This window comes from Arvicola amphibius, chromosome 13, assembly GCF_903992535.2.
Source record: "Arvicola amphibius chromosome 13, mArvAmp1.2, whole genome shotgun sequence".
In the NCBI taxonomy this organism is placed as follows: Eukaryota; Metazoa; Chordata; class Mammalia; order Rodentia; family Cricetidae; genus Arvicola; species Arvicola amphibius.
The window spans coordinates 51,836,911-51,908,530 of record NC_052059.1 but is presented as its reverse complement, the minus strand read 5'-3'; the positions used below and the strand labels follow the sequence as shown (position 1 = coordinate 51,908,530).

The 71,620-nt window shown below is 43.8% G+C and overlaps 2 protein-coding genes across 3 annotated transcripts; one reads left to right on the top strand and one right to left on the bottom strand.

Annotated features, from left to right (window-relative positions):
* Positions 1 to 16,979: 16,979 nt before the first annotated feature.
* On the bottom strand, positions 16,980 to 17,375 carry LOC119800275 (60S ribosomal protein L31-like). The gene has a single exon (XM_038310417.1). The coding sequence runs from the start codon at positions 17,355 to 17,357 to the stop codon at positions 16,980 to 16,982; it is 378 nt and encodes a 125-aa protein (XP_038166345.1). The 5' UTR covers positions 17,358 to 17,375.
* A 25,979-nt stretch (positions 17,376 to 43,354) lies between these two features.
* Positions 43,355 to 70,719, top strand: Rnaseh2b (ribonuclease H2 subunit B). Of its 2 annotated transcripts, XM_038310091.1 has the most exons (11): positions 43,355 to 43,430; positions 45,077 to 45,151; positions 45,279 to 45,386; positions 46,561 to 46,637; positions 49,592 to 49,706; positions 54,939 to 55,003; positions 55,756 to 55,861; positions 57,002 to 57,083; positions 58,713 to 58,755; positions 68,209 to 68,289; positions 70,099 to 70,719. In XM_038310091.1, exons 3-11 carry the CDS (start codon positions 45,305 to 45,307, stop codon positions 70,210 to 70,212), a joined length of 765 nt encoding a protein of 254 aa, XP_038166019.1. In that variant the 5' UTR covers positions 43,355 to 43,430; positions 45,077 to 45,151; positions 45,279 to 45,304; the 3' UTR covers positions 70,213 to 70,719. The 2 variants fall into 2 exon arrangements, with proteins under 2 accessions (XP_038166019.1, XP_038166018.1); XM_038310090.1 differs by lacking the exon at positions 45,077 to 45,151 and having other exon boundaries at positions 43,361 to 43,430.
* The last annotated feature ends 901 nt before the right edge of the window (positions 70,720 to 71,620 follow it).

The following is a 71,620-nucleotide window of genomic DNA, read 5'->3' as shown; positions in this document are numbered from 1 at the left end:
TTAGGTAGGGTGAATAGACAGAACAGAATTGTGGGAGAAAGAAAGCAGAGTGAGGCAGACGCTTCAGGCAGTCGCCATGCCTCTCCTCTCCGAGACAGACGCAGGTTAAGATCTCTCCTGGTAAGCGACCACCTCGTGGTGCTACACAGATTACTAAATATGGGTTAAAGCAAGATATGAGAATTAGCCAATAAGAGGCTGAAACTAATGGGCCAGTCAGTGTTTAAAAGAATACAGTTTCCGTGTAATTATTTTGGGTAAAGCTAGCTGGGTGGTGGGACGCAGCCCGCCGTTCCATCTACAAAAAAACTGCAAACAAGTATGGCAGAAGCATGGAGAGGAGAGTGCTTCAGGCTTGGAGTAGGCGAGACAGACAAGGTGCCAGCTGACTTCAGAAGCCCTGTACTGTAATAAAAAGCAACTACAAGAAAGGGAAAATTATATTGATGTACATATCCTCTGACTGAGCAGTGGCATTTTCTAGGTACTTACCAAGAGAAATGTAAACACTTGTGATCAAAAGATTCACAAAAAAAGTGTCTTCTCAGGATTCTTATTCACAATGGCCAAAAAGTGGGGGGAAAAAACCTGTCACTCCAGTGAAAAAGTGGATAAACAAACTGTGGTATGTTCATGGAGTGGGATACTTCTCCAGAAAAAAAAAAGAACGTTTAAAGCTACAAATAATTGCAGACATAAACTTGAACCTTGCAGACATCTGTCTGATTGCAGCAAATGAACAAGAAACATTGTAAGTTTCTAACCTGGCTCCGTGACAGTTGCTCTGCAGTAACACCTGCAAGCCTGTTGGAGGGCCTTCATAACCGGCATTCGGGTTAGCCATAAGTTAATAATTCTAGATTAATTATAGACCCCATTAATCATGGGCGCTCTTAAATCAGAGGCTACAGGGGACGTCTCAGGAATTCAAGGTTTTGGAAGAACTCAGACTAGCCTGAGGCGGGAATGGTCCAGCTGGAAATTTTAGGCTAGAAAGGGGTTCTGTCAACAGCTAGTTGATGGCTAAGCAGACAGAATAGGAATCTTAAAGCAAACTGGCCAAGGTGATCAGACATAGATTGGGCCCCAGGAAGGGCTCAAAAAATTAAATGGAGACGTCATTGCAAACCTCCTGACCTTCACATGTGCCTACCGCAAACATGTGCAGAGAGAAATAATTAGTATACTTTAGAGTACACTTTAAAAATCTGAAACGAGGCCGGGCGGTGGTGGCGCATGCCTTTAATCCCAGCACTCGGGAGGTAGAGGCAGGCGGATCTCTGAGTTCGAGGCCAGCCTGGTCTACAAGAGCTAGTTCCAGGACAGCCTCTAGAAACTACAGGGAAACCCTGTCTCAAAAAAAAAAAAAAAATCTGAAACGAGGATGGAGAGATGTTTTAAAGTGTTTACTGCTCCTCCAGAGGACCTGAGTTCAGCTGCTAGCAGCCAGGTCAGGAAGTTCACAGCTGCCTGGACTCTAGCTCCAGGGGGCTCTGACACCCTCCTCTGGCCTCCTCACATGTGCACACACACACACCCACAGATAACATATACACACACAATTAAAAATAAAATCTTTTCTAAGTTCTGAAACTATATGCAATAAAAGAGTAAACTCCCAAGTCCACTTTCCAGCACAGAACCAGCTGTTTTCTCTGTGTATTTGCATATGCATTATACATTTGCACATGTATGGAGACCTATCTATTTTCTCATTGAAGCTTGACCGACAAAGGCTGTGACAGTCTGCATATAAAGTCTGCACCATATTTTGATAGATTACAACCCCATTAAACCTCCAAGGTTAGCCTTATCATCCCCCTACCCCCAAGGTTCTTTATGCCCCAGGCATTCCCAGTGTTTCCCTGGCTAGCCAGCATTTTGTTACTACAGAGTAATTGCTTTCACTATAATGCCACACAAAGAGAGTCATAGAGCAAACAGGCCTTTGTACGCAGCTTCTTTCATTCCATGAATATTCTGGGACTTGTACCTTTGACTGTACATAGACATAATTCTTTTCTTCCTTGTTTGATAGTATTTAATCATATGGCTATACTACATCCTTCCTGTCCTGTTAACACCCTTGAGTCATTTCTAGTTCTTTACCGTCAAAAACGGACCTGCTATAATCATCTGTGAAAAAGCAGACATGTGCTTTCATTTTTCTTGGGTAGACACAATGAAGTGTATAATAGTCCATGTTCTCAGAAGAACAGAACCAATAAGATGGAAGGACACACACACACACACACACACACACACAATCTATATCTATATATATCTAGTTATATATATAGATAGATAGATATAGATATGAATTTTCTATACCCAGCAGTTTTGTGTGTGAGAGGCGTGCATCTCCTGCTTTGCCCCAACACCTGACACCTGAAGGTTTTTAAATTTTATCCAGTTTCATGGGTGTGGAATATTATCTCATTTGCAATCTTCTAAGGACTAATGACATTGACTGCCTAGCTTGTCTAGTTTGCTGTCTGTATGTTTTCTTTGGTAAAGTGCTCAATGGTTTCCCTATTTTTTAAATTTTTCCATACTAGTAAGCTTTGAAAGTTCTTTATACATGCTTTAGATACTTGTATATTTTTTATCAAATACACAAGTTAGAGGCATTTTTCTCATAGCCTATGGCTTTTATTCTCTTAATAGTGTCTCTTCAGGAGCGATAGTTTTAAATTTTGGCATACTTCAGTTTACCTCATTTTCCCTTGAAGGTTTCAGCTTTCATTATCACATTTCAGAAATCCGAGCTGAAGTCGTGGTAATGAAGATTCTCTCCTGCGTTTCCTCTGGAAGCTCTGCAGTGCCACATTTAACACTTGTATGTGAAATATGCTTTAGGTAGCTGACATAAAGCAGCTCCGAACCAAAACTGAATAGTCAAAAAGCTGTTCTTTCTGCCACCTGTTAGGTTGAAAACCGGTGCTCCACATGCCTGAGAGTCTATTGCTGAACCTTCGTTGCCCGAGTTCACTGTCTATGTTAATATCTTTGTCTATTCCGATGTTAATAGCAAATGACCTTGGTTATTGAGACCTTAAAAAAAATCAGCTTTGAAGTCACATCATCTTAGTACCGATGGCCATGTCATGGGAGCTGCAATCAGCAATGAAACTTATGGAACACAGCCCAGGGGATAATGAAACACCTGTGGGCACATCCAGAGAACACAAAGCCCCCAGAGGATTGTTTCCAGAATGTCCCTGGCTCTTGCTGTGCTTCCTTCTGCTTGTGGTTGCCGTGTGCCTGCTGTATCTGGCATGATTACTATATGAAAGGATACCACTGTATCTAGCCTAATGTGACTGTTTGGGGAAATACCACTCCTCACTGGGCAGTTTACTTGTATATCATACTGAAGAGGATTTTTATAGGAGCAATGATGATTAACTAGATCTATGATTTAATTGGACTTTCTGAGTTAGCCTAAAAGATACAAATAGTTAAACAGTTAATAAAGATAATTAGGGAAATGATTTAGGTTATTCTGCCAATTACTACAATAAGAGACACACAAAAAAATAGGTGAAAAGTCACTTCTTCCCTTTGTTAGATATGAGATTTGCAAAGGATGAAAAACCTAATGTTCTTCAATTTTGTTCTTTAAAAACCAAACATCAGCCAGGCATGGTGGTGCACACCTATAATCCCAGTGTTGGGGAAGTGGAGGCAGGAAGATCAGCAATTCCAGGGCAGCTTCAGCTATATAGCAAACTCAAGTACAGCCCAAGTTATGAGTTCCATATAAGTTAGTTTTTCCAATTTTAGATTATCTGCATTCTTGTGTACTCTAGAATCAGCTTGTTATTTCCTACCAGAAATCAGCTTAGGATTTTCACTGATTAATAAATCAATGTGGGGACAAGTAAAATCCTATAATATTGAATCTGGGACAGGGAAATGGTAAAGGTGCTTGCCACCTTTTTGTGTGACGTTATTCCTGGGAAGACACAAACAACATTTACTCATGCTGAATATGAAGTTAGTAGCAGACCAAAATATAAATACCACCAAAGTCCAACTTGGTAAACCACTGAGTCTTATTCAGATTACTTACAGGAATATGGGTGAGAATGTTCGTACAAGAACAGAAACAACTCAAATACAGACATATCACCAAAAGTCCACCCCCAACATGGGTGGCAGCTTATAAAAGCTGGAAACCAGAAATGCATCGCCCGGTCTTCAGGAAGCTTAAAATGTTGAAGAGTGTCCTTTCCAGGTGATCTGAGCCCCTTCTGGGCAGCTCTGCTGGTCTGTTTCTTCGAGGTAGTCCATTTGGATTGAAAGTGTCTCTCACCATATATATGCATGGGGAAGGAGGAGCCTAGTACATCTGCTCAGTTTCAGGGACTTTCAAAAGCTATTGCGTTGTCTATTCCCTGTATCTTAATGAACTTCCCTGAAGGAAGGAATGTTTTTAGAACACCCTGCTGATCCAATTACTTTACCTCCTGTGTTTTAACTAGCATCTCTCTAAGTTATAAGGAAATTGCTACAAAATACCTCCAAGGCTTATCACCCAAGTTTGATTTCTGGGACCCACATGCAAAAGGAAAGAATCTGTTTCAACATGTTGTCTTCTACACACACACAGAGAGAGGGGGGGGCATTAATAAATTACTAAAAAGAAATTGGAATCTGTAAAAATTATCTATCAAAAGCATCAACTACTTAAAATTATCAGCAATAAATAGACATATAGCCACTCATTCTTTCTCCACCTCTCTGTCTCTCCTCTCTGCCTCTGTCTCTCTCTGTCTTTCTGTGTCTCTCTGTGTCTCTGTCTCTCTCTTTCTCTGTGTCTGTCTGTCTCTCTCTCTCATACACACACACACACACAGAGAGAGGAGAGAGAGGAGAGAGAGAGAGAGAGAGAGAGAGAGAGAGAGAGAGAGAGAGAGAGACCAGAGGTCCGAAAAGATTTTGTTTCTGTGCTGGGACCTTTTGGGACTTTGAACTACACCCTAGTCCCCAGGATAAGCTGAAGGCCACAGGACCCCTCTTTAGGGGGAAGTATTAGTTAATGAGAAAACCTACCCGTAGTCATACAGAGAATGTTGACCACCCAGCTTCCCCTATCAGTTGAGTAATAATGGGCCAGTCAGATAGGATTCCAAGCAGTCCCTATGGTTAGCAAAGGCTCAGCAGATGTCTGGAGGAAGTGACCAGGGGGCTGTTGCTATCCCCCTTAGATAATAATAGCCTGTCAGGAACTAACAGCTGAGCTTTACCTACCCTTTAGTCAATCATGATAATCACAATATTATTATGATAATAAATAATTTTGTACTTTGAAACTGTAATCTTGTGACTACTTTGTGTTTTTTGTCTTTATAAATCTCTTACAAACAGTAGACAGGGTCCTTCTCCCTCCAGCTACTGTGCCAGACTGTGAGGTAGAAGACCCATGCTCATACATAATAAATGAAATCTTGCTTTTGCATTTGAGTGAGTGTGGCTCCATGGTGGCCTTCATGGGTCTCAGGACTTAGGCACAATACACACACTCTGTCTCTCTGTCTCTGTCTCTCTCTCTGTCTCTGTCTCTCTCTCTCTCTCACACACACACACACACACACACACACACACTTTTAAACTTCTAACTTGCAGAGATGTGTCTAATTACAAATCTGACTTTTTCACTCTACCCCATAAATACTCTGTTCTAGTGCATTCTGTCCTGTTCTGAATGAAATGCACATTTGTCTTGAAATACTTGCATGGTTATACCTTACCTTTGCCTTGCAGCACTTGGCCTCTGAGGGGCCTACTTGTGTTTTCTTTCCACCAGTAGTTACTGAATTTAGCAACTGTGAGCTTTACTGTTTTCCAATATTTTGAAAATTCCTTGACTATTTTTTTTTACCTTAAATATTTCTGCTACTTCATTTCCTCTTACCTCCCTTCTAGAGATAATATGACATTGTCATAGAGAGGTTTTAAAACAGAGTTTTCATTTGCAAACAAAGTCGTTTCCTTATGCCCACGCTAGCTCCTCTTGCTAAAGTCTTTCACTTGGGAATGTTTGTCACAATCAACAGTGTACACTAATACACGAGTATTAACTAAATCTCATGTGAAATGTCTGCAGCCTGACTGTGCTGGTGCCTTAGGGTTTTTATTGCTGTGAAGAGACACTGTAATCATGGCAACTCTTACAGAAGAAAGCATTTAATTGGGGCTGGCTTACAGCTCAGAGGTTTAGTGTTGGAGCCCAAGACCCCAGGCCTGTAAGCTAAAAAGCTTACAAGAGTTGTTTTTCAAATTAGGACATGGTTTCAAAATCTTGGAGCAGAGCTTTCATATCTAAAAAAGCATCTTGCGGTTGTCTATGTCTCGCTCGGCTGTCTATGCCAATCTCCCCCGGGTGGTATTTCAGATATCTTCCCCTTTGGCCTAGGGCTCAGTAGTTCTCCATTCTCCTCCGACCTTACCCCTCCCTACCAGAACTACCCTATAAGAAATGTAACCCTGCTTGCAATAAACGGAACCTTGACGCATCTCAGACTGACTCTGTCTTTTTTAAGTGCTTGGTTCCCTTTCCCTTTCCACCCCATTATTCCTAGGTGATGCCTCCTCAAGACCCATAAATTACCTGGCCTGCTGGATGGGTCAGTTTAGTCCATTATCATGGCAGGAAGCATGATGGCACTCAGGAAGACATGGTGCTGGAGAAGTAGCTTAAAGTTTTGCATACAAATCCTCAGGCAGCAGGTAGAGAGAGTGACACTGGGCCTGTTTTATTTTCTGAAACTTCAAAGTGTCACTCAGTGACACACTTCCTCCAACAAGACCATGCCTACTCCAGCAAGGACACACCTCCGATAATGCCACTCCCTGTGAGTGAAGGGGGCCATTTTCATCCAAACAACCACAGCTAGGATGGTGACATAGGTAGAAAAAGAATAAGAGACAGCATATACAACAAAGGCATATTGACACTTACCGGCAGAGAGTGTGCACTGGGCAGAAAGCCCTCTAGAAGGCCTAACAGTGAAAACTGGACCACGACATCTTTACAGACCTGCTGAGGGCATGGAGGGCTAGGCTCAGACCAGACACAGTAGCCTCAACAGTTCGCTAGCCTGCTTTTGCTTTGTATGATCAGCATTCCAAGGATTCGCATATGAGCAGGAAATGGTTTCTTCTACAATAATGCCAGCTTGCAGAGTTCCCAGTGTGACAGGTAGAATAACTAGCTGGATGCTGTGGCCATGAGCTAGTCTGTTGCCATGGTTTCTTCAGCTTGGTTAGATGCTTCGCAATGGAAAGGGGCACTTAAGGGACATGGTGTTTGGGGCCCACTTTTCTCGTGGGTGATATGCTACAGCTTATTCAAAATCCCTTAGTTTCTACTTGATATCCTCTCTGTGTTCCAATGGTCCATCCTATACTATATTTAGTCACCAACATCTCTCTTGATCCCACAGCCTATGAAAGCTTCTCAGCTATCCCTTACTTGTGATGGTCTTTGCAGATTTGACCAACACCTCTTTTATGCTGTCTACCTCACCTATCCACCTGTATATTCGTGTACATATTTTATTATAATTAAAAACTCCCCTGCCTACCAGTTTTATACCCGACTATTAGTGGCTCTGGTTCTCTTGATTCACATTGTCCTGCTGTCTTAGTCACCGTTTCATTGCTGTGAAGAGACACCATGACCAGAGCAATTCTTATCAAGGAAAATGCTTATTTGGGGGCTGGCTTGCAGTTTCAGAGGCTTAGCCCATTGTCATGGTAGCATGAAGACAGACAGGATGCTGGAGAAGAGGCCAAGAATTCTTCATCTGGATATGAAGGCAACAGGAAGAGAGACTCTGGGCCTGAGTTGGACTTTTAAAACCTCAAAGCGCCCCCAGTGACTCACTTCCTCTAACAAGGCCATAACTCCTAATCCTTCTCAAGTAGTGCCACTCCCTGATGACCAAGTATTCAAATATATGAATCTATGTGGACCGTTCTTATTCAAACTACCACACCTACTATCCTTAATAGTTTAGCATTTTTCTGCTATGAGGTGGCTATTCAGTATAAAATAATTATTCATCTGAGGTAAATAATATTTATATTCATAAAGTAACAGTTCTCTGTGTCTGAGGAGCAAAGTCCATCTAAACTAAAGTTGGACAAGGAAGGTCTGAGTTTTGCTGAACCTTATTAGAATTTAGTCATGTCTGTCTGCCTTCAGTATTCTAAGAGTGGGGTGAGGGCTTTTCTTCCATTATGTCTTAGAATCCTAGAATCAGCAAGACTTTATAAGTTTCTCTGAGCTTCACATCTGAGAAATCCCCTTTCCAAGTAGCAAGGGGCCTCTTTAGGCTTTATAGACTGGCTGATTCCAGCTTTGGCTGGAGCTTTGGGGGTTGTTGTGCCTTTTCTACATCTCTCCCTCCATATCTGGCACAGTTCTTTGCATTTTGAGGCTCCTTTCCATGGTGTGGGAAGTCCTTCTGTTATTGGTTAATGAATAAAGAAGTTGGCTTGGCCTGTAATAGGGTAGAATAGAGCTAGGTGGGGAAAACTAAACTGAATGCTGGGAGAAAGAAGGCAGAGTCGGGAGAAGCCATCCAGCCCCTCTGGAGACAGATGCTAGGCAGAACCTTGCCAATAAGCCACAGCTACATGGCGATACACAGATTAATAGAAATGGGTTAAATTAAGATGTAAGAGCTAGCCAATAAGAAGCTAGAGCTAATAGGCCAAGCAGTGATTTAATTATTACAGTTTTTGTGTGATTATTTTGGGCCAGGGCAGTCGGGAAATGAACTAGCAGCCTCCATCAACATTTCCCAGCATTCATTGCAGGGTTACCACCTGTAAAGGCCTGTGCATTGCAGCTGATTGCTCCAAATTGAAACATTCCATCATTAATTTGCAGAATTACAAGCAAAACTGCAAGACTCAGGAAGCTTCTGAAAAGTACAAGATTCTCAAAGTGGGGCTCCACTCTCTCTTCTGTCTCAGTTCTACCTCTCACAGGATCACTTTACTCTGTGGAGAGATGGTACGCTCCTAGAGAGCATCTCTCTGTACCAACAGCCAAAATGTGCTCATCTGTACCCTCAGGCTGTGCTGATGCATACAGACTGGCTCTGCCTCTCTGGTCCTTGTGACTCTCATCTATACGGCAGCCCACATACAGTCATTCAAAATAATTAAAAGTGGCTTCATCTGCCTTCCCTTCATTGGTGTTTTTACCGTGTCACTAGGGATGAAAACCACTGTGGATATCGCTTCTCCAAGGAGGGCTTGATCTGTTCTGAAATGTGGTTAATGTGGGGCACATGTGTACACCCACCCACCCACACGCACACACTGGATTTTGTTTCCTGGGCTGTTAGGTGGGCATAAAGCAAGCTGTGGCTTTATAGTGTTTGTGGCCTGTTCTCATTGTTAGAGAGTGACAGCTGCTTGGCACTTTCTGCATCTTGTCCAGAAGGGAAGTCTTGTCCCTTCCGGTTTTGTACACTGTCTTCAGACTTTGTTATATACCTGTCCCCAAGTTGCCTTAAATATGTGTCCACAAATACACACTTTTTAAAAACAACTAATACCTTGAAGACCCTTTAATATCCTTAGCATTTAAACTTCCTTCAACTTTCAGAATCCTGCCTGTGTGAGCCTCCCTATACATAAAGGCACTCATATAACAAACTTACTATCTTAGTCAATGTTCTCTCCTGTGAAGAGACACCATAATCACGGCAACTCTTGTAAATGAAAGCATTTAATTGGGGCTGGCTTACAGTCCCAGAGCTTTAGTCCATTGTCACAGGGTAGGAAGCACGATGGCAAGCACGGCAGACTTAGCACAGAGGTGGAGTTGAGGCTTCTTCATCCAGATCCACAGGCAGTGGGAAGAAAGAGATCTACTGGGCCTGGCTTGGGCTTCAGAAACCCCACTCCCAGCAACACACTTTCTGCTCCAACAAGGCTACATCTCCTGATCCCTGTCAAGTAGCACCACTCCTTAGTGAGCAAGCGCTCAAATACATGATTTTATTGGAGGTCATTCCTATTCAAACCACCCCATGTACCCAGCAAACATTCCAAGCCTGCTGCACTCTGGGGACTGTTTTGGGACCTGGAGATACAAGCCAAAGCCCGCACTCTAGCGGTCTTCTCAGAGCACCAAGTCGCCGGTCACACACACAGCTTCGTCACAGTCTCACATCAGAAACAGCCATTTTAGGAGCCAAAGTATCTATTTATTCCAGATCTCCACTGAAGCACACTGCACTTCTGGGTTCTGCACAGATTACACAGCCAGCAGGGAGCTGTCTCACTTCATCAGCTCCTAGACCTTGCTCAGCAAAACCAGAGATGTTCATGGAGAACATGGATTGAGCTCCCCTGTGCAGGTGTGGACCCTAGAACCTCCATCTTGTAAGGGGATTGCACGCTTCTCTGCATATAATTTTTCCATTGACCACAGATTTTATGTAGATAGTAACTCTCACTTAATAAGCAATCTAATAGAATTTAACAGAAATGAGTCTTCATCTTTAATTTTGAGGGAGTCATGCATACGACAGGGACAAACTGATCCAGGAGCTAACCTGAAAGCCATGTGGACTGAACAATTGTAGTTTTTACTTCTTTTATTTTACCAACTGAAGATATGCAAAGTAAAAAATGCATTTTGTGGTAAAAAGAATTTGATAAGACTATCAATAGTTTAAACCAAATGACTATGGTATTCATCTAACATAAGACATAAAATCATTTTTACTGATATAATTTTAGCTTATCAACCTCAGCAGAAATTAGCAAACTTTCTCAAAGGGTTTAGATAATGTAAGTTTTGCTCGCTACACAATCTTCTGTGTGGCAATTACTTGACTCCGCTATAGCAGAATGAAAGCAGTCATAGAACTAGGGAAACAGACTGGCCAGCTGTGTTCCAAGAGATGTAGTTACGAAACAGGCAGCTGGCTACATTTAACCTGAGGGGAGCTTGAAGATGTAATTGGATGCTCCAGAAGACATTATAGATGTAATGACTTGACCGCAATGATTTAACCTTCAGCTGGCTGCAGGTGTAACTCTTTCTACCTACTTGTTATGTGCAAAATACAGCCCTACATGCAAGCATTTCCAGACAGAGATCGTGGAATTTATGAATGGGCGTCATATCAACTAATCAAAACCTTGTGCCTGACTGTGGTTAGAGGGAGAATTCCCAATAAACTGCTGTAGTGGGTTGGTCTTCTCTGGGAGGAAGTATTAGACAAAGGTAACTTTAAATGCATAAACGTCTTCAACAATATTCATTCAATCAGCACAAATGTTGGTCACGCCACGTTTGTAGGTATACACAGGAAGATAAAGTGTGTCTATTCTCAAAGGGTGTACAGTTTAGTGACTGAAGAGATGGAAAACAAATAATTAGAGGAATTCATGGATTCTATAGTTTTGCCCTAAGCCAAGCACCTGTAATGGGGAAGGGGAGCTCCCAACTGTGAGGAAGTCATCAAGGAAGACTTGGTGAAGTTCTCATTGCCTTAATCTTTAAAGGCTGCTTGCTAGCCCCTTCTCCACCACATGCACAGGGAAAAGGGAGTTGGGATGGAGTTGGTGCTTCTCTGGAAAGGGACAATGGCAGTGTGTGGTCCTTACTTTCTACTCAAGATTTATCTTTCTCTTCACTAATTCATCCTTTGTCCAGACCAGCAGCACAGAACGTGGCTGACATTGTGGGGAGAAAGCATTTGAGACTGGCTGGTTGTGGTGCAGGGCACATTGCTTGGCTACAAGCTCTTGCTGCTCTGACAGAAGATTGCAGCTGGTGCCCAGCACTCCCACCAGGCTGCTTCCCAGATCCAGGGATCTGATGTCTTCTCTGGTATCCATTTCACACACATACACACAGAAGTAAAATTAATAACATAATAGTTTTTTAAAAAAAAATCACTGGAGAGCCAGCTTCTATAACCACTGGAAAACAACTTAGTGCAGAATCCAGTTGACCCCATGACCTTTCCCTGAGCTATTCCAATTCTAGGTATTGACCCATGGGGAAGCTTCCATTGTATGTGAAAAGATACAGGAACCAGGACTCGGGGCATCACGTTAGTAACTGCACACACACCTGGAAAGTGCTCTGACCATTTCATCAAGTGTGATTCTCCGAGACTCTGGGAGACTTTACAGCTGTAATACTGAGGGCATCTGCCAGGCCTGGGGGTACAAGCACATCATTCCAGCATCTGGAGGCCTGAGGAGGAAGTACTGCAGTTTCAAAGCCAGCCAGGGCTATTGTGAATCCCCCACCTCACAAATTAATTAAATTCAACAAATGATTAAAATGCCCCGGGTGTATGTTATCAAGAGGAATAGCTTTTTATGTGGCAAACGTCAAAAGCACTTTGTAGAATGCCATCACCCAGAAAGTTTGCTGAAGAAAAGACCTGAGGATAGATGCCTTCGAGGAAAGATGGCAGCATGACGGCCTGAGGAGGGCACTGGACCACAGTGGAGTTTACAGAGAGCCTCAGTCCAGAAGCCCAAGTTAGTCCTGGTCAGCTCTGAAGCTGTGAGCTCCCCTTCGAGTCACCCAACTGGGTAAAGGTCCGGTCTTCGGTTGTTGCTAGTAAAGAGAGCCATGAACAATTGGACTAACAGAGCTGATAAAGACACAATCGACAAGGGATAAGAAAGATAGAAAGGAGAACTTTAATACATCAAACACAGCTTCCTGATCCTATCCTGTGGACTCAGCAGTATTATACAGTACCTGTATGTGAGAAATCAGAGTAAGTGAGCATAAACTGAGTAGTAGATACAATTACAGAATTTATATTAATTGTGTCCAATGTGACAACAGAATTGTGGACTTGCAGGTGTTTTTAAACTTTATCTTGGGCTGGGGGATTGGTTCAGTGGGTAAAGCTATGGTTGTATGAGCCTGATACCTGGGTTTGGACCGCTTCAATCCACACTGAAGCTGGATACAGTAGTGTACATCTGTACTCGCCAGACAGACACAATGGAGAAATGACAGGAGGCCCTGACTCAAACAAGATGGAAGGAGAACCAAACCTCCAAAGCGTCCTCTAACTGCCACATGCTATGGTACATGCACTTGTACCCACACACATGTACACACACATACACACAAAGTATGTAGAAGAAAAGGCAACTCTTGTAGAATAATCTTCATGTACGCTGTGAATATGTGTCACCCTGATAATAAATAATAAAAAGCTAAACAGACAACCAATAGCTAAGCAGGATTTGGGGGGGCAAAGAGGGTGCTGGGAAGAAGGTGGAGACATCAGGAGATGCAGAGCAAACAGGATGGGTAATATAGAGATGAGGTAATAAAGCCACAAGGCAGAAAGTAAACTAATAAAAATGGGTTAGTTTAAGTTGAACACACCTAAGCTACCCGCTGAACTTTCATAACTTTAATAATAAGTCTCCATGTCGTTATTTGTGAGCTCGCGGCCCAAAGGAAAGTCCGACTGCAGACACCCAACGCATCTTTGTCTTTCAGATTTCTGTATTGTTGAGGTGAGCGTGGCTGAGACAGCAGTGATACCCAAGAGACTACAGAAGGCAGAGAAGCCCAGCTGAGGCTGGAGCGCTAGGTCCAAGTGCCCCACTGGCGGCCTGAAAATCCCGCTGCAAGAGCACACGTGTTCATAACTAACAGTTTCTGCAACAGGGTGGCTGACAGTCTGTATTACACCTAAATAAAACGTATTCGAGTCAGTTATGTGCTACGTCTGTTCAAACTCAGCATGTGGGGCGTGGTTTGGAACTGGGGGGGAGTATTCCCAGGCACATTTTTTGAAGGCTTAGTCCTGGTTCAAGCAGTGTTCTGAGGTGGTTTGTTCTGAGGTGGTTGTCTGTTTTGAGACAGGATCTCACTGTGTGGCCTTGGCTAGCCTGGAACTTGTATGTAGACCAGAGTAGGTGTGAACTCTCAATGGCTGGCCTTCCTCCTCCTCTGGGTGTTGGGCTTAAAGGTGTGCCCCACCATGCCCAGCCTGAGTTGGTTCTTTGGGGAAGTGACTGAATCATGAATGCAAGCCCTGCAATTCATTGATGGATTCAAAATGCAAACAGGTTATTTGGAGGTTGCGTAGCTATGGTAAGCCACTTTGGCAAAGTGAGTTATTGGGGTGTTTCTTTGATGGGTGTTACTAGTCCAGAGCCCTGGGTCCCTGCCTGAATTCGATAGCTTTCCTCTGGCACACTCTTCCTCCCTGAGGGTCCTACTTTTGCCACAGGTGTAAAGGCAGTGACAGCTGTCAGTCAAGGCCTGAAAACCTCAAACCAGGATGAAAATCACAATCCAGAAAGCCCCCTTCCTGTCTCATTCCTCTAAACCCCACCACTTTGTCTCCAGAAAAAGGGAAAAGCGCCACAAAGCCCAGATGTACATCCTTGGTGACTGTTGCAGCTTCCTTCCCTGAAGTTCCCAGCAGCCCAAGTCCCCACCTAAGTGCTCAGCTTTTGACCACACATGGACAAAAAAACCAACTTATGGCAGACACATCACCACCCCTCACCTGCCTCCTATAAGATCTCTCTAGTTTGGGGTGAGGAGTGCAATTTCTCAGGCCTCAGTCTCTGGGATCAGAGAACCCACCGTGAGTTGCTTTGTTTAATATACCTGTCATACTTTCTCAATTCGGCTTGATCTGGCTTACTGAATTGGCAGAGAAACATTATGGGGTGGGGTGGGGGCAGAAAACCTATTAATAACTATCTTTGTGGACTACCAGGTTGGCGATTCTCGGTCTTGTGGGTTTTCACAGTGCTTTGGAATATTAGAACTTAGAGTTCCGCATAAAATGTTGAGAGAACACTGCACCTGTGAACCATAATGTCAGCAGAACGGAATCACAAGAGCCAGAGAATCCACAGAAGGCCTTGTTACTTGGCTTTCTCAGTACAGAATCACAAGACCACAGTTACATTCATGCAATTAGACTCAAGTGTTGGCGACCCTTAGCCAGTAAATTTCCAGTGTGATCCGGTAAATGTTCTGAGGAGCCAGAGCCATTATGCTGTATTGTTAAGAGTAAGTATCTGCTTACTGTAAGAGTTGAGTTGCTGTTTTTAAGTCCATTTCCTGAAATCTGACCTGCCCCAGCCCATGACCTTAACTTGTTTTTGAGAATACCCTGACCATCCCTATTCACATGGCAACCACATGGTGGGTTTTTTTTTTTTTGAGATTTTTCTATATTTCCTTATTGCTTCATTGTCTCTCTTCTGTAAACCTGAATTTTGTTGGGCATTGCATTAAATCTGTAGATTGCTTTTGGTAAGATTGACATTTTAACTATGTTAATCCTACATACCCAAGAGCATGGGAGATCTTTCCAATTTCTGTTGTCATCTTTAATTTCTTTCTTCAAAGATTTAAAGCTCTTAGCCGGGCGGTGGTGGCGCACGCCTTTAATCCCAGCACTCGGGAGGCAGAGGCAGGCGGATCTCTGTGAGTTCGAGACCAGCCTGGTCTACAAGAGCTAGTTCCAGGACAGGCTCCAAAGCCACAGAGAAACCCTGTCTCGAAAAAAAAAAAAAAAAAAAAAAAAGATTTAAAGCTCTTGACATTCAGATCTTCCACTAGTTTGGTTAGTTACTCCGAGATATTTTATGCTATTTGTGGCTATTGTGAAGGGTGATGTTCCTCTGATTTCTTTCTCAGCCCATTTATCATCTGTGTACAGGAGGCTACTGATGTTTTTGAGTTAATCTTGTATTCTGCTACATTACTGAAAGTGTGTATGAGTTGTAGAAGTTCCTTGGTAGAATTTTTGGGGTCACTTATGTAAACTATCATATTATTAGCAAATAGTGAGAGTTTGACTTTTTCTTTTCCAATTTGTATCTCCTTGATCTCCTTTTGTTGTCTTATTGCTCTAGCTAGAACCTCAAGTACTCTAGTGAATAGATATGGAGAGAATGGACAGCCTTGTCTTGTTCCTGACTTCAGTGGGACCACTTTGAGTTTCTCTCCATTTAGTTTGATGTTGGCTGTTAGCTTGCTGTATATTGCTTTTATTATGTTTAGTTATGTTTCTTGTATCCCTGCTCTCTCCAAGACCTTTATCATGAAGGGATGTTGTATTTTGTTGAAGGCTTTTTCAGCATCTAATGAGATGATCATGTGTTTTTTTCCAGTTTGTTTAAAAGGTAGATTACATTGACAGGTTTTCATATGCTGAACTATCCCTACATCTCTAGTATGAAGCCAACTTGAATGTGGTGGATGATTTTTCTGATGTGTTTTTGGATTCAATTTGCCAGTATTTTATTGAGTATTTTTGCTTCTATGTTCATGAGTGAGATTGGTCTGTAATTCTCTTTCTTAGTAATGTCTTTATGTAGTTTGGATATCAGGGTAATTGTAGCCTTATAAAAAGAGTTTGGCAACGTTCCTCCTGTTTCTACTGTGTGAAACAATTTGAGAAGTATTGGTATTAGTTCTTCTTTGAAAATCTTGTAGAATTCTAAGCTGAAGCCATCTGGTCCTGGACTTTTTTTGGTTGGGAGACTTTTGATGACTGTTTCTATTTATTTAGCAGTTATAGGTCTATTTAATTTGCTTATCTGGTCTTGATTTAATTTTGGTAAGTGATAATTATCTAGAAAATTGTCCACTTCCTTTAAGTTTTCCAATTTTGTGGAGTACAGGTTTTCAAAATAATGACCTAATGATTCTCTGGTGTTCCTCCATGTCTGTTGTTATGTCCTTCTTTTCATTTCTGATTTTGTTAATTTGGATATTCTCTCTCTGCCTTTTGGTTAGTTTGAATAAAGGTTTGCCTATTTTGTTGATTTTCTCAAAGAACCAACCCTTTGTCTTATTGATTGGGGCTGTGTCTCTGGTGATCAGTCTTCCCAGTGCCAGTGGATCCAGGCTCAGATGGTTGCTTTTTTTTTTTTTTTTTTTTTTTGCAGTTCTCCAACTTTATTTGAGATTCAGTAGATTAGTTATCATCCACATTGACTGTCTGTAGATTTTTGAATGTGGTAACAGGCACGTAAGTTACCAATGTGTAGAGTTTGTTTGGTGAGTCCTCATCCTCATTACGTTTTCTGGACAAAGGTACCCGGATACGGTATGGAACATTCCTTATTCCTTTGGCCCAGACGGCTTTATTGAGCCTGGTATCAATCCGCACATCTGGAGTCCCCATCTCCTTCATGGCAAATTTCCGGATTTCTTTGAGTGCCCTAGGAGCACGCTTCTTGAAGCCCACGCCATGGATGCGCTTGTGAATGTTGATGGTGTATTCTCGGGTCACCACCTTGTTGATGGCAGAACGGCCCTTCTTCTTCTCGCCACCCTTCTTTGCGGGAGCCATTCTGCCGGGCCCAAGCTGGAAAGGCCAGATGGTTGCTCTTTGTGGTGCAGTCAGGGCCATGGTTCCAGTTACCCTGGAGGTCACTCAGTGTCCCCGGAGGTCATTCAGCATTCCCAGGGTTCACTGTGCAATACTGGAGGTTGTTTGGGCCTACTCCCATGGAGGTCACTTGCTTGGGGCTGCTCCCACGGAGGTCACTGTCTTGGGCCTATTCTGGTGGGAGTCGCTGGCTCAGGCCTGCTCCAGTGGAGGACGCTATCTTGGGCCTATTCAAGTTCTCTCCGCATGGTGTATCTGTCTGTCTTTTACCCGCGTCATGAATAATAACAATGTACACTGAGATTAGATCAAGGATGGCCATACAGTCTGAAATGACATAGGTAGAACAAAAAGTAAGACTTGTATTTCATGCTTCTGTTCCCACTACGAGGCACACCATCCTCCTGCCATTGCAGCCACAGTGAGCATGAGGAGAACCCCTTTAGGATGGGCTGAAGGCTATTCCACCTTTGAATCCATTTGTGTGAGTCCGTGTCCTCAGGATTTATTTTGGAGTTGATACTACTGAGTTGAATGGTTTGATGGGCAATTTGTACTCCAGGGACTGAATTCGTCTAATCCACCAGTGCTCCATAGGCACCGGGCATAGCAGGACTAAGCACTACATGGGTTACTGTGTGTACAGCTCCCCCTTCTCCAGAACTGGAACACGTGATTGGTCCAAGTGAGCCCAACTTGTAGTAGAACTGGTTTCATCCCAAAGGACTTCGCTTGGTACCTTCAGGCAACTAAATTTTCCTGTTCAGCTGCCACAGGAGATCTAAATTACCCTTGAATGCCAGGCTTTGTACAAATAAAGGCCCTTTTATGTGAATGTGCTTTCCATTTATCCAGCTTAATCCCTTTTTTAAAGTGAAACCTAAGGACACAATGGTCTAGAGGCAGAGATAAGTCACAGCTGAGTTCTGCTGGGCCTGCTACCCGGGTACATGCAGACAGCACCCTGTGCTCCACAAAATTCCTTCCCAGTGGTTCATGAGCCAGTTAGAAGCACTGTGCTGGGTGTGAGAAACAAAGCTGTGGACAGTTCCACAGCTAAGACGTCTGAGATACTGGCATTTCTCCTTGCAACTGTTAGTCTTGTGGTCAAATCACCAGGGAGGATCAAAGCCTAGGAAGGGGTTTAATAATGAAGATCAAGGCCAGCACGGCTGTCTGAGGAGGAAGATGCCATCCTGTTATATTATACCTGACCATCTTTTCTTAAGTGTTCTCTAAAATACCCGAGTAGTGATTTAAGGACACAAGATCAACCTCACATTTTGATAAATAAAAGCTGGGAAAACAGGCTGATCTTTTATTATATACCAAATCCTTATACCTGAACTTCCTTATGGGAAGTACTGCCAAATAAATCTCTAAGAGGATTTTCAGTGTGTCCCGCCCTACCCCAAAGCACACATGGTTCCTTTTCCCTTCATCCTCAAATCCAGACACCACTGGCTGAGTTTCAAAGAATTCTGAGACCACACACGACTAGTTATGCCTTTATCACCTCTCTGCTTGCTCAGGCATCTGCACTGAAGTCAATTTTTCCATTTGACATGTTCTCAGTGTTCATGAACCTGCATCCGTGGGGTTTCATACACACAGCCAACATCAGCAAAACCCTCTCAACCCTCCGGTACTGTTCAAATCCTCCACCCTAGAGTCTCCTATAAACCCCCCGTCTTCTGAGACACACCCAGCCATATTCCTTTGCTTCCACAGTGGGTTCATGACTGTGCTCTGCTGTAGTTTTCTAATTAGAAATTATATATATATATATATATATATATATATATATATCTTCTCACATGGAAAAATAAACAATGATGTCTTTTTTATAGCTGGTCTGCCGAGCACCTTAGACACTATAGGTCTTGAGAGCTTACATGCAGATGCTTATCAATTGATGGAGAGAAGGTGCCAGGCTTCCTTAGGTGAGTGCACTATCCGCCCCTTAAGCAGCCCCACAATGAAGGACTATCAGATCCACAGCCCCACAACACAGGACAATCAGACACAATAGGGAGTCAAATCAAAGCAGCAACTCAGTTTATTACCCTGAGTGTCAGTTTATATAGGTTAAGTAACATCGTGTGATGTGGGGGTACCTCCAGGAAATGAGAGACAGCCAAGCCCTCCCTCTGGCTGGAGGGGCATCTACCATCTACCTAGATTTTGCTGTATCATCCTCACTCAGAAGCTTTGAGACTATCCTTCAAACTCGAGCCATGCTTTTCTCTGTCCTATAAGGCCTCGAGGTACAGGCCCTGAGATAATTTTGACCCAACAAGAAGGCACAGGAATACAGATGATGCCTATATCCTGAGCCTTTCTGCTGGTCCTGCTAGGGTACCAACTGCTCTTTACAGTAGGGCAGGCTCTTGGCGATAGAGCACTAGACTTTCTTGTTCTAGTCTACACTGTCCTCTCTGCTTTGCTGTGGGTTCTGAGGAGAACAGTCCTTCATAGCTAGAGAGCACACAGACAGAATCTCAGCTATCAAAGGACAAATGACACGGACGATCCTTTCCACTCCCAAGATTGATAGGACCAAAGCAACTTCCATTCATTCTTGTTCTCAAAACCCCCAGGCAGTCTGGTGTCTTGCAGACATGAAGCCATTCCTGATTACTAGTCTAAACGTCCCTGACTGCAGCTCAAGTCTGTTTCCTCTATCTTGTTTCTCTATGAAAACCAGACCTGGGTCATTCTCTGCTGAAAGCTGTTTCGACACCATACAACTGTCGTTTAAAATGTTTTTACCAGCCTGTCATTTTTTTTTTTTACAAGGATATGGCTTGCTGTGTTTTAAAGTTGGCCTTGGTTTTAAAATGCGTGGGCATCTGTAATGCTGACCATGAGGAAGCCAGCACTCTAAATCTCCCGACAGACACTACGAAGAAACGCCATGCTGCTTGTTTTTATTTTTTAATTAGGATGCTAAAAATATAGATGACATTGCCTTTGTAATATACCCTGTCCCACTCTTGAGCAATAATGACTACTATTTGAAGCTAGGGCATGCTGGCAAGTTAGGAGAAAATATACATATATGTATGTATATGTTACCAAATATATGTCCCATGCCTTAGTTTTCTTCCTACTGATGTGATAAAACGCTAACCAAAACCAGCCGAGGCAGGAAAGATTTATTTCGCTTACACCTCCAGGGTCACAGTCCATCACTGAGAGAAGTCAGGGCAGGAACTCAAGGCAGGAACCTGCATGCAGAGCTGAAGCTGAGGTCATGGAGGAACACTGCTTACTGGCTTGCACCTCATGGCTTCCTCAGCCTGTTTTCTATAGAACCCAGGATTACCTGCCCAGGGATGGCACCACCCACAATGGGCTGGGCCCTCCCACATCAATCATTAATCAAGAAAATGACCCACAGATTTATCCATGTGCAAACCTGATGGAGATGATTCTTTTATTGACTACCTCTTTCTAGATAACTCCAGTTTGGGTCCAGTTGACTGGAAACTATCTAGCATGATTTGTATTACAATATCCACCATCTCTGAGTGTTCATATTCTTTGCCTAAACTTCAGATTAAATGTGCACCTATGGGAGACCTCATCCTGTAGGACAGGCAAGGCCTGAAGTTTCTCATTCTCCCACAGAGTTGGGGTTATTGGCCTGTGCCACTAGGCCACTCTTGATAAAATTCTTGGTAGTTTAACATTATTTGTACATCAAAGATTGGATTTTAAAGGTTCAAGATAAGCCAACATACATACTTTATAATCAGTAAGAGTTTATCTCTTTGTATTTTACAGTAATCATTTTTCTAGGTATTCAGAAATTTAGGCATATATCTGTTTAAAACAAACAAAAACCTTTACTTAGCTTTGATTATGTGCCAAGCAGTGTAACAGACTGGAAAGACTAGGCTCTGTCTTCTATATTCCTAAGTGTCCCTCCTCCTCTTCCTCCAAGCTATCCACCTCAAAAATATCTTCTGGTCTGTGGTTAACTTTTATACGTCCCATTTCAACATTTTCAAGACGGGTGGGCGGGTGCTCAGCAGCACACAGAGATGGGGCTACCAGCCATGGCCTGCAGGATGGAGCCAACCAGCAGCACCTTGCACTAACTGAGCTGAGTGGTCACTAACATAGCAGACTCTAGATATTTAAGCACCCACGTTGTACAGCATAGGTAACTGGACTTTTCTTTGGGTCACCAACTTACAACAAACAACTCAGAGGCTTATTAATTATAAAAGCCCGGCCTTAGCTTAGTCTTGTTTCTAACTAGTTCTTAGAACTTAAATTAACCCACAGTTTTAATCTATGCTCTTTTATGTGGCTTGGTTACCTTTACTCTGGACTCCCCATCCTGCTTCTTCTCCATCCGGCTGTCGACTCCCCCTTGCCTCTTCCCAGAGCGCTCTGTCCAGAAATCTGTATCTCCCGCCTGGCTTTAGCTTTTTTATTAAACCCATGGCAACGGCACATCTTCACAGTGTGTAAAAGAATATTCCACAACAGCAGTCTATCCTGGAGGGATTACTGATGTTTGGAAATGAGCCGCTGGTTACAATTTACAGATTTACTATAGTTATTCTAGGCAAAATCAGTATAATATGATCCAACATGGACTAGGAAATGGCAAAGAGGGTCTGAAGATATATATCAGGCCTGCCTGGTTTACACATAAAGCCAAGGGAGAAAAGTAAGGTCCATGTACTGATCCCTGATCCTTCTTCCCTGAGGCCACTCAGTTTGGGGAATAAAGTCAATAATGGAGCTGTCTCAGCTGCTGAGGCAGGGAGGGCATGCCCTTGGGGGTAGTTCACATATCTCATGTGTGGAGATTTCTAACAAGGTTACACCTTGTGTTGTCTGCCCTGCCTTTGTGTCCTTCCTTCACCAGAGAGAGCAGGCTGGACAGTGCTACACAGGGCACACATGAAGCAGCGGCTGATTTTGGACAAGGTTATTAGTAGAGAAACTATTTCTGGAGAAAATGGTAGAAATTGTATTCCTAGTGTGCATGGTTACTATTATGGGGTATCCACCAGAGATGACCACTCTGACACTTAAACCAATCGAAAGTCTTTATTAGCCAACCAGTGTGCTGGGCATTTGGGATTCATAGCATTGAGCCTTTCTAAGAACAAAACCATATCCTGGCTTAAAACACCTCTTTAGTAAGAACAGTTAGTAAGAAGTAGAACTGCAAGAGTCAAAAGCAAGATTAGTGCATTAGAGAGCTTCCCAGAACTGTATGGGTTTTGACAGATTGGGTCTTTGTTTTCATTCTGGCAGGTGGTGCTGTCTATGGGCTGATTTTTACAGCCTGAATGATACTTCCATCTTGGAGGCAGTTGTGCTAAGATCTCAGGGTCTCCAAAGGTCTGGAGCCTATTACAATTACTATACTAATGCCATCTGTATGTTGTATAGAACACACAACTGATGGTAAAAGTAGTTTCACCTAGAGTGATGTCATATAAACAATACATGAACAAAGCTTTCACAAGAATTCAGAAAGAACTAGACAGCTACTGCCTCTTGTATCTTTGCTTTAGCCTGTGATTATTTTACATACTGTTAGAATTATATGAAACCTAAAATTAATTTTTTTCTTTTATTCCCAAGCTTATGCCTCTCTTCCCTTTTTACAAGCCTATATTTAACAGGACATTTTGAAATGTATTCAACAGTAAGGTTTAGCATAACGCTCAACTCTCAAGCTTGCTCATGCTTTCTGAAACCTCGGGACAGTTTAAAATAGAAACATGTACACAGAGTCCCTGCCCATAAGTTTCATATTTTTGGTGTGTGTGTGTGTGTGTGTGTGTGTGTGTGGTAGATTAGCATGGGTGTATGTGCAAGGGTTCATGTCCAATGTTGGGGTTTTTCTCACTCCTTCTCTACCAGAGTTTTTATGACAGTGTCTCTTATGAACCTGGAGCTCACCAATTTGGCCGGATTATCTGGGAGCAAGTCGCAGAGATCGTCCTGTCTTGGCTCCACCCTCAGCACTGTGATTACAGGTGCCAACGCTGCAGTCTGCTTTTCCATTTGTGCTGAGGACTAAATCCCAACTCTCAAGCTTGCATGGCAAGCACTTTACCAACTCATCCATCTCTTCAGCCCTCTCTAGTTGTATTTTAGACAACTTGCTCGGTCACTACCAAAGTTTAGTGACTACTATTGTGGTCATAAACACAGGGGCAATCCTTTCACAATTTGAGTACTGTATTCTTCAAAAATCTTCCCAACTCCAAAACAATGTCTCATTTGTAACAAATGATTCACCTCTGATCTGTTCGCTATAAGAAATGAGCAAGGCTTATTTACTTTGGCTGGAAATTTGACAAGGACATTTTCAAAATCATGCTTCCTGTTTATATTTAAAGTAGAGAAATTACAAGTATTTAAAGAATAATCCTATGGGGCTGGAGAGATGGCTCAGCAATTAAGAGCACTGGCTGCTCTTCCAGAGGTCCTGAGTTCAATTCCCAGCAACCACATGGTGGCTTGTAGCCATCTATTGTGGGATCCGACGCCCTCTTCTGTATAAAGGTGTACACGTGGATAGAGCACTCATATACATAAAATAAATAAAATAAATCTTTAAAGAAAGGAATAATCTTTATTCTGGGAGATGGCACAGTGGATAAATTGTTTATCATACAAACACAAAGACCAGAGTTCTGATCTCCAGAACCCATGCAGAAAACCAGGCATTTGTAGCAGCCACTTGTATAGCCAGAACTTTAAAGGCAAAGAGGGGGGCCCTCAGAGCAATCAGGCTAGATAGACTAGCTGGACTCATTGAGTCTTGGGTTCTGTAAGACGGGTCTCTACACGTAAATACACATGTGAGTATGCACACTTGTACACTCAGCACAAACACGTGTAAAAAGTCCTCTTACTTGTTGAATTATATTAGAGGCATTTGATGAACCAGTGAAGAAGATGAAGTTTTCAGGGATATGGTTCTTTAGTCGTCGGTATAAACCACAGAACTCTCAACAAGAGACTGACCCCTGACCTACAGGAGTGTCACCATTTACACGTTAAATATTTCTTAGTTTTGCTATTGAGCAAAACACTGGCTAAAGACTCCCATTACTGGAACACTTGTTGATCGTTAGCATGTGCCATTGCCACAGCATACGTCTGGAGGTCAGAGGACAACTTTCAGGAGTCAGCCCACTCCTGGTCTATCATTTGGCTTCTGTTATTGAATGCAGGCGAAACCTGAAGAAATAAAATTGATGCTGTCAAGTATTAACCAATAAACTTGCCTAGGAAATACTAAGTTACACAGAGTAGAATTTGGTTGAAGGAGAGCTGCCTCCTGTATGAGCGGGAGATGAGTTGTGCACTAACCAGGATTATTAGAAACCGAGGGAAAGAAAACTCTGTAGCAAACTGAAGTTTAGGATCACTGAGGAAGACCACAGTCTCCTGATAACTAAAGGAAGCTTCCCCTACCCCGTTGCTGAAAGGTCCCTAACCACTAGGACCTCCCACCAAATAAGTCCGCAGACTAATCTTTCCTCCACAAATCAGCCGCAGAGTAATCCTTCCTCCCTGGAGTTCTCCTAACTTCGCTTAAAAGGAGCTTGCGACCTTCTTAGGGGGTCGCCATGTGCCACTCCAATGTTGAAATTAATAAAGCGTTGTTATTGCATACATGGCTATTGGTCTTTCCTTAGGGGCTTCTCTAGGACCCTAACAACAGGAGAATCCCAACGTTTGTCTTGAGATCCAGCCAGACTTCTGGTGTCACTGGCTGCTCTATGTCCTTTCTCAAAAGCGTCAGCCACATTTATACTATCACTCAGACTTCCACGTTTATGTTGCCTGCGTGTCACACTGCTCCCTCCACACACACACACACACACACACACACACACACACACACACCCCGCTATTAGATTGGATAAGAAAGAACATAAAGGGCATATTCTGCCCAGAAAGAACAGTTCAGGACCATCTACTGTCCCTGCTAGGTAGCTGGCTCTTTGAGAGATGAATCCCCCAAGACGACAGCCTATCAGAAAATAATAACAGCTAAGCTTTACCTAACCTTTAGTCAATTGGGATATAGGACAAGCAATTTTGTACTTCGAAACTGTCATCTTGTGACTGCTTTGTGGGTTTTGTCATTATAAACCCTTCACAATGATAGACGTGATCCTTTTCCCTCCATCTGCTGAGTCAGACTACCAGGTAGGGGACCCGTGCTAGCCCGTATATAATAAATAAAACCTTCCTTTTGCGTTCAGAAGTGTGGCTCCGTGGTGATCTTCTCGGGGGCTTTCAGGACTCAGGCACTACAGAATGCATTAGAAACCTCAACGTGTGCAATAAAAGCTCCCGCTGCCTGAGGGTGTGAGAACGGCTGAACTCCAAGGCTCCGGTGACACCCGCGCACAATTCAAAGAGGAAGCCCAGCGGGAGGGTCCGGAAACGGAGGCACGCGGGTGGCGCGGGCTGGCGGGCCCCTCCGAGCCACTTCCGGCGGTGCCAGACATGGCTGCAGGCCGAGACCACGGTGACTTGGCTTCCCGGCAGCTTGTGTTCCTACTTCCAGGTAAACGCGGGCGGCGCGTGGGCCGGGAGCACCCTGGGTGGCGGCGGCGCGAGACTTTTGCCCGGGTCAAAACCGGCGGCGAGCGCGGGCCAGGCTTCGGTGCCCCACACTTTGCTGCACATCCTGGTCACGTGTCCCGCCAGGCGGGAGCTCCAAACGCCGGAGCGTAGTGAGAGCGTGCGGGTTCACCGGTGTGTTGTTGCCGGTGTAGCCCACCCGGCCTGCGGAGGGCGGCGGTGTTTCCACGCCGTTGTCCCAAGTGTGATGTTAAGTTGGGGAAGCTGCGTCGGTTAAGCTGAGCTTGGTTTAAAGCAGTTCCGGGACGCAGTGGCAATCGAAACCCCAGAACCAGGCCCTTCGATATACCGTGGGAATCCGCTATCAGGACATGTGGGGGCCTGGGACAGTGGACAGTCGGTGCAACATAAGCAGGGACCGACTAAATGGCAAATGAAATAAAGCAAATGAAATAAATTTGGGCTAGGGAATGCTAGCTAAAAACGGTCCGCCATTTTATAGGCACTTTAATTTGATGTCATAACATGGGCAGAGAGGAAACTCCCTAGTCACTTTAATTGTATTTAGCTCAGCAAACGCAGAGCGTTTTTACAGCAAATATACTTCACCAGGGTACGAACACCCAATGATGTAGGTGTTTACAATCTTGGCGTAACAACCAGACACGTACATCGTTTGCGTACATAGCTCCTCTTCTTTGTAAGGGATTAAACACAATCAAATGTATGGATTGTGAGTATGCAAAAACTCACCCAGCTGAACGTGGTATGCAGCCCAGCAGCTAGCAGCTCATACCGATGGTGGAGAACCCCAGGTGTTATGTTATAGGGTTAGTTGTGCCTGTTTGGACTCCTGTCTTCCTTCCCTCTGTATGACTCCTGCCAGATCCACCCTTGCTGTTTGTCCCTTGGGTTTTGTTGGTTGGTTTTTGTTTGTTTATAATTGCTGCCTCTAGTTCCTTGTATGTTTAACAATGCTACCCTACTGAGGATGGTTGACATTCGGGTGTTTCCGGTTTGCAACTCTTAGGAGTTACACTTTGGAGGCTGTCGGTGGACACCGACATTCATGTCTTTAGAGTGTCTCTACTCTGGAGTGGTATAGCTCTTCTTAGGTGCTTGCGGGTTTAGCCTTAGTACTGCAAAACGGTTTTCTGAAGTGCTCGTTACTGATTCTTGCTGACTCCAGCCGCCCATGAAGAGCTCCAGTTAAGCCGTATCTCATTGCAAGTGCTTGGATGAGCATTCGTGCCTTTGGTGGTCCATCAGAGGGCGAGCTGGATACCTTATTTTAATTGGGGAAAGGGGAGCTTCCTTTAACACTACGGTTACGTCCATATAATTCGATTTTCAGGGTAAGGGACCTCATTCTTTTGCAGTCAAGTATGTTGATACTATGTAGATGCACACGAGTAGCTGGTCATAATTTGAGGTTTTTTTTTTTTTTATTTTGTTGGCTGTTTCGTTGGTATTGACTTCATTCTTAAAGTGTCATAATCATATCAAACCCAGAAATGAAGATTGTCAAGTGTTGAATGCATCCCTCGACATGGAATGTGTACTAAATCTATGGGGTGGTGGTGAGGAGCATTACAGCCTGGCGTCTGTTGAAAGCTGAGGTGCCCTCCCACCTTTTAGTCATTAGGCTGATAGTACTGTGGTCAGTGGCAGGGGTTGGGGTTCCGAAACTGTTCAAACTTGAACTTCCTGTCTTCCGTTCTTCCAGATGGCCTTTAATGCCACCTGCAGGCTCAAAGGGTGCACACACGTTTGCTAGCTCTTTGGTGACTGCCCTCAAACATAAGGGCGTTTGCCTCCTAGGAGTGGATGGGCTGAGACCCAAGAATATGCTCGTTCACTGGATTTCCCAGCAGTACTGCTGTTGTGGCTGACCCGGGGACGCCCCTGGAACTACCACAGTGAGGACCGGCCCCGGGGAGCTGGAGTGTGGGTACCCACTCCTGAGGCTTCACTCTGTGATGGACCGGATTTTCCGTAGTCAAGAAGTGCATGGCAGAATCCAGGATGAGGACCATCTTCACACTTTGTTGTTCCTTGCAGCAAGTGAAGAGCTGTTCCAGGTAGCTGTGGAGTCAAGAGCAGGAGACTGTATTCCCTCGACTAAGTGCTGCTATGAAGTTGGGCCCTTCATAAAGATTATAAATAGTATATGAAAGTTGGCAAGGGTATTTGGCAGAAGTGGTCTCTACTGTTCCCAAAGTGAGCAGAGGGTTGTATACCTACATTCGGGGCACAGCTACCTAATCTTGTGATGATACCCCCCCCCCCAACATTTAATTTACAGTCAGCTTTCCTGGAATAGTTGTGAAGATTATATTTAAGAGTTGGTTGCAGGTCATTTTTCCTCTAGCTCACAATTTTGTTTTGCTAAGTTGAAAATCCGAGATGAAAATGAAAGCTGGGCCATGGAGGGCTGATTGATTTTCACAGGCAGTTGGGGTGTTGCAGCAAGACCTCCTTGCATCTGGGATGAATGCAACGCTTTTCTCATGGAGCCTGGAATATGACACAGATGGCTGTTCACTTACTCTAAGGCCATTCACATTTTTTATTTTTGGACTAGGTTGTAAGTTTCCATCCCTCTTTGCTGCCTCCCCACCCCCACCAAAGAAGGCAAATGGTGAGGCCTTTTTTTAAATACTTGTTTTCTCTAGTCAAGCGTTTACACACTTGTCAGTTCTGCTGAGCCAGCTGGGTGAGGTGTGAGAGTCACTCAGGACACCATGACTGTAGGTGGGCAGGGAACTGCCTGTGGCAATTAGGGACGACCTACGACCTCCCAGGAAGTGTGCGCACACTAGGAACCCTAGTGCTCTATGACAATAAAAGGAGATGGAACAATGTAGGATACGTAGATGTGGGTCCTCATGTAGTAAATGTGTCCTTGATCCTCCCCCAAAGTGAGGAAGTCCCCAGATCAAACTGGGCTTCAGCACAAATCCTCAGTTCTGGACACATTTGTCACCAGTGCTATGCCTTCGTGTCTTACAGAAGTTCATGTTAAGAGGTACTGCATAGCTCCCAAAGGAAACAACTTTGTACGTCACTTAGGCTGGTAGCACAGGTGGTGGCCTGTTCTGGGGGCTAAAGAACAGGTAGGTTTTAGGGAATCCCAGGCCTGCCATCCTGGAGTTCATATACAGTAGCTTTTTAGCTGGGATGTCATGATGACCACAAATGGTCTCTAAATACAAAACAAAACAAGAATTGAAACATTGTAAGAATTTACATTTTAGAACTGTGTTCTCATTAAAAAAGATTTTTTAAGAAAATCAGATATAAGCCGGGCGGAGGTGGCGCACGCCTTTAATCCCAGCACTCGGGAGGCAGAGGCAGGCAGATCTCTGAGTTCAAGGCCAGCCTGGTCTACAAGAGCTAGTTCCAGGACAGGCTCTAGAAACTACAGGGAAACCCTGTCTCGAAAAACCAAAAAAAAAAAAAAAATCAGATATAGAAGGGAGAGGTAATTTTCCTCTTTAATGACGAAAGGACTTTATATTAACACTATTTCTGATTAATGGCCTTGTAAAACCAAAGAAACACATCTTTATTGGAGTTTGGGGGCAAGAAAGAAAGCAAAGAAGGTAAAAGAAGGGCTGCTTTAGACTTTGTCAGTGCTCCTAGGAAATAGCTGACCTTTTCCTCTTAAGGGTTAACCTCAGGAGAAAAGTGGAAGTGGGCTCTTCCCCCTTTGTGTGCATGCTGGCTTGCTTGTTTAAAAAAACGAGCCTTGTTGTTGAAAACTGCCTTCCCTTGGCAGGTGGTACAGAGCCTGGCCAGTCCAAGTGTGGCCTTGAGACAGCCTTGAATAATTCAGCAGGACTTGTTGGAAGAAGGCTCCCCATTCCCTGCAGGCAGTTTCTGGGTTGTCCAGCAAGGAGTGAGGTTAATATTTTCCACACGAATCTGGCTTTGTCTTTATACAACGTTTCTTGGTGGGGCCCCACTGACCTTTCTCAGATGTCTGCTGGATTTGCTCAGGGCTGTTGAGCACGTTCTGAGGTGATGGATGGAATCGCTCAGTTGCCAGTTGGTAATCTGTTGCTGTAATCTTGTCCTCTTAGTGATCGTTCCAAAAGATGTGGAGCAAGTAACAACTTATGGCTCCTATAGCTTTATCCCTCAGGGCAGAATAAAAAGTCATAGAAGAAAGCAAATTTTAAAAATTGAATAGCATCCTAGGAACGGCAAAGGTTTGCCACACCATAGAGCATTACCTGGAACGTTAGGCGACAGCTCAGTGCTGAAGCCTGGCCGTAAGGAAAGACACCTGGACCCTGCTCTATCAGTTCTGTGTCCTTGGACAAACCGCTGCTGCCTGCAGGGTCTCTGTTCCTCATTTCTACAGTGGGAGAGCAGAGCCCGTCTTGTGGGCTAGTGTTATGTCCACCTCTGTCCCCTTTCAGCAGGGCCAGGGCCAGAGGGGGTTTTTATAATGACCCCCCCAAAATATCTCCTTTCATTTCTTCCTGCAATGTTTTCCCTAACACCGTCTTTGCTCTTGTGCCAGATTCTGCTCTGGCTTCAAGGCGCGACTTTAGTTCCCACAAAGCCAAGTTATTTGCTCCAGACCAGCTTCTCTTTCTTTGACCGTTGGTGGCGTTTTATGTGCCTGCAATCCCGTCTCTGCTTTCTCGGCTTTGAAAATTCCTGAAACCCAACGTCAAGGTCACCTCTACACGAAAGCCTTCTTACCGGGCCCTTCATATGGATGGGACCTCTTCTACCAGTGACATATGTGATTATCATTTTTGTATAAATAAGTTCGTGTTAAATTCCTACTCAAGTTAGGAGCTGAGAGGAATCGAGGTGTGTTCTTCCTCAGAAGCCATTAGCTTGTCAGCAGTGATGATGGCTGCAGCTTCCGAGGGTGTCTCTGAGAGTCTGAAGCATGTCACTTAAAGCTTCCTTTGTGAATCCTTCCTTGTGCTGAAGTCAAAAGTGGAAGGACCTGTGAAGAAGTCACAACTGTGTACCCCCCCAAGTTTTTGGGTGACGCTTGAGGTCTCTCTTGCTTGAGCAGATGCTCATGAAGGCCTTGGTTTGCTAAGACTCTATAGGATCGCCCACTTAATTGTTTTTATTTTATTTTTGGGGGGGAACTCACATTGTAGCCAAGATGACCTGGAGCTCACGGCAATTCTTGTGTCTTCCTTTCCCTAGTGACCTACCATGCCTGGCTGTTTCATTGCTTTCAAACTTTAGTTTGTTGTTCTTTTTTTTTTTTTTTTTTTTTGCTCTTTAATCTCAGCTTTTTATCCATTACCTTTCAGTTATAATTTTTCACTGTTTTTATTCTTCTTCTACTTTTTTTTTTCGAGACAGGGTTTCTCTGTAGCTTGGGAGCCTGTCCTGGAACTAGCTCTTGTAGACCAGGTTGGCCTTGAACTCACAGATATCCACCTGCCTCTGCCTCCTGAGTGCTGGGATTAAAGGCCTGCGCCACCACCATCTGGCTTTTCCAATCCTTTCTTATTGTGTGTATCACAAAATGAATTCCACTGCTTTCTTTTTCCATTTGTCTTTATTTCCTTTTTTACATTTTTTCCTTCTTCACAGTAGCAGGAAGACTCAGAACTGCTGGGATTGTGGGAGAGGACCTGTGGGATTGTGGGAGAGCTCATTGTGCACGGAACTGAGAAGGGCAGCCCTACTGCTTTCCCCAGGAGCTGGGAGCTGACAGGGAGCGCTTGCTCTCCATTTGGTAGTACCGTGAGATGAACAAAGCTGGCAGGGACGTTTACCGCGTACGCTTTGGTGATGGGGTGTTTTTGTTCTAACTGCTGTTTCACACAGAAGATGACAGTGCATGTTTGGGGTGGATTATCTTTAAACTGGATAGACTGAAAAACAAAGCAAGAAAGGTGAAAGTTCACAGAGCTAACTGCAGTGGGCAGGATGAGCAAGCTGGGATGTTTTGAGAGCCACCAAAACATGTTAAATTCTTTAGGTCAACCTCTTACACACTTTCCTCAGTGTTCTTGGCATGAACAGGATCCTTGTTTGAATGGTCCACGGCTACCTTGTGTGGAAACTTCTGCTCTGCACTGTGGCTGCAGAGCCTCTGGGGCTGTGAGTTGCAGCGCTTGATGTCAACTTCTCTAGGGACCCCTGGGCAGCTTCCCGTTTTCCTAGGTGGGGCCAACTGTGTTGTAGAAGGGCAGCTGAGGGGAGCACAGGAGGACTAGGGGGTTGTAGCAATAGCTAGCCTTGGGTTTCTGTCTCTCTGAGCGTCAATAACTTCCTCTTAAACAAACTCCGCCCCCAGTCAGAAACAGACTGCTTCCTAAAGTGGAGCAGCACAGGAATGCCATCTTGTCTCTTTCTAAGACAGACTGCTGGTCACCTCCAAAGGGTCCCTGTAATCTAATCTCCCACACACATAGCAGCAGCTAGGAGGCGGCTCCCCTGTGATACACAGTGGGAGAGGTAGACTTAAGGGTATGAAGGTTTTCCTAGAAGGAAGTGTGTTGTGCAGATAGCACGAGAAGCAGCCACCCCAACTGGACCTGACACTCCCCCAGGCCCAACTTTGGAGTGACCGTTAGGGGTAGTCTTCCTGGTCTATGCAAGGGTATCACGGATTATTTGTATGGAGAATAGGATTGTGGCAGTAAGTTAGAATTGTCCCCTAGGATGGGTGGGAGAGTGTTAGTTCCAGAAGCTCTGTAGATGCCAGACTCCAATGATACTCTAGTCCTTTATGTATCTGCATACATAATTCACCCATATATTTTAAATCGTCTGTTATTTGTAGTACACAATGAAGTATTACAAAGGTGTGCAGTTCATTTTAGATTGTTCTGTTTAGGGAACAGTGACAAGGAGATAAACCCGCACACTCAGTACAACTGCTCTTTTTCCTACCTGAATCTTTCTTAATCTGTGAAGAATGTGTGGACCTGAAGAGCTAATTTTATTCACCTTTATTTTCTCAAGGATTACATCGTTTTAGAAAACCTTTTGTTCTTGGATCTTCTAGCCCTTATACCTTACAGCACACCTTTACATATGTTACTGTATTTCATCTTCAGTGACCTGGGGCAGCAGCTAAAGCCTTTTCATCACTACCTTACACATCGGGGAACCAAGACTCTGTCCAACAAATAGGAGGGTTTTGTGTCATAGACTGTCATCTCCCTAAAGCTCTTCTCCAGAACCTGTGCTTTGCCCCAAGGTTATCCTTGTGCCTACATGGTGGCAATGCAGCATCACAAGAGAAGCCAGAGGACCAGCTGTGACTGTCTGCTCTGTTTGATGACCAGAGCACATCTCTGCTGGAGCCAGCCCCTCTTGGTATCAGGTACCTTAGTCAGATTTGCCCCATGGCCCCCTCCAGAACTGTCCTGTTTCCCAGATAGTGCAAGCTTCTACTGTAGATGTTGCTGTCTTTATGGCACTGTTCCAACTGTGAACCTTTAGCCGAAAACTTTTCTGTGTCCCTCCCAGTCCCACAGCCACTTAGAAAATAATCATTCAGGGGCTTAATATTAACTATAATTGATTGGCTGATGGCTCAGGGCTTATTACTAACTAGCTCTTACATATAAATTAATCCCTTTCTATTAATCTGTATCTCTACGTGGCTCGTGCCTTGTTGGTAATGCTATGACATCTTAACTCCTGTTGGCTGCTGGTGTCTCTCTTTCCATCCCACCTTCTTTCTTCCTGTATTTCAGTTTGGCTTCCCAGCCTACGTATATTCTGCCCTGCCATGGGCCAAAGCAACTTTATTCATCAACCAGTAAAAGCAACATAAATTCACAGCATACAGAAGGACATCCAACATAATATCATGGACCTGACTTTTTTTTTCCCCAGCATCTTCTCTCCTAACAGGCTATTCCTAGAAACATGGTTGTTGTAAGGATAATCCTGAAAAATCACAGCCTTTGCCATGATCTTGGTGGAGGGTAGATTTATTTTTGTCTCCAAAGCTTCACAGGAAAGTTATATTCAGATAAACCCATCATGGAAAGCATTTTCCTGATGTGTTCCTTTTTCCCCTTTTATTAGCTTGTGAAGAGACAAGAGCTTCAAAGCCAGGAACATGAACTAGGTCTTGCTGATGGTAGTGCTGACATCTTGGGAAGGGAAGGCATGTAATTATTTTTGAAGTTAGCGTCTTGAAAGCTGCAAGGAACTTGAACGCCATGCTGGTTTGTCTTGCATGTCCTATATTCCGGAGTCTTGAGGTCTGCGCTGATACCTGCCAGGTGCCTGTCAGGTGTCTCCGATAACTTGGAGTTTTTGTAGATGAGAATATAATTCCTAATCGATAAGTTTTTGTACCATCTATGAAATTTGATTTTTTTTAATGTTTTTAGATGTTTCTTACATCATATAATAAACTTCTGTCATCTATCTAGTTTTATTTGATCTTGTCTTGTTTCTTTCTGGCTTTCCTGGACCCCTTCTTTCTCTGCAGCTCCCTGGTATTAGTCTACTGCCTGGTTTGGCAAGCTTATTAGCTGTCCCTTCTGCAAGCATGTGGGATGGCAAGACAAGAGGGACAGACAACTTAGCACTTAAGAAGAAACAAGCTACAGTTTGCAGAGTTTTTCATTTTTTGATTATGGCAATGACAAAGTCACAGTTTCAAACGTTGCCCTCGGCGGCACTGTTCCACATTTGACTAGCCCTGGACTCTCATCCCACAAGCAGAACTGAGTAGAATACCTCTTTCACAGAAATGCCACCGGGATGACATTACATAACTTATGCAGAGGACCACATGGTGCCTGGTGCCTGGTAGGACCATAAATGATAAACACATACTACCATTATTGTTATTTTTAATTCTATATTCATGGGTACAGTTTTCTTCCTGTCAGTAGTCTGTGTTCTTTAAAGTTCAAGTATCAGAGCCAAGTGCTGGGGACATAAGGAAGTGGAATGGCCAACTGTGGCATCGAGAGTATCGCTGAGCTCTGCCTGCCTCTAAAATGGCCAGCAAAGCCAGCACTGTGTCTGTTCTGCCTGATCCTGTTGGGAAGTGTTTCTTATGAAGTATACTTCTGAAGTATCAAGACTTGCTTTTGCCTTTTCTTAGTGAGCTTTTTCTAAAGCTGAAGGATGCACATTGGATTTCCTGAGAATGTTTTGTGTGCAAGAAACTCTACCAATCTTACACAATCTTCTGTTTACACAGATCACCAAGACGACAGGCTCTGACTGAGCCTTTTCTAGAAAGGCTGCTTGTAAGACCTTTTAACACTCTGAAAGTTGTGACTCTTAATTATATTTTGATTTTTTTATTTCTTGTGTATCCCTGACTTTATCAGGAATTGATGGAAGTAAACTAATTGGAAACTAAGTAATTATTTTGTGCTCTGGGCTCTTCCACGTGCATGTCAGCCTTAAAGATGCCTCTAAATGAGTTCGCATGCCCATTTTATAGTTGAACAACAGAGGCAAGGCAGGTTCGCTATCTTGTCTAAGGTCACACTACTTGGTAGTGGGAGGACCTAAGATTGTCAATGGACCTTGGTGAGTCCAGGTACCATGAACCTGTGCTGACGTCATTGGCGAAATAGTTGGAACCTTCCAAAAAAAAAAGGAAAACCTTCCTTTTCTCATCATTTCCTACTACACTAAAAACTGGGTCATTTAGTATAAACATGTACTTTTATTCTTTCTTAATTAGTTTACATGTTTTTCACCCCTTCTAGATACAAATAAAAAAGAAGTTTAAGGGGAAACAGGATCTTTCAAGTCTCATAGGCAAAGAACCAGCCCACCATGATCCAGGGTTTTCCAGATTTCAACAGAAACTCTTTAAGTGTGGTAGAACCTTTAGTCTGTAGGCAGGAGTTATTTTCGCTGTGGAATACTACATGAGATTAAGGGACATACAATCACAACAGCAGTACAATTGTTTCATGCCTGGTCTCCAGGTGCAGCGAGAGCCAGCCTCGTGGAAGCCTTGAAGGCACCAGGAGAGACAGCAGAAGCTGCTTCTGGCTCTTCCAGCTGAGTGTTCCTGAAAGCTGGAGCTGTTCCCATCACCCTTCCCGCCCCGTCAGCAGCCTTGATGAAGGGACAGACCAGACTTGATTTGAAGCCAAAAAAGAAAAAACCAATCCAACTCTGAGAGCATTGTCCCCAGTTGACCTGTCTTTGGCTTCCTGGAAAAGTCTCCCTTTCAGGGTGCTGTTACCTGGCACAACTTGGTGCTCAGAGCTTGTTAGGGTATTTTTCTGTGAGGGCTGTACCAGTCTGGTAAAGAGTAACCTGCCCAACCTTAAAGGGAACACACAGAGAAGTAGGTGTCCATGTGGTGCTCTGGGAGCTCTGGTTTGTTCCTTGCTACGCACACATTGAAGACTGCAGGGAAAAGCTGGGAGTCGTCTCTGACTGACTAATGGCCTGGGAAAGCCATAAATAAAGTGAAGGCAGTAGTTTGAATGCCTGAATGTTGTTGAAGTTTGCCGTGACACAAGCAGAGCCCCTTAACACCGAACAGACATTAGTGTTGTAAACCACCTTTTCCACTTACGCTCAAGGTGTGACTAGATCCCTGGAAATTGAGCTATATCCCGTGCCTAGTGAGGTCTGTGTTGGGCTTCACCCACATCTTCTAGAATCTGTTCTTGTATTTGCTGATCTGTTCTTAAATCCTCCTTATGGCTGTGCCTTGCAGACTTAGCTGGTCTGAGTGCCGATCACTAAGGTGACTGAACAGAGGCATCATAGTTGGGTCTAGAGAATACAGACTCACATTTAGCCCAGGAAAGCCACTGGCCTGACTGAAAACAAGCAACAATTCCTAGGAGTTAGGGAAGGGCAGGCAACTTCCAGAATTGCCACATTTACTGTATTTTATCTAACATGTAATGTTCAGTTATTTAAAAGTACAAGGTGTGAACTAACAGGAAAGTATGGCCGGAATGTGAGGAAGGTAGTTGCTGCGACTGCCCTAGAGGAGGCTGAGGTGTTGAGTTTATTCTGCAAAGGCTTTAGTCAGAGCTTAGGAATTTATTCTAAGAACTAACACAGACTGTCTGCATAGTGACGGCATAACTGTGAAATCTCATCAGATAAAACAGAATTTTAAAGAACACACAGACATCACTATTATAAGGGATCAGACAGTCAAGAGAATCTCCCAGCTTCCCCAAACAAGACCTAAGCAGCACTGTAAATCAGTCTGACCTAACAGGCCATCAACATTTAAGATGATTGGGAATATACCAAATGCATTGTACGAAAACAGTGGAGTGTGGGAGACAGTTACAGAAGGGAATTTGAGTGATTCACAAATGCGTAGAAATTAAATAGCAGCCCTAATAAACAATGAACCACAGAAGAAAAATGAGGGACGCTTAAAAGAATACTTTTGAGAGGCAAGAAAATAAAGCACGGAGACCTATGGCAGCCCGCTGCAGTGACGCGCATGGAGAGATTGATAAACTAGAACGGCCGTCGGCCTGCAGCCTCACCTTCCACCATCACCTCGTGCACACTCCCCATAGCAGAGCAGAAAGTCAGACCCGAGAACGTCAGCGAAGCCAAACAGTCAGTACATCTTTAGCCAGACTGTCCAAGGGGAGGCGTGAAGAGGGAGCAGTGCTGCCGACCTTATAGGTATTGTGGGTGATGGGGGCACATTCCTGGATAGAAAAATTACAAAGTCAGCTCAGAAAAGATCTTAGCAGACACAACAAAGAGGTTAAATTCATAGTCTTTTCCCAGGAAAAGCCCAGCTTCCAGTTGCTTAACTGGAGAGTTCTGTAAGACATTGAAAAATATGATTGCTCCTGCAAAGACTTTTCAAAAAGTGGGGAAAGAAGGCATAATTCACTACTCAGTCTGGGGGTTAGTGTTGCCCTGAAAAGCAGTCAAAGGCTTTGCAGAAGTTAGCTTATAGTTTATGCACATAAATACAGAAATCTTAAACAAACAAGAAAGGATTATGTACGAGCAAGTGGGTTTTATTCTGAAACAAAAGACTTGAGTCAGACTGAAATACACCCTGCTGAGAGAATAAAAACCAAACACAGAATCAGTCATAGGAAGAGAGGTTGAGAAACTCAGAACACCCTTTCATGGTCAACGTCCTTAGCAGTTTAAGAACAGGGAACTGTTTCCATCTGATAAAAACCCCATGGACAACATTGTGGCAACTTATTTCATGTGAAATTTTTGTTTGTGTGTGGTGGAATGAAAGTATTTTGAGTAAATTAGGGTAAATGTTTATCATTAAGATTTATTTTACCTATGCTTAGGGTGGCTTCTAGGAAAATTTAAATTGCATATGGGACTTGAATTTATGTAATATCCATCATTTCCTTTGGATAATGTAGTTCTATACCAGGACTGCCAGGTTGCAGCAGGTGGGGTCCTTCACCTTGTCCTGTGGGGACTAGATGATAAATAGGTGAGGGACCAGAGGGATTGATGGACAGGGATAGGGAAACAGACAAGGGAATAAAGCTTCTGTGGGGGCGGGGGGGTTATTTGTATGATAGTCCCAGCCTGAAACAGCACATGAAATAGTAAACACTGACTAGAACAAGACCAGCTGATGATGAAGGATGCTCAGGACTGGGTGGCTGTTTTTATCCAGCTGTGCCTGCGTGGAATCTATGAAAAGGCAGTTAGGGAAGATCAACTTGGCGGTTGGTACTGTCCCATCAGGATATTTCAGGATGCTACAGAGAGCCAAGGAGGCTGGATCCTGGTGGCATTTGTTACTGTGCATTTGTTGTTGTCAGGGTTTGTGATACGCAAAAAAAAAAAAAAAAAGTTGCCTATTTTTTTCATATTTAGAGGAAATATATTTATCTTTGAAACCTCTGCAGTATACAAAAATGCTTCAGTTTATATCCACATCTGTCTAAGTTCTCCTTGCGAGCACAGCAGTTAGCTTCTCTACAGATCGCTTGTGTCTTGTTTTCTGATTGCTGTGAAGAAGCTCTTGTGGTGATGTCATCCCACCTGTTACCTTGGCCCTGTTGTCTGTACTTTTGGAATTACATCCCAGAAAAGTCTTTGATCAGACCAAAGCACAGGTATTTTCTTCTAGCAGTTTTTGAACATTTTAATCCCGTTTCAGTTAGTTTCTTGTTGATCCAGTCCAGCAGCAAGTGATTTGTGAGGAAATAAGATTTACCACACCAACGGGACATCTTCATTCTGCCTGCCTTTGTGTGTTTCAGAGAATATTGGCATTTCAGCACGGCACACTGGTTATTTGCCTGTTTGTGCTGTGTAACCGCAGACATCCTTACAGAATAGCGTTTTAGGCTGTTGACAACCTTCTCACTGACTGCTCTTTTGGAGAGTTTCTCTCTAGAAATGTCTTTTTTACTTGGCATTTCTTTCGTATTCTTCATTATTTGGGGCTCTCAAGGAATGGGGAAGCTGGGAAACAAACAGTACGGTTTTCTCATGATAGGAGGAAGTGGTCAAAATAATTCATCAAGTCCACGTTGAAAGATCTGCCATTGTGGTGAGGTATGAGGAAGTGCTGTGGGGGAGGCTGTCAGGTGTCCTGTGTCTTGAGACACGGGGAGATGAGTAGTTCTTGCTAGGGGTGGGGACACACGAGTGGGGCGAAAATTCTAAGGGGATCGAACTTTCTAATTTACACTTCAGTTTAGATGTCTCATTCCAGAAAGAGTCTTGATGGGTTCTGACAGTTGAACCTGCACTGTTCTATTTATGTAACATTCTAAAAGATTCATGGAGCTGGGGGACAGATTAGGAGGAGGTGTCAGGGTCAGGTGTCCACAAAGAGCTGTCTGTGTGTGCTTTGCATGTTCTGCAGCTTGTGTTTGGTGAGGAAGCATTTAGGGGCATCATGCCTTCTTGTCGTTATAAAGTGACCTTTTAAAGTCCCTTGGTAAAAAGTCTGTTAGCATCTGCTTCTCTTTCCTTCCATTCTGCTTGTGTCTTTATGTTTATGTGGTTCTTGTAGGAAGCATGTGTTTCCCTCTTGCTTTTTAATTCTGTCTGAGTTGCTGCTTGTCGTTGGGATGTTCAGACCCTTGACATGTGGATATGGACATTGGTGTAGCTGGGGTTGAGCCTGCTGTCCTGATGTTTCCTGTTTATCATCTGTGTTCTTTGTGTCTAGTTTGCCCTCTTTTTGGTTAAATGAACATTTTTCACAATTCAGTTTCATATCCTTTATTGTCTTATGAGTGACATGTTTTTGTTTTTGTTTTTTAATTTTAGTGGCTGCTGTAGAGTTCTTTGTACGTGTATGTAATTGCTTCCATCTACCTCCAAGTGCTGTTTGTCACTTCACACGCGGCACACGAAACTCACGATAGCGTTCTTACATTTCTTCTTTCCTGGACTTAAGCTGTTCTCGTACATTTTCTGTGTACGCATGATGTGAACACTACTCTGAATTATTTTAACTTAAGCAGCCAATAATCCTTAAAGAGATTAAAATAATATGAACAGCTCCCCTTTTTGCCCCCGCGTGTGTTCTCCTGTTCAGATTCCTGCACCTGGCTCATGATCCTACTGCAGAAAGCTCTCCCTTAGCATTCCTTGTGGTGTGCGTGTGGCACCGATGGTTTCTTTCAGCTCTGTGTGCCTGAAGTTTTGTTTTCCTCCCTCCTCCTTTTCCAAAGGTCAGTAGCTTCTCTGTGATCGTGGTGTTTTACTTTATGGACGGTTCTGGATTGTCTTCTGGCTTGCATTGTTTTTGCATCTTAGCTGTCTTCGCTAGCCTGCTTCTCTGCACACCCCGTGACTGCCCCCACCCTTGGGTTTGCACTCTTGGTTATGCTCTTTGTTTTCTTCTTGTTGTTTGCTCTGGGATCACGGAGCTTCTGGGATGTGTGAGTTTATAGTGTTCCTCAGACCGGGACATTTCACGTGTGCTTTCAGACATGTTTGTCTTCTCATTTCTCTTCTTTTGAAAGCTCCCATCGCACACATGGTAGGAGGGTTGATGCTGTCCCATAGCAGATTTCTTTTTAAAAATTTTTCTGTGCTTTCAGAGTGTTTTCTGTTACTAAATCTTCGAGTTCATTTATCTTTTGCCACTGGTTCTGTCTTTTTTCCTTCTCTAGCATTTCAGTTTAGATCATTAAAAAAAGTCTACTGTCCCGTCAATGTGTTCTCCCTGAGGTTTGCTTCTGTGCCATTTCCTTTAGTTTTAATGTTCCATGTATAATGCCAATCTCTCTCGCAACAATTGACCTTTTCTTCACCTCTCATCAATTTACCTTTTGGGGTGATGGATATTTCTATATTCTTAAGTATTTTTGGACTCAGAAATATTAATTGGCAAGAGTCTGATCCTTGCCGTTGCTTTTCAATTAGCACGACGAGATCTTAGCAGCGTCGGGGTAAACGTACCTGTTGAGTGTTCTACCTTATGCCCTGAGGTCACAAACACTGGGAGAGATGCGTGTGAGTTTTGTTCTCTGCTTCTCATGGAGAGACTCTCGTGTGCATGTGGAAGGACAGAGCCGTTTCCTGATGGGTCCTCGGAGAGGCCCTGCTGCGCACACCTGAATCCGATTCTTACCAGGGTTTTTTACTGTGGCCTCTGTCATTCTTGTCTTTGGAGCTCTCCACTCTGTCACATCTGCCCTAATTCGGCCAGGCTTTGCCCAGCTCCTCTGCACCAGGTCCTGGAAACCCTCTCAAGGAAGTAAACCAGGGCAACGAGCCCACTGTTGTACATGACTGGTGGTCAGTGTCTTTAGAGCAGCAGAGTCAGTTTCTTTAGAGCATGCTTTGCATGCTGACTGTTGTTGTTGAATCTCGATACTCTATCTTAATTGAAAGTAGAAATCCTAAAATGAGCTTTTCTTGCTTATGGATTACTATTGCTATTATGGTTACTATTGGACGAAGCAAAAGTGTTCTATTTATGGAGCGCTAATTTCTCAGTCTGTTTGCAGTATTTGTGTGCATATGGAATTGAGGCAGAATGGACAGAACAAAGAGAGTAAGCTCAGTTCCTCACCAAGATCTCTGGGTGCTGTTGTGTAGATGGGCTGTACCCCTGGACCAGCTTCCTGGGGTGCTCTTCTATAGATGGGCTGAGCCCTTGACTTCCTTCCTAGGGTGCTCTTATATAAACTGGTTGTGCCCCTTGACTGCCTTCCTGGGGCGCTCTTGTGCAAACAGATTGTGCCCCTTGACTGTCTTCCTGGGGTGCTCTTGTGTAGATAGACTGTGCCCTTGACTGTCTTCTGGGGTGCTCTTGTGTAGACAGACTGTGCCCCTTGACTGTCTTCCTGGGGTGCTCTTGTATAGACAGCCTGTGCCCTTGACTGTCTTCCTGGGGTGCTCTTGTGTAGACAGCCTGTGCCCTTGACCGCCTAGAGCTCCTGGTATTTTGGAGTCTATGTGAATTTTGACTGCTGCTTGGTCTGTTGAAGGTGTCATCTTGGTCTGCATGCTTTAATCTGTGTAAATAAAACTCGTCAGTCAGATATTGTAGAGGAAACACTGCAGAAACTTGCTTTCTACAGATCAAAGTAAATCTGTTATGATTGTCTTGAAGTACTGACCCTAAATAGACACAGATTAGTGGATCAAAGTTGACTGTCTACAGCAGAGCACAAATGCATTTAACTGTTTAGTGTGAGGATTTTCATGGCAGGCTCACTCTGTGAGCTTTGATACAAATGGCCAACCCATTAGAAAAAATTAAAGTTGGATTTTTTCCCCCTCTGTTTTATACTCAGGGTATTTTTATATTCTGAATTGACTGAATATAAAGTATCCACAAAAATATAGGAATATACATACTTTTGAGGCTTTCTAAAGTATGACACAAAGGATGCAAACATGAAGAAAAATAAGATCACACAGATTTATATCTTTAATATGGCAAAAAGATAATTAGAAACAAATAGAGCTAAAATACAGTTACTGTCTTTATTTATATAGGCTACTCATAAAATAATTTAATTTTTAAAAAAGATGAAACCCTCCACCAAGAAAATGAGCAAGGGATATGATTAACTAGTGGTGTCAGAAATGAAAGATAGGGGTCTAATAAATGTTTGTGTCCTTCATAATAATAGCTATGATTTATTTTGTATTTCTGTTCAGTTACGCTAAGTGCCTTTGACTACTTAGTTTAAGTTTAAAATAATGCATGTACTGTCATCATTATCTTCTGAAAGGGGATTGAGACAGGAGAGAGGACTGGGCCAAGGTGAGGACCTTTACATCTGCCTCTAGAGCCAGACTAAACCCACCTCCAATTCCACCGTGGCTTCCCTGGAAAACAGGTGTTTACTGGGGATCACATAGCTCATAAATGATAACTAACATTTATAAGAATAATTGCATAAGTAGAAAGAAGTAAAATAGTGAGGGCACAGTAGAGAGACTGTCTTTAAATTTCTCTGGTTCACTATTTCTTTCCAGAATATTTAAAAGATGCCTCAGAGAAGATGAAGAGTGGCCTCCTGTTTGTAAAACTAGTCAGCCCGCACTCAGGTGGGTCTCGCTTCCTTGGGTCCTCTCATCCTTGAATGTCTCCCGCCCCATGCTCAGTGTGTGGTGTGCTTGCTTGCCTGTGTGTCATTTTGAATTAACTTAAAAGTTCACAGCATCCTGCAGTGGAAAATCAAGCTGATTAATGTTCCAGGATAAATCACACTAAACTTTGCAAAGAGGATCGTTTTTATAGTTTTCATCCGCAGAATGTCAAATCATTAGAAATGTTGGCGACATAGAGAAATGGTGTGTTTGAGTTCTCTCTGGAAACGGATTGATTTTCTTTGGCTTTCTTATGCCAACTTTTCTTAGCATGCTTACCAATACTGGCCTGCATTTATATTCATTTTGTGTTGTACAGTAAAATAAACAGTCAGAATGGAAACGCGTGAGGCTGTCTTCAACGTGTCATGATTTGGTTGGTTTCGGTTTTAGCTGTTCTTTCAGTCTGACCAAAAAGGCAAAAGGCTAACTCCCCCCCGTTAGGCGATGATTTTTCTTTTATTAAAATCATTTATATTGGAGAGCTTTATGTTTTATTGAGAGATAAGTTTATTTTAATTTTATATTTAGCATATTTTGTTTTTTTTCTAATTTTGGAGTAAAAATATAAAATACATTCAGCTGAGGTGACGCTGGATTTCCCTTGTGTTGAATTGTTAGGCTCTGAGTACACATGATGCCTGTATGCCAGGGCTCTCCTGGGGACCGTATTGCTGCATGGGGATAAGGGGAAGCACACAGGTAGTACTTTGTTGAAAAGATGTGTGATTCAGACAATGAGGGAGTAAAAGAACAAAAACAAACACCCCAGCCCAATCTTCTAGTGTCTTTTCTCCAAGTGAAATTGAATATGTCTGTTGACCCAAACCAGAACAGTCAGAGTTGTTGACCCACACCGGAACAGTCAGAGTTGTTGACCCACACCAGAACAGTCAGAGTTGTTGACCTACACTGGAACAGTCAGAGTTGTTGACCCACACCGGAACAGTCAGAGGACTAAGCTAAGCACTTCCCATGTCCTGGGTCATGCTCTGGAAATGTAGGGGTGTTTCCTTTTGTTCAGTTCTCATAAAAACCCTCTAAGGTGGAATCAGTATTGCCATGGACACAGATGAGCAAGCAGATTATGTAGCTTCCCCAGTGCCACACTCAGCATATGATTCCGGAGATTTCAGAGATGGCTCTGTGGTTGGATGAGTCGAGGGGTAAAACATCAGATATGCATCCCTTCTATCCCCATTTCTCCTACCGCTTAGACCCATGTTTAGTCAAACCTCAGATAAGCAGTCTTCACCCCTCCTGTCCCTTTGCTGAGGATTGACCCCCGGACCTAGCGCAGGCTGGACAAGTCCTTTACCCCTGACTGAGCTGAGCCTCTAACCCTTCTCCCTCTCCCTTTAAAAGAATAAAACAGAAAGTTCCATCCATTTGACTAAGGCTTGAAGAGAGTTCTTTTTTTTCTCAGAGTGGCCAGTGCCATCTGAGGGCTTGGTCCTTGTCTTTGCTCCTGCGTAGAGGGAGCTACATGCTGGCCTAGTGACAGACCCAGGCACTAGCTCACATCTGTTAGAGCCATTAGGATCTGGTAGCTAGGAGGCTGTATGACAGTCAAGGTAAATGACTTGTGTCTTTCACTTTTGCAGTTTAAGTTCAGCGAGGATGATGAAGATGGAAACTGAATGTCTGTGCCTAATACCCATGGACTTTCCTTGGAGTCTGTGAGTGTAGAGCATGACTCCATATGTTCAGGTTCCTGTTAGGAGCATTCCTTGGAACTCTGGACTGACTTGTGATATACACATATGTGTGAGAATAGAGACAGTACTGAGCACATCTGTGTTACAGGGGAAGGAGCCGTTTACTTACTGGATATGTGTCTACATCAGCTGTTTGAAATCAAAGTTTTCAAGGAAAAGCACCGTTCTTGGTTTATAAATCAGTCAGTTCAATCGGGTAAGTGACAGGTATATATATGTAATTTTTTCCCCTACTGTTAACACATCTCGTGTGTGTGTATGGGTTCATCCTGCTGGTTTGGTATGTGTAAGTTAGGAGCCTTTCTGTGCATCAGAAAGGGTTTGGAGCAAGTGATGCTGCTTGTCACATGTTAAATTGACAGTTCTGGTTTCTCTCCTGAAACACAACACACCCTTTGGCAGGAGTTAGATGGTCCGTGCCGTGGAGTGTGGGTGGAGTTGATTGGAAACATTTCCTTTAGAGGAATTCTTAACGTATTATTTCCTTGAGCAAACTGATAGAGTTTCTAAAACAAATGAGAAAGTAACGACTTTTGAAGAAGTGGTTTCTCGTGTAACCTACTGTGCCCTTTTTAGCCAGCTTCCCTGTCACTGTTATATGATAAGTGCACACTCTAGGCTGTCAGCCCATCAGAAGAGAAGATGTGCTGTAGTTCTCAGTGTGGAGGTTTAGTCCTTGGTCCCTTGGCCTGGTTGGTTCTGAGGTGGCACATCATGATGGCACCATGTAGCCAAACCATTCACTTCCTGGCCAAGAACCAAAGAGAGAGAGAGCAAGAGGAAAAGGCCCCATGGTCCCACCCCCTCCAGGGGATATGATGTCCTGTTGGGCCACCATGGGCATCTGTATCCAGGTACACATACCCACATGCATGCAGACACACACGCACACAAAAAGTTTTGTTTTTTTTTAATTTAGTGTAGTTTGTGTAACTCAGGAGGTGGAAAGTGCACTGTCCCCTTCGATTGTAGCTGTGCCTAATCCTTAGGGAGTCCACGAGAGCTCCAGTTCCTGGTGTGGCACACGCTCAGCTGGTATTGGCCGATAGCTGCAGAACATTGGGTGGAGACTGGAAAATGTAGGGAAGCAGTGATTGAGCCTGGACAGTCTGGCTCATCGATCACTCTTTCTCATAGACTTTTAAAGAACAGTTTTGTTTGTTCTAAAGGCAGTCAGACACACGGAATCTAACTCCAGGAAATGGGAGCGTTTAAACCAGGGTCTTTCTTAAGCACATGCTGTCGCACATGCTGCCAAATGGGCAGTAGTGAGTGTGGGCTTTCACTACAGCGCACCCTGGGAGACGAAATAACTGTGGCTCTTGTAAAGCATGTCCCTCTCTTGTTTTTTTTTTTTTTTTCATCTGCAGGGGGGCTTCTCCACTTTGTGACACCCATGGATCCTCTGTTTCTGCTCCTTCACTACCTCATAAAGGCTGGCAAAGAGGTGAGCTTCCCACTTGCGGTGATTGCAGGGAGGGGCAGAAGACACTGCTTCTCCTTTTCACAGTGTGCTTCAGTCATTACCCTATGGGCCCCATGTGTACCAGTGTGGGGCAGAGCACCCTGACCTCCCCCAGGAAGCAGCACCTTAATGGTGATCAGGTTTGCTACTAGGTAGCTGTGACCATAATGCTTATCTTGCCACTCTTGTGTACCTCAGTGGTAGCCATGCCTAGCAATGAAAACCACTAAGTGCTTAGATGGGAATGTTAAGAATTTGGCCAGGAGATTTACCTTCTTATGCGAGTGTCTGATAAACAGGTAAACTTAAGTGTGCCTATGCCTAGTAAACACCAACGGGGAAGCTCTGTGTGGCTGGGGCTTGAGTACCCAGAGCAAAAGCACTAATGTCTCTCAGCACTCTTCCTCGACGATGTCTGTGCCTCTAGCTACAACAGTAGACACTGGGTAAGCACACTTCCCTCACACAGAGCGGCAATGACTCCATTCAGGATCAAGATTTAAGGAAAATTCATTGCTTTCACTACTTAAGCAATGATATTATTGTCTTTTTGTTTGTTTCATTGGGTTTTTTTTACTTTTGTTGTTGTTTGTTTTAAACAGATTTCTTTTATGTGTTTGTGTGAGTGGCTGCGCATGTGGAGTGTGTGTGCCTGGTACTCACGGAGGCAGAAGAGCATCACAGCTCTGGGAGGCGAAGCTACAGGCAACTGTGCGCTGCCACATAGGTGCTAGGAATGGAACCCGGGTTCTCTGAAACATCAGCAAATGTTCTTGACCTCTGAGCCATCTCTCTAGCCCCACTGAGCAAGGATATCTTAAGTAAAACTGGCATTTTAAAAACTAAGAATACAGTGTATTTTGGTGTCAGTGCCTTAACTCCAGCTAAGGGGCCCAGATTTGTTCAACATCGTTTCAATTACCAACATCATGTCAATCTGATACAAATGCAGGCAGCCTTTTAGAATCATTATGAATATAGTTTTGAGCTTGGGGACCTCTTAAAAGGGAAATTAGGAACCCTTAAGGGTCCATCAGTCAGCTTCAAAATCTTTGAGCTCACTTTAGTGAGTTATTTGAAATGCTTAAGGCAGTCTCTGTTTCTCAGACTCTCATTTGCACATAGAATAAATGATTATGGCTCATTTTATTTGGTCTTCAAACCAAATTTTCAAAACTTTATTTTGTAGGTTGATCGATTTTAGGATGTTGTAAATTGTAAAACTCACCGAAAACTTTATTCCTATTTTTCTTGGTACTTGCTTCTCTCCTTTTACAGTACAGTAGTGGAGTTCTGCCCCTCAGTTGATTCACTTTGCTCTTTTCTGAAAGCTGCCATGACAGCCAGTATATTGGGGTACACGGCAGTGAGGCTATTGGGACTCACATCTCTAAGTCATAGAGATGGTGGCTATTGCCAGGAAGCTACAGGAGGATTTGGGGATGGATTTGAGAACTTCAGTTGGTTCACAGGTGTGTTTTCTAAGATAAATTAAGAGGGAGAAAGGCACTCACAGCTTCAGTTCCCAGCACTACTTCCCCATCTCCTGTTAAGAGCAAGACCCGGGTTTAGTGCTCTGCAGCCTGGCCTTCTGCTGTGTGGTGGACTCAAGGTGACAGATGCAGAGCAAAGCAGGGTGGTGCTCACCAGAGCCACTGTACTTTCTTTAAGTCCTGGAAGTGTAAGCACATGGGCGTCTAGTGTTTCTTCCCTAGTTTACATGGGGCCATATCTATTTAGTTATTAAAATATTGACCCCATTTTTGAATTTGACCTGTTCTTTTAAAATCACAGCCTTTAACACTAACTCTTACTAACCTTATTTAGAACAGATTTTTATTTTACTTTTTTATGTACATGTAGCAAAGAAAATAAGAGTGCAATAGCAATGATAAAACTTCCATCATGGCTGTGGTTTCATGCTTGTCAGTACTATTTACAGCAGCTAAGTTAAAAATGCTGGTTGATCCTGGAAGGCCAAAGACTGTAACCCTGGGGAGCCTAGGTCAGATGGAAGAACATTTCACTCTGGCATTTCTTGCCTCTTTTAGCCTAATGGAAAAATAGAACAAGTTATCATGTGTGTTGTGAAAGAAACAGGAGGATTCACCTTGAAAACCAGAGAAAATCGATCAGTCACGCGTCTGTCTTTACAAGTTTGGTCACAGAAACAGAGAAGCAGAGATGGGACCTGGAGAGACAGGGCACCCATTCCTAAGCCTGGCTCCCCAATCAGGAGAATGTCTTCATCAGATATGCATGCTTTCCCTTGCCATTAGAAAGTGAGGAGAAACGGACCTCTGCAAACGTCTGCTTGGCTCGCTCCTGACAGACAGCTGTGTCTGCTTGGCTGTGGGCATGCCTTAGCCTGCCTGCCTGCCTGCCTCTCTGTACTTACGTCATGCTTGCCTTTTCCTTATTCCCATCTAATTTGGAAGCTTCAGCTGATAGCTCCCGGAGGAATGGATTCACTTTGGAAATTTTTCTCTTTGAAGTAGGGGCCTTTTTGTTTGGTTTGGTTTGGTTTGGTTTGGTTTTCTTCAGCCCTGGAGTGAAGGCAGGGAAGCAGGAATATATTCTGGGTCTGGCCTGTCTGGGCTTGTTCTGGGCCTGTGTGACAGTTGGAACTGATCTCAGCTGGCGTGTTTATATGGACTAGCTGGGCCATCTTCAGACAGTCTCCAGCATCTCTGTTTCACACAGCAGCTGTATACCCTTGAGGGAGCTAGCTTGATGTTTGGAAGGCCGTCCTCACAAGAGAAGCTTAGGGTTGGCTCTTGAACCTTTCCCAGTTTAGAGGACCCTCAGTGGAAGGGTGGGCGCAGATGCTAATGCAAAGATTTTCTGTGGAGTGGTCCTGTTTTCCCTCTTTCTTTGGTGTAAATGCTCACTGACTGGACTGTTGGCCACCTGACTAACTTAGTTGTTCCTTTCAGGGAAAGTATCAGCCCTTGGATCAGGTCGTAGTGGATGGCATGTTTCCAGATTGCGTCTTGTTGTTGAGATTTCCTGAGCTTGAGAAGTCACTTTGGCATGTGACAGAAGAGAAAGGTACGGTGCACAAGCCTTCAGCAGCAGGCTGTGGCCATGTGACTCTGTGAGGTTTTCAGCAGGGAGATCTGAGGGACAGAGATTATTCTGCAGAAGCTGAGGTGCCACACATACACACAAATATATACACATACATACATACATACATACATACATACATACATACATACACACACACATACACACACACACACACTGAAGTTTCTGTCCCACCTGGTCCTACAACCATTCAGTCCCAAATAACACGCAGAGGCTTGTATTAATTACATAAACTGTTTAGCCTATTAGTTCAGACATTATTATTATTATTATTATTATTTTGGTTATTCAAGACAGGGTTTACTCTGTAGCTTTGAAGCATGTCCTGGAACTAGCTCTTATAGACCAGGCTGGCCTCAAATTTAGAGATCCACCTGCCTCTGCCTCCCGAGTGCTGGGATTAAAGGCGTGTGCCACTACTGCCTAGGTAGCCCAGACTTATTGACTAGCTCTTACAACTTAACCCATAATCTTATCAATGTTTAGGCACGAGGCTTGGTACCTTTTATCGGTGAGGCATTCTCATCTTGCTTTCTCTGTATCTGCTGGTGACTGACTCTCTTCCTTTCCTCTTCCCAGAATTCTCCTAGTCTGGTTGTCCCACCTATACTTCCTGTCTGGCTACTGGCCAGTCAGTGTTTTATTAAACTATTACGAGTGACAAATCTTTACAGTGTACAAGAGCATTAGCCTACAGCGTGCGTGTGTGCGTGCGTACACATGTGTATACATAAATGAATATAACTTGTTGGGGCGTTTGGTGGGTCTCATGTATGTGTGTTGAGGACTAGTGCCTTGGGATTGGAGTAGGACTGATTCTTTCTCTTTGAACAGATGCTAATTGCCTGCAGCTCTTTATCTTTATGGGTCTTTGTGTGATTTCCCTATCCACACTGGGATGTCAACTGGTGGTGTCAGTTTTCAGGTCATGTTTAATTATGGCTATACTAAGATTTCGTGGATGCAGTCATAGATAGAAGATATCTTGGAGTTTCAGTCATCCCAGCCCTTTTCCAGGATGTCCCCTGAACCTTTGGTGTAGGGTTATGTTGTAGATGTTTCGAGCAACACCATAGTCGTTCTCTGCATTTTAATGAGTTGTGGCTTTCTATGATAGTCTTAGGTTTTCAGTAAAACAAGTTTCTTTGATGAGGGGTAGGTACTACACTTGCCACATTAAATTGGAGCACAGGATCTATGCATGGATCTTTCACAATTATGGGTAGTCTGTGGCCTATGTAAACATTTTAAATGAACTTGCTCTTCAAATTTTATGAATTTCAAGATTAGCTCTGGTTTATCCATTTTTTTTCTTATATAACATTCTAGAATACAGTGAGCATCTTGTCCTGGGAATATTTAACTTCAAACTCTGATGTAAAAACTTCATGGACAGAAAGCCTAGCGGGCTTCATGGTAAATTATATTTTGCTTTAAGGAAGAAATGATACTCATAGCAAGACTACTTACATAGACATTTTCAGTAAATAGACAAGGAAGGAAATTTGTGAAACTACAATTTTATGAGATCAAAAATGGCCCCAATACCAAAATCAATGGCCATTGACCCCAATACGAAAAGTTGTTATAAAAATAAAATTAGACATCTTTGGCCTTCACAGACTGAAAAAGTCTAATAAAATATTTTTTAAAAAATAAATCAGACATACAAAGTCTGTAAGCTTTAGAAAGTTAGAATAATTCACAAGTTTGTGCATTATAAGAGAAAAACTGTGATCATGTCAGTAAATACAGAAAACAGTTGACAAAATTCAGTCATGAAGTAGATTTGAAGTGACCTGTCTCTGACAAAGACGTCTGCGGCACACTCCTTGCATAAACATTATAAGAGAGTGGACACACCTTCTCCTTTATGCCAGCTCCAACAAGGCTGTCTCTGTTTTCATCTTGACAGAAGTCTTAGAAGGTTCTGTAATATGAGAAGAAAGAAAGGGCAGGCAATTGAGAATCTCTGTAAAATTGTCTGTCTTCATAGACAGTAAAAACCCAGAGGCACCTGCAAGAAAGTACGACTTGGAGTCAGCACGGTGTTGAGCTGTAAAGCTACTTCCAGAGAGCAGCTTTGTGTGTGCAGTGTGTGCTGTGAAAGTTCAGTGTGGGAAGGGTGTCTGTCAATTTGCCCTATGGAAAGAATGGACATTGTCAGAAAAAGGAACTCCAAGCAGTTTGTTGAATTAAATGCAAAACTAAAAATGATTAAACTTTTAGAAGAAAAAGGGCAAAATCTGTATGATCTTGAGGAACTCCAGTATTTCTCAGGCACAGAACCACCTGTATAAAACCGTGTATCTTATATTTCATCTAGTAAATAGTCTTGGTTTTTTAAAGACACAGGTATGACCACTTGACAGTTTCATGCAACTCAGGAGTTCTGTGCCTAGTTCTTTTTCTAGGCATATGTGTGTCAGTGCAAAAATTTGAGTGAGGATGCAGCCTCTCTTTTGTTTTATTTTAAATAGCAACCGTCCTCAAATAGCCCAAAAGTGGAACAAATGGCTGGCTGAGATGGGTCAGAAGTGTAGTCTAACCAGGACCACACTGCAGACGGCAGCATGGAGACGGCTCCAGAAACTGCCGAACACACTCCGCACAACCCACCTCTGTGAAGATCTAGAACAGCAGCTCTCAAAACTGTGGGTCACAGCCCCTCTGGGGGTTGCATGTCAGGTGTCCTGCACAACAGACGTTTACATTAGGATTCATAGCAGTAGCAGAATCACAGTTCGGAGGGAGCAGTGAAAGAATCTTACAGTTGTGGTCAGCACAACATGAGGGGCTGTGTTACAGGGTCGCAGCATCAGGAAGGTCGAGAAGCACTGCTCTGAAATAAAACAGAAAGGAATCTCCTGGTGCTCAGTGGCCACCTGAGCACTGCAGCTGTGCTGGGAGAACTCTAGAGCTGCAGGTGTGCAGGGAACTTTAGTGGGTGGGGCACGTTTTAGTTTGCCCCATACAGTTGTGACAAGATGCCCTGAGAGAAGTAGCTGGGTAGAGAAAGGGTTGATTTTGGTTCACAGTTCCTGTGCAGAGCAGGTAGAGTGGCAAGAGGAACGTGTTAAATCCATGGTTAAGAGCAGAACAGCACATTCATGCCTGTGTGCATGCTGCTCCTCAGCCAGCCTTGTCTGCTCACCCACAGTGGGCAGGCCTTCCCACCCTAATCATTGCGGTTGATCTAGATAATCTCTTATTACTGAGATTCCCTTCTTAGCTGGTTGCCTTGGCTCATGCCTTTAATCCCAGCACTCAGGAGGCCAAGACAGGAAGATTTCTGTGAGTTGAAGGCCAGCCTGGTCTACACAGAGAAACCCTGTCTCAGGGAGGAGAAAAAAGACTGCTAAAATATCATCATCATCTGAGATTTCTTTTGGCCATCAAGGAAGAATTATATGTAATTTTTTTTTTATTATGTATACAGTATTCTTCCTGCAGGCCTCATTACAGATGGTTGTGAGCCAGCATGTGGTTGCTGGGAATTGAACTCAGGACCTTTGGAAGAGCAGGCAATGCTCTTAACTGCTGAGCCATCTCTCCAGCCCCAAGAATTATATGTAAAGAGCTTGTTAGTTCCTGCTGTTGGTGTTTACAGATGTCTTTGCCACCCTTTTTTCCATATTTTTATGTGGCAGACACTGTATTGTAATTTGTGTGTGTTACTTCCTGTTGTGCTCGCACATCTCCTGAGTTATCCCCTCCTTTGTATTGGAGGAAGCAGGTTCAGAGAGTAATGTCACATCCCAGGGTGATTGCACGGCAGCGGATCTGTAAACCCAGACAGGCAGCTCAGTTTGACTCCACCCGAGATGGGTAGGAGAGCCTACCTCAAGGTGCTTGGGAAGTGGGGCGCTCTTCCAGGAAACTCAGAGGTCAGGGCAAGAGAAGCAGGCAGCAGAGGTGACTCCTTCAGGAGAGACTTGAGCGCTGAGGCTTTTTCGAATCCTTGCTCTTCGGTAGTACGTGAATTCTAACGAGTGACTAAACAGTGTGCCTTCATTGAGTGGCTGAAGGCTCAGTGTCCGACTTGTGTGTCGGGCAAGGGAGGGCCTCCAGCAGAGTGCATTCCAGTCTAATAGCCTTGTACTGCAGTGAGCCATGTGCCCAGGCTGTCCTGGTCCTAAAGAGCAAGAGTTCTTAGACATGTGACAGAATGTCCTTATGCTTCCAGTACCATCCTCAGAGATGACAGTGTAGGGCGACCCCTCCCTATCCTGCTGTGCCTGGCCTTGCATGTTATCAGCCACATACTGCACAGGGGAGGAGATTGATTGGGACTCGGGTCAGGATCATTTAAGAGACTTCAACAGACTACCCTAGAGAAGCAGTTTCCATTTCCTGAGGCCCAGAGGGAGGGGAGGACTCATTCTGTGTGACCTCTGTGGAGTCTCTGCTGGCCACAGGCTTCCCAGTGCTCATAAAGATGACTCCTGTGGGCTGTAGAGAAGGCCTGGCAGGAGGGAGAAGACAGCTGATAATGAAAATGGTGCATGCGAGCTCCTGGTTTAATGACTCAGCGTAAAGCCAGCTTTCATTTACAAGAGGTGGAACTCTCTGCTCCGTTAGGGACCACGCTGAGGTCACCATGAATCTAAATCCTCCTGAACTAGCTATGATTATATTGGTAATACGTCAAGAGACAGACATATCTGTGCCTTTAGGCTCCACTAATCCCACCAGGAAGTAGACACCAAGATGTTTTTCCCCTGAATATATGCAGTGAATTTCCCAGCTGCCTGCCTTACTTTGATTTCAACTCCAAACCTTGAAATTTCCATTTTTATTGAAAAAGGACATGTTTTATTGAAAACATTGGTGTAAGTGAATTGTTCAGAAAAAAATAAGATTATTTAGCTTGTTAGTTGACTGTGTATTAAAAAACATTTTCTTCTGAATTGTTTGTAAAAATCGAGAGATTCTTAATTGTCTGTCTGCTCTCTTAGTAGTGGTTGACATTTGAGGCGCCCAAACTCTGCTTGGGATTTTATATTATTATTGTTATTGTTATTATTATTATTTTACTATCTCACTATCTCGAGTATGCTCTCAGGTTTCTAGCTTCAGGTTTTGAAATGCTCGAAGTCACTGATTTATGTAGTTTGTGTTATAAGTCTATGGCTGTTGTTAGTTTAATTCATTATACTGAGGTTCTTACTTTCCTCTTTTAATTCAACGCAGAAGTAAACAGCAAGAAGTACTACAAGTATAGCGCAGAGAAGACCTTGAAGTGGCTGGTGAAAAAGGTGTGTGGCCTTGCAGACTAGACATAAGACCAGACCCATGACTATCCTGAATAGCCAGGAAAATGCCTGTAGTGCTCCCAGGTTAAACAGAACCTAGTTTTCTTTTGATTGCATGGCCCTGCCCCTGAATGCCAGGAGCTCTTGTGGTTGGATGTTGCTCAGATAGCTGGGGAGGGGCAGGTTAATTCTAAAGTCTTTACTCTCCATTCTCATAGCGCCTTCTACGGTGGGGCTCAGAAAGCCCATGTGTTAAGATCATTCGGTACTGTGGCTCCACCTCTCGTTAACTCATTTTCCGACAGCTGGCGTCTTCTTAGTCACTGTTCTGTTGCTGTGAAGACACATGAAGGCAACTCTTCTTATAGAAGAATCTTTGAATTGGGGTCTTGCTTGCAGTTTCAGAAATTTAGTCCATTATCATCATAGCAGGGAGCATAGCGCTGGAGCAGTAGCTGAGAGATTCATACTGATCCATAGGCAGAGAAGCAAAGAGGGCCTGGCATGGGCTTTTGAAACCTCACTTCCTCCAACAAGACCCTACCTCCTAATGCTTTCAGAGAGTTCTACTCCTTGGTGACTAAGCATTCAAAATATGAGCCTATAGCAGTCATTCTTATTCAAACCACCAGAGCTGGCAAAGATAGTTCTAGGTGCTTAAATATTTCCTGGATATCTGGTGGACCAAAAGCCATCTGGGGAGTCATGGCATTGCAAAGTTATCTTGAAAGTACATTCCTGTGTTTACCTCCTAGGTCAACCAAACTGTGGCGGCATTGAAAGCCAATAACATTAATGTTGGAGCCCGGGTACAGTCATCTGCATATTTCTCTGGTGATCAGATTTCCAGGGACAAGGAAGGTAAGCAGAGGGTTGCCACAGAACTAACTGCTGTCTGCTCTATGAGGGTGGAAGCTTCCTGCTCTCCTGTGTAGACAGCTGTTCCTCTGAGCTCAGACACTGCTGGCTTCCAGCCTTAGATGGTGCCCGTCACTAACTGTGGCTTAAATCATTTGTTTGGTGAACGGTATTGTATACAAATGGTGATAGTGACTGTGAACACTCTTGCTACCCTGTATGAAGTGTTTGTAATATGACAGGTGTACTAGACATGTCATGAGAAGCAAGGTTATGCCAAATTCCTACCTAGCAAATAGTGAAGCCAGAGGACTGCTGATGGAGGCTCTCAGCTAGACTACATGGCCTTTGGCCTTTGGCCTGGCCTTCATCCTGCCTCAGGGCCCCAGGGGGAGATCACTCTTTAGATCCCAGTATCTCACATCTCCTCAGAGAGTTCTCGGTGTTCTAGCAGTGAAAATTAATTCTCTTTGCAAAAACATGTTTTGGTTTACATTTCTATCTTATTATTTCTTTCCCTCCTACCTTCTATCCATTCTGAGAACTGACCCTACAGTCTCAATCATGCTAGGCAGACTCTGCCACTACATGACATCCTCAGCCTGCTGGAGTATGGTTGGCACTGAACACTGGAAATTTAATGATTCTACATTCTGCTGATTCAGTTTTTTCCTGTTCTGTTACCATGTTTGTGAGCATACTCATTCCTGTTCAGTAATTGGCTTCTTTATTGAAGCAGGCTTGCAAAAAAAAAAAAAAAAAAAAAAAAAAAAAAAAAAAATGGCCATTAAAAAAGAGATTCGAACAATTCTTGCTGTTAGGTCTGGTTTGTGATTTTATTTGTATTTGGGTCTTAACTAAGAAAGCTGGCCTGAGTCTTTCGCTTGTAAAGGGGTATTTAGGGCCATCCGCTGTGCAGTCAGCCTGTGGCAGCTTCCCATCTTACCTCTCATCCATTGTACTTTTCCTTTCCTGACGGGAAGTTCTTAGTGTCCCTGTTTTACCAGTGCGGAAACTGAAAGTAGGGTTTAAGTGAATTTCCAAATCCATGTGGAACAAGAATTTGAACTTGGATCAATTTGACTCAAACCACTGCAAATATTACTAATTATTTTTTTTCATTCCATATTCTGTTTCTTTCAGAGGACTATGTTCGCTATGCCCATGGTCTGATCTCTGATTACATCCCTAAAGAATTAAGTGATGACTTATCTAAGTCCTTGAAGTAAGTGGCATTCATCTCCAGTCTGACCCCAAGCTCCTTCGTGCTCCTTCTGGCAGGGGGTGGTTCAGTGGCATGGAGTGTCAGGTTATGATGAGCTGTTAGCCTTGGGCTGTGCCACACTGTGTAACAGGAAGTGATTCTTAATGGATATTCAGCAGAATGATTTGATTTGGTAGAAACTGACTGTAGAGTTAAAATTATAGCTCTGTGCAATTTTAGAGGATAATATGTGTTAAATTTTTATCCCTTATGGCAGTTAATTTGGTTCTTTGTGGTCATTTTAAGAGAGAGATGGGAAGTAAAAAGAGACAATAATAGTTTTAAAAATTACAAGTTCTATAGTGTGCCTCATGCACAATTAATTATAAGATCTCCACCACCAAGTGCCTTCCTGGTGCTGAGTGCTCAGATCACTGTAGACTGGAACCCTGAAGGGCTGCAAGAGTGGTTGATCTTCAGGATGACCTTATTTGTAGCCTTCCCTTATAAAGATCTTTAATGTGTCTTAAAGACATTTTCTTGTTAATGTTCAAGATATTAGTAGCTGGTATTAAAGTTTTATATGCCTGATGACTTAATAGCTTTTTTTGATCCTGTTTAAATTCTTTTTCTTCCTTATTGTATACAATAGGTGATAATATAGTTGCTGCTTCCAACAAATTCCATAGGTCCTGCTGTTCTAGTTTGCTTTCTGTTACTGAGATACAGCACTAACCAGGGACAACCTGGGGAAGGGAGGGATTATTTTGACCTACAAGTTACAGTCCATCTTCAAGGGAAACCTAGGCAGGAGCCTGGAACAGAAACCAGAGTAATAAGAGACACTGTGTATTAGCTTATATAGCTTTCTTATACTGCATGGGCCCACTTCCTGGGGATGGTGCGGCACACAGTGGGCAGGGTCCTCCTTCATCCATCAGGACAGTACCTCACAGGCATCCCCACAGGCCCGTCGGTCTCTTCAGGGCGATTCTTCAGTTGAGGTTCCCTCTTCCTGAGTAGTCCTAGGTTGTGTCAAGTTGACAGTGAAACTGCTCATCGCATCTACTTCAGAAAACTAGTGGATGCTGTTTCCTGACCAGTTGCAGGTGTTGACAGCTTGATGTTCTCTGGGTTCCCAAGCTGCTTGTCTTGATAGAGGCCTTTGTTTCCTTTCCATTAATTGTGCTGATTTTTTTTCCATTACACTGAATTTTGGGTTAAATATTTTGAGTGAAAGATAATGCAAAGTAAACTACTCTTTGATATAGAGACAACAGCGTTCATGTGACTTTTCCCAGCAGTTACAGTACTTTTTACAATTAATGTCATTTATTTAAATAAATTATCATTTATGAAGAAAAAAATGCTCCTCTGCCAAAATGCAGTCATGGAGGTGAAAGGTAAGCCTCTGACTTCAACAAAACAGGTTCTAACTGTATCTTTAGCATAAACATAGCTATGTTTATGTAAGGACATAAGAGGTTAGATGTCATTCATTCAGTGAGGCTGCCTTCCTCACTAAGGTGAGCAGGATGATATGCAAAGGTCGGGTCTCTCTCTCTGCAGATAGGACTCACTACAGCTTCTCTGTTGTCTATGAGACGTGAGACATACCATGACCATGATTCTCACTGTTAACTTCCTTAGGCTTCCAGAACCTCCAGCTTCAGTTCCAAACCCTCCATCAAAGGTAAGAAACTGTGACCAAGACACCTTTAGGGACTTAGGAAACTACTGTGCTTTTAACCGTCACTTCAGCCTTTTCTATTTTATTTTAAAGGGAAAAAACTGTCTTGAATGCTTGCGTGACATTGTATAACTTGAACTTTGTACTGTATGACTGTTTTAGTTTGGAGATTTTTCCTGGATGGTGTAAACGTTGTTGATTTTAGTAAAGATTCTTCTATTAACATATATTGGTGAGGGCTAGAGAACTGACTCAACAGCTCCGAGTACTCACTCTGTGATATTCTGAGATTTAAGTGCATTGTGACTTCACAGACTCTTATCTTAGAAGATGGGACTTCTTTTCAGACAACTGGTGACCTAGGATTGACCTCAGTTCCCATGAAAGACCCCAACCCTAGTCTCCATCTTAAGATTTTTTTGTGATGTTTCTGTGATCACCTAGGGAAAAACAGGATACCTATGAGTAGCAGAAGCAGCCTTGAGACCAGCTGTACCTGCCAAGGGGGCAAAACAGGATATCTGTGGGCAGTAGGAGCAGTCTTGAGAAAAACACCCAGTCCTTTGTGTATCAAAGCTCAGGAGGTAGAAACTGGCCGAAAACTGGCTTAATTTAGACTTGTTTTTGTTCTTAAGGTTCTGACAACTTGGTAACTGCACAATCTATACAGTTATAAGATATGCTGAACCAGAGAATACTGACAATTTACTGTACAATAGCCTTATCAGTGAGTACTGTGGACCATTTTTACCAAAAGGAAATGGACTTGTTTTCATCCTGTTAGACTTGTTTTCATCCTGTTAGACTTGTTTTTATCCTGTTGGACTTGTTTTCATCCTGATGCTGACCCCCCCCCCATATGTTAATTTGAGTTGACCAATGATATGGCTGTTGCTATGGTTCCCTATTATGTAACCCTGTGACCCTATAAATGCTTGCTGGAAGAATACCAAGGGGGGCTCATTCTCACTGGAGTAGTGAGTCCCTCGTTGGTGCCTTTGACATTAAAGAATCCTCTTACTAGCCGGGCGGTGGTGGCGCACACCTTTAATCCCAGCACTCGGGAGGCAGAGGCAGGAGGATCTCTGAGTTCGAGGCCAGCCTGGTTTATAAGAACTAGTTCCAGGACAGGCTCTAGAAACTACAGGGAAACCCTGTCTTGAAAAACCAAAAAAAAAAAAAAAAAAAAAAAAAAAACCTCTTACTGTTGGCATCCATTGGCGTGGCTTATTGAGTCTGGGGGATCCTTCCTCGAACCCTAGAAATTAGGGTCTTTCACCAGGAATGTGCTGTGATAGAGAAATTTAAAGCGGACAGCCAGTTAAGGTGTGAGACCAGAAGGGTGGACGAGGTCCAGATGTCTCTGAATACATCCTGCCCTCACAGATACCTTGTCAGTCATCTGTGTTCTCTGTTAGAGTTTCGCACCCAAAAACTGACCAGTGGTTTCAGAAATCCTCTTAGTCTGTACCCTCTTTACCCAGTCCCAAGAAAACAAGACACGTGCCCCTTACTTGTGACATTTTCCCTTTGTAAAAGCTTGTCTTTTTCTGAACTCAGGCTGCATTCTCTTCTTACCTGCTGCGTTGGTGTGCTGGAGGTTTGTGGTCTGAGCTTAAGCTTGCTAAACAAAGATTCTCTTGTATTTATATCAGAAACCTGGCTTTGTGGTTTCTTTTGGGATTCCGAGATATGGCCATAACAGCTCCTTTTGCCCAGAGAACCGGAGTTGGTTCCCAGAACCCATGATAGGTTTCTACAACCACCCATAACTCTGGCTGCAGGACTCCAGAGTATTTGATGTCCTCTTTAGCTCACACAGCTTTGCATACACACACATACATATAAATAAAAATAGAACAAATCTTTACAGGTAAATAATTTTAAAAATTTTGCCCTTTGAGATAGGGTTGCACTGTGTGGCTCTGGCTGGCTTTGAACTTGGTCTTTCTGCTTTAGTCTTCCAAGTCTGGCATTACAGGTGTCTGGAGCCACACTGGCTGAAATCTTGCAATGACTACATATAACTGAAAGTCATGTTGCCAAGTTTTAATTGTCATTGGCACAAAGGGCACAGCATGATTTTTGTGACACAAAAACTCCTTTGAAAAAAGGATGACCTGGACTCTTTCCTGAGTTTGAAAGATTACTTCTATATGATTGTCTTCTTTTAATAGTAACCCTTTGCATGTTTGTGTTCATGCATATATAAGGGTATGTGTGCACATGCATGTGCATGTATGTGGATGTACACTACATATACACACATGCCTGTGAAAGCTAGGGGACAGCTTCAGATACACCATCCACCTTGTTTACTTACTGTCTTTTACTGGCTTAGAGCTCACCAGTTAGGGCCAGGCTGACCTGCCTATCACTGTCCCCCCAGTGCTGGGATTACAAGCATATACCACTGCATACATCACTTTGTTCTGCTGGTTCTCATATTAGCAGGCAAGCGTTCATCTCCCCCAGCTTTTTTGGAATGCCTTTCCTTCTTCGGGATGTTCCCAGAATTGCCACCCTGATTCCTCCAAAGCTCGTGCTAATTTCCCAGATCCAGATGAAGAAGGTAGGTGTTAGCTACAGCTAGTCACAGCTATAGCCTTCCTCACAGTTCTGGCCAAGTCTTAGGTCCCTATGTGTAACTCCAGAATGAGAACAAGGACATACCTTGATTGTCTAAAACAGTGATTTTCACCTTCCTAATGCTGCAACCCTTTCTTTAATACAGTTCCTCATTTGGTGACCCCAACTGTAAGACTATTTTAGTTGCTATTCCATAGCGATAACTTGGCTACTGTTATGAATCATAATGTAAGTGCCTGATATGTAGGATATATGATAATTGACCTCTGTGAAAATGTTAGTCAACGCCCCCCCCCCCCGCAACAGGATCGTGACTCACAGGTTGAGAACTGCTGCTCTAGGGTATCACCCCTGTAAAGGATCATACTGGGCAGAGATCTATAGATGTCTGCTCTGCTCAGATACTTTCAGTCTAGCTTAACCTCTAGCAGTAGCTACAGAAGACAGAAAAATAGGCGCTCTCAACAATGTTTGTTGATTTCTCTTCTTCAAAAAAAGATGAAGTGTATTTCTCCTCAAATCTGTGTCCCTTGGTAACTCAGAGATACCTATGAATTAGTCTAAACTCATGTTTGCAAGTTTTCATATTTTTAAAACAAGATTTATTTATTTTTGTTTCATATGTCGGTATTTAGCCTTCATATGTGTAGTGCCTGCAGAACAGTGTGAGCTGCCATATGGGTGCTGGGTAGTGAACGAAGATCCTTTCAAGAGCAACCAGTACTCTTAACTACTGATTCATTTTTCCAGTGTAGACAGAGACTGTACTTTTGATTCCTGGCCGCCCAGACCCAAATACTCACACAGAAACTATATGAACAACACTGCTTGGCCAGTGGCTCAGTTGTATTTCTAGCTAGCTCTGATATCTTAAATTAACCCATTTCTATTAGTTTGTGTATCACCACTTGGCTGTGACTTACCAATAAGGTTTTGGCATTTTTTTCCCTTAGTTTCTGGCATTTTTCTCCTTCAGCAGCTGCATGGTATCTATCTGACTCTGCCCTTCTTTCTTCCTCTATCTCTGTTTTCTCTTCCTTGCTATAGTGTGCGCTGCCATAGGCCAAAGCAGCTTCTTTATTAACCAATGGTAATAGAACATATTCACAGCATACAGAGGGGAATCCCACATCCTTCCAGTCTGGTTTTCACCATTGAGACCTTCTGGAATAAAGTATTTCTTCCTTCTGGAATAAAGTATTTCTTCCTTTTCTTTCCTTTGTTGTTGTTGTTGTTGTTGAGACAGGATCTCATTGTAGCTCTGACTAGCCTGGAACTCAGAGAGGCCTACCTGCCTCTACCTCCCAAGTGCTGGTAATAAAGGAGTGCACCACTACACCTGATACTTCCTCCTTTCTTTTTAAAATATCTTCATTTTATTTTTCCACTTATTTATTTTTGAGGCAGCATCTCTCTATACAGCTCAGGGTGGCCTGGACCTCACTCAGTCCTCCACCTCCATCTGTGAATGACTAGGACTATAGCCTTGTCCTGTCATACCTGTCTGTCAGCTGCTTTGCCCCACTGGACACTGACTCTGTTAAATCACTAGCCTTTTATTTTTATATATGTATATATAATTTATATATGTATACATAATTTTTCAGTCTTCAGGAATTTCATATATCTACATAATGTGTTTTGAACATACCGAGTAATATATTTCTCTAGTTTCTCCTCCATTCCTGTTTTCTATTTTATTTTTTTAATTTGTTTCCAACATTAAGTAATTATGCTTTTATTATTTTGGATTTAGATCCAAGGTCCTCAGTTTTTCTGTAAAGGCCAGACTGTAACTTTAGATCAGTGATTTTTCAACCTTCCAAATGCTGCAACCCTTTAATACAGTTTCTCATATTGTGGTGGCCCCACCATAAAATTGTTTTCATTCCTACTTAATAACTGTAATTTTGCTGCTGTTATAAATTGTAATGTTAATATGTGTTTACTGATGGTTTTAGGTGACCTCTGTGAAAATGGGGTCATGACCCACAGGTTGAGAACCACGGCTTGAGCCAATGAAGTAGACGGTGACTGTAGGCTGATGCAGACTCTGGCTGTAGACTGACACAGATGGTGACTGTAGGGTGACACAGACTCTGACTGTAGACTGACGCAGACTCTGGCTGTAGGCTGACATAGATGGTGACTGTAGGGTGACACAGGCGGTGACTGTGGTGACTGTAGGGGACGCAGGCACTGAGTGCAGGCTGAAACAGTGACTCTGGGTTTCCTGAGCAGTCTATGAGCTCTACGACGTCTCAGTTCTGGCACTTAGTGAGAACACAGCTGCTACAGCACACAGTGTATCAGTGTTTCAAGAAAACATCTTTATAAAATTCAGCACTGACTGGATTTGGCCTGTGGGCCTTAGTTTGCCAAAACGTTTAGATCTCAGCCTCTCATGCTCCTGAGAGCCTCGGCCTCAAGTCTAGATTGTTTGTTGCCTCCTACTCCTCCATGTGACCTAGGGATTCTGGGGTTCAGAAGGCATGCTGTACTGGATGATATAGTATAGTTTAAACAGCACAGACTGTAGCTAGGTGCGGTGGTGCACTCCTTTAATCCCAGCACTTAGGAACAGAGTCAGACAGATCTGAGTTCGAGGCCAGACTGGTCTACAGAGCGAGTTCCAGGACAGCCAGATCTACACAGAGCAATACCATCTTGAAAAACAAAACAAATGAAAACGTTTAAACAACATAGGTTGCCTCTGACCTTCCTGTTTGTGCCCAGGAGTTGCCTGGTTTTTATAAAGGTATGAGAGCTTGCTTTCAGGAGTCTGTGCATGATAAAGGGTTGCATGGAACTTCACATCCTTGCTGTACGCGTGCCTGCCTTGGCTGAGGTCCAGCATCCCACCCCGTCAGGTTTTTTGACTTGTCACTGTCAACTAACAGAGCAGAATACAGGCAGTGGGCTTGGAGACATTTTTGTAAGAGCGCTGAAGGCCAGGGACTGTTGGTCTAGGGTATACTGCCTGTTTCTCTCCGTAGAACACATCTGCTCAGTCGCGTTCTTTGTGTGTCTTTCTGACTCATTATTTCTCCTGAAGCAACTGCCCAGTCCATGGTTCAGACTTTTAATATCAAAATAGCAGGAAATACCACATCCCCTTATTTCCCACTGTATATAGCAGAATTATGCCAGAATGAAAATAAAAACCAGTCACCTACAGAAGGCATTGCTCTCCTCCCCTCCATCCCTTCCTTCACTGTCCCTCTTCACTTTCCGTCCCTCCCCTTCCTCCTCCCTTCATTTTCTTCCCTCTCATCCCTTTCCCTTCCTCTTCTTTTCCTGTTTTCCTTTAATAAACACTTTAACATTTTTCATGTGGATGTGAACTTTTCAAACACCTTCCTTCTTTCTGCACATTGAACGTTTGTATGGTGGTATCCCTGTCCTATGTACTAACAGTTTCTCTGCTCGACTTTTCGGTGAAGCGAGGCAGGTCCAAGTGCTTTATAATGCCGTCTCTCTGTGGTATATTTAAAATTAGTTTATTCTTTGACAATTCCGTGCATATGTATAATACATCCTGCTGGCATCCCCTCCATCCTCCCTTCCTCCCCCCCCATTATGGCAAATCCCCCCTCCTTCTGTTGGGTCCTAAAACCCCACTGTTGGGACTAATGAGTCCTGGCCTTCAGCTGCTCTTCCCTGTCTAGAGCCTTCTAATTGAAGTTACTAGAGGCTGTGCCTAGCTTAGAGGATCAGAGGATGGGATTTTCATCTGTTGGCCATTGACTGCAGAGTATTTAAGCCTCCATGGTGCTATTAAAGAAGGGCTTTTTGAACCAGTGATTGGAGGTCCGTGTGTTAGTCTGTCTCTGCGTGTGTTTCCTCAACCTCCTGCCCCTTGCCCGAAGCTCGGAACTGGGTTCTAGCGCATAGAGCGCAGACGGGCTGCAGTGCTGGGCACCCCACCAAAGAGGAGGTCGCCCCAAAAGATATTCTCACCGCAGTTGATGCAATAGCAAGAGGAATGTTTATTTTGCTGCCATGGCAGAGGTCCCTCAGCCTCAGAGGAGAAGGGTCCCCTGCTGTGTCTATTACAGGCTCTTTTAAAGGAGAAAACCACAGAATTAAGGGGGGTAGTACAGAATCAAAAAGGAGAGTCCAGAAATCATTTGTCATCTATTTTGACTAGTTCATTCAGTGGTCAGCTAACTTAATGCTATGGCGGTTGCTGGGTTGGTTGAACAAGGAGGAACACTTGCAGGTCATCTGCAGGTCGTCTCACCCCAGTTCCAGGGTCCGGGTCTATTGAAGAAAGACTACAATGGGGATGGAAAGGACTCAAAGCTCCAGTGCACGCGTGGTTGGTTACCAGGGTCCTGGTTCCCAGGAAGGGGGGGTGCAGTAACGCTGAGGTGCCCCAAAGTCTTTCACTTCCACCAATTCCCACCCCACTCTTTCATGTCTTTTTATTTTGGTTTTGCTTTATGGCCCACTGGGTTCAACCAGAGCTCCCCCTTTGAGCAGGGGTGTGGAGCTGTCCTCTGGAACCTGAGAAACTCACCGGTTGCTGTATCACCTGAAGACAATCGCTTCCTTTCTCCTCAGCGTACTGGTGCCTCTAGTTTGTCTAGGGAGGACTGGGCCCCACGAGGCATCTCCGTCTATGACTGAATGTTTCTTAGCCGTGTCTTGTTCATCCCCTTTTTAAGTGCAGTGGTTCTGCGTCCATGTGCACCACAGTCATGCCATGCTTGTAACAGTGTTCTTGGCCTTCCTCTCGGTGATCTAGTACTTACATCTTTTGCCCTCTTTTCTGTGGTGTTCAGGGAGCCTTATCGGAATATGAATGTCCCGTTTAAGGCTGAACACTCAATAAGCCTTTTGTTCTCATCACCCTGACTTAGATTGTTCCAAAGAGAAGTTTCCTCGGTCAAGGCTAAGGACAGTACTAACCTTGAGTCCTCTCTGACCTGTTCCTAACTTCTGCAACCTCTGCTAGGTCTCCGAGCACCTGGACATCCTACCCTGAGTCAATGGAAAATGGCTAGCGATAGAGAAGGGACACAAACACCTTCCTGTCTTCATGTTCAACCTTCTTCATATTGCCAGATGCCAACCGTGCTCTCCTAGCTGAAGGCCTGTCTAGTTCATGACCCCCCCCCCCCTTGCACCGTACCTGGATGCCATGGTGGATTCTTTCGGTCATTTTATCTTTTGAGACAGAGTCTCATTCAGTCATTCAAACTAGACTGCAACTCATTTTGTAGCCCAGGTTGACCTTGACCACATGGCGCTCCACTTGTCTCAGCCTCCTAAGTGCCAGGAATGCAGGCATGCACACCTGGCGTGCATCCGCTCACTTTGTGCTGGTAGGTCATTATTGAATAGTAAGCCAACCTTTGCTGTTGATGATTCCCTTGCCAGAGATTGCTCTGTAGCCAAGAAAATCTTCCTCTTTCTTACGGCAAGGAATTTCAGAATTTCCCTGTGTCTTTATCTTGTTTCCTGGAGCCAGTGAGCAATGACTCTGCTGGTTCTTTGTCCAGCAAACGCAGAGTGTAAAGGAAGATGCAGGAATGCCGCTGCATTTCTCAAGGGCACTGGTGCTGGCTTGAATGTATCTAGGAGTTCCACGAAAAGCTTATAAAGGTCTGTGCAAACCCACATTGTGATCATCCTGCAGTGCATAGCATCTGTGCAAATCCACATCGTGATCACCCTGCAGTCTGCCCTCTGCACAGCGCTCTGTGCAAACCCACATTGTGATCACCCTGCAGTGCACATCGTCTGTGCAAACCCACATTGTGATCACCCTGCAGTGCACAGCGTCTGTGGAAATCCACATCGTGATCACCCTGCAGTCTGCCCTCTGCACAGCACAAGGCCATCCACTCAGCTCTGCTTTCTCTGAGAAGAGGGGTGTGACTTCCTTTCCACATTATGGTCCCCTGAATTCTCAGCCCAGGTCACAGAAGTCTCGCATACAGGACATGTATGAGGAGCACAGGGATCTTGTGAATGGTGGAAATATGTGAAGGTGTGACCTAGCTGCACTGGACCTAATGGACACAGAATGTGTATGAAGACTGAGATTAGCACACACATGCGCTTGCACGTGCGCGCGCACACACGTGTACGTAGGTCATTTTTTTAAGATTAAAAGAAAAAAGCTATGAGACGGGGCAGTAGGATGGCTCAGGGGATAAAGATGCTTACTGGCCAATCCCGAGTCCTCTGAAATCTATGTAGTAAAAGCAGACAGCCAAGTTCTTCCAGTTGTCTTCTCTCTGTCTCGTGTGTCGTGGCTTGCACATACACAAGAAAACACACAAGTGAATAAATAAGTGTATTTTAATTTAGCTTCTGTTTGTTTTGAGATCTAGCTCCACAGCCTCTGCCCCCGCCTGGAGTGTTTGTTTAGGTCTCCTCTTCTCTGGCTGCTTGCTGTGCAAGGTTTTTGTGTGGATGGATGGGGAAGCTGAATGGAACAGAAAAGGCAAGGCTCCGCTTGGCAGAGCTGGTGGCGACAGAAGGTGCCGCCTGTGTTCAGTGGTGGGCATTAGAGCAGACTGGGGCTGGGCGGAGTGGCCCCCGGCAGCAGGGTCCATAAGGAGGATTGTTTTCTCCAACTTCTGTGCCTGATGCACAGTGCACAGTGCACAGTGGGTTTATGTCATTGAAGGCCTGAGGGACCAAGTCAGGTACCTATTCTCCTGTGGCCTGTCATCGCCAAGGCTGCTTCCTGGAAGAGCCATGTGGCCTCCTCCCCCAAGTTCTTGTGAAACGTGAAGGAGTGTGTAGAGTGCACCTGTTGGCGTCCGCTGGGTCCCAAGGGTGTATCTGTTTGTTTTTAATGGATGGTGAGAGGAGGGTGTCTGACCTTGCTTCGCTGCTCTAACATTGCAGAAACTAAAGGTATCAGATGAACCTGTACAAGCCAAAGAAGATTACACTAAGTTTAACACTAAAGACTTGAAGACTGGCAAGGTATGTGTGTCCAGGGGTACTGGCACGTTGCGCAGGCCCAGTGGCTTCATGTTTCCCATGATGCCTGCACTGTTAACTACGCTTACACTTTTCACCAGGAAAAATGATTAACTTGCATTTCAAACGACATAATTCATTCACAGTTGTTAAGATAGTGAACGTGTTAGAGTAATACATTTTGCAAATCCAAGGAAAGCCTTGGGTGTACAGAAAGGGGTTGAATTTTGCTGTGTGTTCGTAGAGCTATGGAAGAAAGGGAACCAAACCTCTCCAGAAATTGTTTTTCAGCCCCATTGCCAAGAATGTTCCGAGAAATTATAGTAAATAACAAACGGCAGTTCCACTATTCAGCATGCACTGCAGATGTCTGCCAGTAGCATTCCTTGCTGGCTTCTATCCTACGCGTGCATCATGGGTAACATGCTGCATTTTTTTACCTAGCTCTCGCTCTGCCTTTTCATTTAGCATTATGAGAGTGTGCGCCATTAAACCTCTCGCCACACTAGCCCTGGCCCGTAGTCACGTGAGTTTACCAGTTGCTGTTTGCGCATTCAGGTTAGCGACTGCCTGGCTTGCTTTGATGAAATGAAGGTGTTCTTATTTAGTCCTTGCTCTGACCACTGCATTGCCCTCAGTTTAGAAGACCGAGCTCAGAGAACACCAGACTTTTCAGGCGATGGAAATAGACAGCTAAATGCTCCCAGGAAGCTGTGACTCCCAGCCCCTGCCTGCCACCGGGCTGTGCCAGTATTACTTGTACTTTTGAAGTTTTTGCTTGTCAGATGAGACGTTTCCTTAACTAGAAATGTCTGTTTTCCAGGTTGCTTGTTGGCACTTTGTATTTGCGTAGACTGTGAGCTGTGACCTTGCCTGTTTCTGTGTTGTGCCAACGCTGCTTTGCTGTTAATGTGAGGTTTATTCTAAGTTAAGGCTAGTGACTCTTTTTATGATACATCCAGGGCACAAAGAAAATTCCCCATGTATTTTTAGCCTTTTTGCTTGATTTAAACAGTTGAAAGTTTTTTCCTGGGGCTAGGTATATAATTTGCATCTCTTTATGATCCCCCCTACACACACACACTTTGTGCTTACCCATCCCAAGACACATTATCTCCCATTTAGATTTTAGCAATGTATCATTTAAGGTTTTTTTTCAACTTTAATTCCTTGGGCAGGAAAAATTCCAGTTTTGAGTTTTGCTCAAATATCTCAGTCTTTCAGTGTTCTATGTGGGGACATGGTGAGTCTCTCTGGTGGAGATCTTTCTGCCCCATCTTCCTTGGAAAAGCCATTCACTTCCCAGTGGTTACACCTCACCATGGCACTGAAGAGAGTTAGTGGCCGGGACCAATAGAAGTTTCCAGGGCAGAGTGAAGTAGAGTCAGCTCCTTGGCAAGCATTTCCCTTTTGCCACCACAGTGGGACAGCGAGGCCGCAGCCTGGAATACACCGCCTTGCAGGCCATCTTTTGAATATGACAGCGCTGCCCTTGGTTTTCTGTAGAGGACAAACAAAATCGGATTGTGAGCTCCTCATCGTGAGGGTGGAGAATACAGGCTGTGACTCCCCCGACTGTTGCTATCATTGCCGCCATTGTCCGTATCGTTCCATTTAGCGCACCCTCAAGATGGTCCCCAGCGGGACCCATCTGGAGCTTCCTCTCCTGAGTGGGCGGTTTCCTTAGAAGTCCGCATCCTGAGTGGGCAGCCTTGCTTTCACTCCCCTGTCCCCACTGCGCAAGACTCAGGCTGTGTGATTTGTGTGTATGATAACTTACAAATATTGCAAATCTCTTGTTTTTATTAACAGAAAAACGGCAAAATGACTGCGGCCCAGAGGGCGCTGGCTAAAGTCGACAAGAGCGGCATGAAAAGTCTTGATGCTTTTTTTGGAGCAAAAACTAAAAAAGCTGGGAAGATTTGAAGTGTTGAATAAAATCTGGTGAAGCAGGAAAGGAGTTTGCCTCCGCTTGTCTTGTCTTCCCGATTCTTGCGCTGCCGTCCTGATCCTTAGTCCATCCGCTGAGAAACAGAAGCGGTTCTCAGGTCCTGCCAGTCCTCTCTGGGGTTTGACTTTGTGTCTAACAGACTATGGGAAAGTAATCGTGGGAGCTGCTGCCTGGGGCCCCCGGAATGTCTGCCATAACGGAAAGTCGTCAAGTGTACAGGGTTCAGAGTCGCAGTTCCCTCTGGCAGGCGTGGTGGTGGCCAGCCATCCTCTGCTCCCCTGCGTGCGGCTGCAGCTGAAGTGAGATGGACAGAACTGGACATTTTGGTAGATCTTACGATTAGCCATATTTTTGTTTGTATGAATTCATGTTCTTTGTTTTAAAAAGTATAGAAATAAAACAAAATTGCAGTCTCACCTTTCTATTATGCAAACACAGCTAGATAATTTTCTTAGAATAAAAAATATTTTCAAGAACTCTAATAGTAATTTTGTTTCTTTTTACACACTGTCATTTTCTGAACATTTCCCCAACTTCCTGGGTATTCATAAACAGGCCTGTTAAGGCCTGGGAAGGAGCTCAGTGGTGGTAGGAGATGGGGCACTTACCTGTCATGCTGGAGGTCCTGGGTTCAGTCCCCAGTACTGTCAAAAATACATACATGGATGCTTAATTTAAACTACACTATAATTTTCAATTCTTTGGATATTTAACCATTTAATAACCATTTTCCTATCCCACTCCTCCACGTAAGGCTCAGGGGTCACCAGGAAAAGGGGGCAGAAAGATTTTAAGAGCCAGAGGAACAGGATTCTACTGTGAGAGTATCTCCTAGAATTGACAGAGGCGCTTTACCCATGAAGCCTTACCAGCATGGCTGCCTCAACAAGGTCCACATGGGGCAGCAACAGTAGACATGCCATTGTGGAAGGGGAGAGGGGCCTCAGCCCTAGAGAAGGACCTGCAGACAACTACGAATACTGAGAGCCAGAAAAACTGTTTCCAAGGACGAGCACACCACTTGGTTATTAAATATTAAGTGGCCAGCCCTGAAAACAAACACGCAGGGAACATTATATGGATTGAGCAGGTTGTATTTATATATTTAGGAGTGTGTATAGATATTAAAGAAAAAGTGGTTGTGAATTTGAGAGCAAGGAGGGATACATGGGAGGGGTTGGAGAAGGGAATGGGAAGGAGGAAATTATGCAATTAAAATTTAAATTTCAAAAGATATTCTTAAACTCTGTTTATTTTCTAAATCTTTGGTATTTGAAGTATCATAGTAGATATAAATATTTGTTCACATCTTTTATTCATTAAAATAGCTTTTGAAATGTAGGCTTATTGATGAAAATATATATATACACATACATATATTTG

Coding starts and splice junctions, on each gene's coding strand:
- Rnaseh2b (XM_038310090.1), top strand. CDS start 43,385: ATGAAGAGTGGCCTCCTGTTTGTAAAACTAGTCAGCCCGCACTCAG. Junction 43,431..45,278: donor ACTAGTCAGCCCGCACTCAG/GTGGGTCTCGCT, acceptor TCTGTGTTACAG/GGGAAGGAGCCGTTTACTTA. Junction 55,862..57,001: donor GATTTCCAGGGACAAGGAAG/GTAAGCAGAGGG, acceptor TGTTTCTTTCAG/AGGACTATGTTCGCTATGCC.
- LOC119800275 (XM_038310417.1), bottom strand. CDS start 17,357: ATGGCTCCCGCAAAGAAGGGTGGCGAGAAGAAGAAGGGCCGTTCTGCC.